The following is a 72,089-nucleotide window of genomic DNA, read 5'->3' as shown; positions in this document are numbered from 1 at the left end:
ATTATTGGGCTAGATATGACTTGGGCTATCAGGATTTCCTCCTTCCTCGTTCACTGGGCCCGGACCTCTTCTGAGGGCCCACGAACCGGTTTGGTTGTGCCACATGTCGTGGGTGGAAAACAGGGATAATAATACTACGACGAGGACTGACATTAATTTGACTTGTTGTGAAAATTATGTACTACGCAAGTATACGCAATCGTAAACAAGTAATAAAATGATAAATAGAGTATCGTTCCCACGATGATTGAATATTAATTACCAATGAATTAATTTTTATTTCTAATTGATTTGACGATTAATGAATATAGAATTTACTAAAACTAAAATAAATAAAACAAATAACAAGAACAATAAAAGACTTAACAATAGATATTGTAATTCAATGGATAAAAATATAGGGTTATTAATTTCATCAACTATCCACCTATGCTTCTCTAATTTGAATTTAAGAATTCTTATCTCTATCACGATAACAAATTACAACTGTAAATTATATTCTTGCTATGACTTATAACTCTCTACAATAAGCAAATCTCCTACATCTCTATGGTAAATTAACATATCACAGACATTAAATACGTAATCGTTAAGCTACACAAATCATACAGGTACTCTCGTCCAATATAAATTTATGACTATTTGACTATAACATATTTATCCTTCACTTCTTAGGACTTAGGTTAAAATCATATAGATCATGCAAATGATGATCAAGCATTCACACGCATTAAACACAAGTCAAACAATTCACAATATTGATAGAAAATTCATAAACTGCATTAGATAATAGGAAATTCATAAACTGCATTAGATAATCATAAGGTTTCAAGAATAATCCATTAACACCCTAAAAAAAATTAGTTCAAGAGAAGAAAGAGAAGAGAGAGGAGTAAGAGAGGATCTAAAATATTATTTTTTATAGTAATAAGGTTGTTAAAAGAATTTTCTAGATGTTTCAACTTGTTACTTGATAATGCTCCAAAATATCTTTATTTGAATTTCAAATCACGCAACTATAGTTTGTGTAATCTTGTAGCTCACATATCACTACGTAGACGTCTGGATTTGACTTTTCTTGTGAAACAAACTTTCGTAGGTCTTTGAATAAGCTTTCCAACGCCACCAAGAACAAGTAAATCAGATATGTGAGTAAGAAGATATGGTCATAATACCAAAATTGTCTCAGATTCAAAATATCTCATATTTTCTAACAATTTAAGTTTGAATTCTTTTTTATCTTCTCCAATCAATTCAAATAAATATTTTCTATTGTTTTTCTATTGATTGAAGATAATATTTCAAATAAAATTTAAAATATTTCTCAAATATCCATGTAACAAATGACAACCTGAAAAATACAACTACCACACATAAAAAGAACTAAAAATATAAAATAATTATAATAAAACAAAAAAAACTAAGACTAAAAAATATTAAAAATCTTTCCTATCACTCGATAATTTTTTTTTTCTTTGTAATTTTTTTGTGTAATGTGGGTGATTTACTGACCTATTGTAGTGAAGGTGATGGAGCTAGTACTGGATTTCATTCATGTGTTTGCTAGATTTTGTTCATGATTTATGTATGAAAATTGGTATATTGAAGAATGAAAATGAATCCATTTTTATTAGAGAATTTTACACAAAATGCAAAAATTGACACATTTATTACAAAAATATTATCAGGCGGATTTTTTAACATTTTTACTATTTGATGTTTACTTATATACTATTTGTTAAGTTTTATATTTACAATACTACTATTTTCTTTACAGACACTTATCAATCACTTTCCCACCTATCAATCACTTTTTATCTTTTTTTTCTTCCTCCATCTCCTTCTCTCTCTCTTATTCTTCCTCATCCAACACATTTTCTCTCTTTTTCTTCTTCCTCAATTTCATCTCTGCCCAAGCTCCAACTATTCTTCATCATCCCTTCGATCTCCCTATCGCAGCACTCCGGCAGCTTCCAACCCATTTTCTCCGTCGCCGGCAGCTTCCAGCCACTTTTCTCTGTCGCCGGCGTTACCCACTGTGTTTTTGTATTTTCGTTTTGTTGGTTTTTGATTGATTTTATTTATTTACTCCTTTAGTTGTGTAACACCCTCACTTATTTTAGTTAAAAACCATATTTGAGGTGTTACGTTTTAAAACTATATCATAATTTATTTCTGCGGAAGTCTGGACATATTTTTTTTTTTTTTTTTTTTTTTTTTTTTTTTAAAACTTGAAAACTTATTTCACCTTATTTACATTAAACATAAAGTGTGTCTCAAACATATTATACATAAGTATTAAATAACCCAATTTATTTTCAAAACATAACTTCACACTTTATTACAAACATCTCACTGATAACTGAAATAACCCACAAAAAGGTCGATGTGTTCATATGTACAAATCAGGGTCAGGACCATGCTTCAGTTCTCCTCATATCATTCACATATTTCTTTCTCTACCTGCAACACAAGACAACTGTGAGCCTAAAGCTCAGTAAGCAAAGTAATGCATGCAATGCTAATGATTACCCAATATCAATGGACATATACAACTTCTTTTTTTTTAAATTTTGGGCCCCTTAATATTGTGCACACTGTTTGAATTGGTCAATGCCTGCAGGGCTTGTTACACATATAATACAAAATCCCATGGGTTCTCCTCCGGCTAGCCTTCACCACAGTAGGGCACATTAAAAACCTTATTCCATCGTTGCCCCGTCAGGCTCAAGAGTTAAGGCGGCCACACACTGTGGTGTCAATACATATAACAATAACTCATATGGAGGAGAATAAAAACGGAAATATGGCAAACAATATAATTGGTTCAATAAACCTAGCCCAAATTATTGGGCAGCCACTATAAGCCTACTATAGGCATCCGTTTACACTTATTAACACTTTCATTTGCCTTTTCAAAACAGTGGCACTGAACTTAAACTTCTTATTACAACTTTCTTTTATGTTGCACAAAACTTGCAAAGGCATTATATAATTAATCATCATAATATCATGCATGGTCTTATATCATATAATAATTTACCATATCACTATTATGCCATGCATACAAATTTATGATGAAGTGTCACTGTATGTTAATACCACTTACTCACAAAATATTCATATAATGCATACTTTCACATAACACATAATTCTTGTGTTGCAGTTGAGTACTTTACTTACCTTTTGTCCACAATATATTTCACCGTGTAACAAGTGATGTCTTAGGTATTGATGTGCTTATCCTGACAATAGCATGGATTTCTCATCATAATGATGGCAGTAATACATTGAACTCTCATTTAAAAAAATACCCATAAGACTTCATATCAAATTTCATACCCAAAACATGCCTAAAATGCCTTAAACCACCTAGATCGAGCATTAGATTTATCTTAGACATTTGGGGAAATTTTGACAGAGTTTCCCCTTAATTTTAGCTATCCTCAAATATCAATATACACCAATAATCAACATCAATTAACCTGCCATAACCATATATCCCAAATACCAACATGATTCATCATAATGTTATCATATACCGATTTTGATAAAATTCTTATCTCCTAGATCATCACCCAAATTAAATGAGTCTCCACATATATTCAAACATTTATAAACATATATACTCTCTTATAAACTCAATCAAATAACCAAAAATCTTCTTGTACTCCAAGAACCCCAAAAACCTCATAAAACACAAAATTTCACTTACCGAGCAACTTTTCGGCGAAAACAATCTCTTCAAGCTTTTCTAAACCTCAAACCACTTGGAAACCCCAAGAAATATCTTAAAAAGGATAAAACACCATATATAAGTTCTCAGAAAAATTCAAAAACATAGTTTAACTTCCAAGTACAAGAACTTACCATAAAAAGGCTAGAACTAAGCTTAATCTACTTCTTTGGCTTTGCTTTCACTTGGATCTCCTTAGAATTTCTTCAAACCAGCCAAGAAATAGTTTTTGGTTTTCTTTTCTCTCTGTTTTTCAGAATAATGGTCGTGCAAAGTGATAAGGTTTGATGAAAATTCCTTATTTTCAATGATTTAGCCTTATTGTCAAAAGTTGACACCTTTCATCTCATCATTTCACCTTTTGACTTATGAAAACCTTATCACTTCAATAATTTCGACTTAATCATCTGCTAGGCCTATTATCCTTATGTGTAAAACACTCACACCAAACCTTAGGTCCATATGACTTCATACCCAATAGTTATGCTTACCCGATCGAGCGTAGCGCACTTATGCTAAGCTCGTTTTGACTTTGCATCCATACCACTGATTATGTATACCTCCCATCAAGAATTGATCTAATGGTTCTAAAACCATTTTTACATCATCAATGAGACCTTAATCCTACCTCGATTACATTTGGTAAATCCATAAATACTCAATTTTACACCGAAATACTAGTAATCGACATTGTACTATTTTCCACTACTTAACCTATTTTGCCTTCTATATCTCACTTTCAACACTTAATTCCATGCCTTGTCCATATTTTTCATACTTTCTTATATCTTGAGCACATCAAACACCCATAAAAGACAACTCAAATGCCACAAGGTTAATAATATTGAGCATACATATAGACATCACATACACAACTTTTATACTTATACATGAAAACACTTATAAGAATATGCATATGCTCAAATTATACATATTGTATGATATGTAATGCAATGCAATCATGTGATTATTGGCTATATATATCAAAATAATGTGGGTGCTACAAGTTGTTGTGTATTTTATTATCTTGTTGCTCTTTTTTTTTTGTTACCTTGTGTTTTGGTTTATTTCTTCGATTTTCACATTTGTTAGTGCCTCTTTTCCCAATGCATGCAATGTGTTTGATGTAATGCTTGAATGATTGAGGTTTGGTTGTTTAGTGCTAGTTTTATAATTCTTTTGGTGTGTTTATTTTTTTTATTAAGTGTTATTTTAGGTTTTATGTTGAGTTTTTTTTTTTGTGTGTGTGTGTTTAGGTTGTCTTTCTATTATTCTGTAATGATTGTGGTGTTTTTGTAGCATCATTTGCTGGGTACTTTGTCGATGAAGCAATTGGAAATATGGACAGTGATTGTGAAGCTCCAATCAAACCCAAAGGTAGATCGAGGGTTTTTGGAGTGGGAAAAGTAATCATACATATCAAAGTGATCAAGGTTGCAACAACAAGAAAGCAACACAAGAGCTACTATTTTTATGCTTTTGACATATGTTCATTCATTTCAAATTATAGCATCTATATTTTTATGTTTAGTTTAATTCTTTGTTATATCCCAATTCTGGATTATTGTAAAGTTTTTATTTTTAGTTTATATAAATGTTGGACATCACATTTCATCCAAAACTAAGAATTCCCTTGAGCTTTTGTTTTGGCAAAATACTGTTTGCAATTTATGATATCAACAGTTGTAATTTTAAAGCTTTCCTACCAGTTTTAGTTTTTCCAACATTACATCAATACCAAAACAACATAACATAAACTGGTAAAAGAAAAAAAATCATTAATAACAACTTTACAGCAACACAATAGCAATGTTTAAAAAAACGGTTTTGAGGCGCGCCTCAGTGCGAGGCGGAAAAAAAACGCAATAAGGCGTGCACCTTGCTTAGCATAGGTGAGGCGTGCACCTCACTACACTGCGGCGCTGAGTTGAGGCGGGTGAGGCGGAATTGGCTGAGGCATGCGCCTCAAGGGGTAATGGGCTATTTTATGCCAAAAATACCCAAATAAAAATATGCTATAAATAAGCCAAAAAAACACTTATTAAAACTTATCTCAAATAGACCCAAACCCAATAAGACTTATTTTAAATAGGCCCAAACTCAATAATAAAACTTATATTTTAATAAGCCCAATAACTTAAAACAAATAAAACTACAAAGACAAACCCTAACAGCTCACTCTCACTCAGCCTCTCTTCTCCCTCACGTTCTGCCTCCTTTATTCATCTCCTCTGCCCAAAAACTTGCTGAAGCTGCCGAAGCAGAGAAAGAAAGAAAAAAAAATGAAACCTCCTCCTGTCTTCCTCCCTATTTTTCTACATAGCTGCTGGTGCTGAAGCTTCTTTCCATAGTAAACTAGAAGGAGTGTTAAGGTAAATATTATTTATTTTTATATTAGAGTCCATTTTTAGTTGTTAGATAGATTCAATGTGTTTATTTTGGTTATCTCTTTGTTTTGTGTAGATAGTAGAATGGTAAGAAGCTCAAAAAAAAGTTGTGTTGAAGGAGCTAGTGGTAGTGGTAGTAATAATAGAGGTGGGACTCATTCAAATAGGAAAGATCCAGCTTGGAAGCATGACATTGAGGTTGATACTCCTGGAAGTTATAAATATCTTGAGTGTGTATATTGCAAAAAAGTTATTAAGGGTGGTGTTACGAGGTTGAAAGATCACCTTGCTCGAACTAGGAAAGATGTTGCACCATGTCCGAAGGTCCCCGAAGAAGTGAAGAATGAATTTGTGGAGTACTTGAAAAAAAAAACTTTGGAAAAACATGTGAGTTAAATTAAATTTGAAGAGTTGGTTGAGTCAGGTTCTTATTTTTCACAAAATGCTCCCATTCCTAGTAGAGGTATAAGAGGGCCAATAGATAGGTTTATGATGAATGTAGGTGGTGATAATGGTGATAAGACAGCCGCTGAACCAACTCAAATAACTCCAAAAAATGCAAAAGAAATGCGCAATAAAGTTTGTATGGACATTGGGAGGTGTTTCTTTGAGAATGCTTTGCCTTTCCATTTAGCTAAGAGTCCTTCGTTTATCAATATGTGTCGTTCAATTGAACATTATGGTAGGGGATTGAAACCTCCTAGTATGTATGAGCTTAGGACATGGATATTGAAGGAGGAGCTAAAGACTATTGATGCTATAGTTGAGGATGTTAAGAAGACGTGGCCACAAACGGGAGTTTCAATTATGTCTGATGGATGGTCAGACATCAGAAATCGAAGTATAATTAACATATTGGTCAATAATCCTAGTGGTACCGTGTTTTATAAAAGTGTTGATGCATCTTCATTTATCAAAGATGCAAAAAGGTTGTTTAAAATGTTGGATGATGTTATTGAAGAAATTGGAGAGCATCTTGTTATTCAAGTAGTAACTGATAATGCAAGTGCCTACAAAGCAGCGGGTACATTATTAATGGAGAAAAGAAAGCATCTATATTGGACTCCATGTGCTGCACATTGTCTTGATTTGATGCTTGAAAAAATTGGAGAGTAGCCACAACATAAGAATGCCTTACTGAAAGCAAAAAAATTGAGCAAGTTTATTCACAATCATCAATGGGTCCTAAGCTTGATGCGAAAATTTGCCAAAAGAGATATTTTAAGACCTGCTGCCACAAGATTTGCAACCGCATTTCTTACATTGCAAAGCATTTATCAAGTGAAGCAACCTTTAGAGGCTATGTTTACTTTTGAAGAGTGGACAAGTTGTGCTTGGGCATCTAAACCAGAAGGAAAACAAGAGGAAAATAGTTTTGAAGGACAAACATTTTTTGCCAAGTGTGGTTTATGCCATTAAGACCACAAAATCTTTGGTTGAAGTGCTGAGGTTAGTTGACGCTGATAAAGAACCAGCTATAAGTTATCTCTAAAATGCCATGGATTCAGCAAAAGAAAAAATAGCACAAAATTTGGGTGGGGAAGAAAAAGATTACAAGGAGATATGGGAAATAATAAATGAGAAATGAGAACTTCAGTTGCATCGACATTTGCATGCCGCTGTGTACTTTTTGAATCCTCGTTGTCATTATGCACCAGGATTTTCCAACCATCCAGAGATCAAGTTGGGTTTGTTCCATTGTATGGACAAAGTTATACTGAACCTCGAAGACAGAGAGAAAGCTAACCTTCAATGTAGCACTTTTCACAACAAGGAAGGGTTCTTTGGATTCACCCAAGCTAAACAGACATTTGAAAAACGATCACCAGGTAAAGGTCTAAATTTATTTCTAATACTGTTAGAAAATTTGTAGTATGTATACTAAAGTAAATGTTCTTTTAATGTTCAATTTTAGTAGAATGGTGACTCAATTTGGAGATGGCACTCCAGAGTTACAAAAATTTGCCATCAAAGTATTGGGTCTAACTTGCTCAGCATTGGGATGTGAGCGGAATTGGATTACTTTCAGTCAAGTTCATACAAAAAAAAGAAATCGACTAACTACCTTAAGAATGCATTCTTTGGTATATATAATGTTCAAAAAAAGGTTGAAAGATAGACATATGAAGTTGACATCTCTATCAAAAGAAGATGATGATTCATTGATTGATGAGTTGCCATATGATGATGAATGAGTCGTTGATGAAAATGAAAATGTTGAAGAATTGCAAAGGCCAAAGGATGAGGATCTTGGAGTTAATGTTGAAGGATTGGGATTGACTTTAAACCAAAACAATACAAGTGCTCCACAATCTAGTTCAAGAGCGGGTTCATAAACTCTAATTCTTGTTTTAATTTAGATTATGATACTGTGTTTTTTCTTAGGAAAACGAAAGACCGTAGTAGACTTGGATGAAGATGGATGGGAGAATATTGATGGCGACAATGAGCGTGATGATGATGATGATGAGGATGATGATGATAGGATTTTACAATATAATGATTTGTCAAGCAATGATGAATTGGAATATGATTTCTAAATCATCCTCCCATTAAAAGTTTGTTCTAGGATAGTAGAATCTAGGATTCTAGTTCTAGAAACAAAAGTTAACTTTATTTTAGAAATTTAGATAATTTATGAGATATTTATGTTTGAGTTTTATGATACATTTTATGGTATGTTTGAGTTTTATGACATTTCTTATTCTATGTTTGAGTTTTATAAGACACGTTGATCTTACTTTATATCTTTAGATGTTATAAAAATATTTTTTTAATTAAATATTTGAGGCATACGACTCAATGCGCCTTGAGGTGTACGCCTCGCCTCACTCTCATTATAAATTATTTTTAGGAGTGGGTAGCATTATTTTGACTTGATATTTGTAGTTGAAGTTTTGTTGTTTTCATGTTGCTTTGTAGTTGTTGATACAACTTTTGTGGGAGGTCTTTGTATTTTGTAGTGTTTTGGCATCAATTTTCCACTATCTTCAAAGTTGGTATCGATTTCATTATCTAAGATGAGCATAAATTACAGTTTTTTAAAATGTTAACATTGTCATTTTCACTTTTATATAAGTTTAAGTGACAACAATACCAGGACAACAAGCGAACAACTAAACAACAACATATGTTATATTAAAATTTTAAAATACCTTTCCTTGTTCTTAATATACTGCCTAGATTTTTTCAATTCAGTGTTTTCCCTTCTAGATTTGCAAAGTTAACGAGAAAGCAACTACACTATAGGGAGAAATACCATTAAAATATGAGAATCAAACAAAGAACAACCAAATTTGATGAATAAATTAAACTAACCACGCACTAAACAACTTCATATTTTTTTTAATGATTTTGTTTCAAAATGTTTGGGCAACTCTAGATCAGTAATTTTTCTGTTCACGTAAATAGCTCTTATGTAAATCTTCTCTCGTTGGCATTAATGGAGGTTTTCTGTTGATCTTCTCTTACTACCATTCATGGAGATCTCCTTTCGCTGGTTGCTGCCATGGCTAAATACCGAAGAAAACTACTCGCCGGCGTTCATGGAGTTCTCTCTTTGCTGGTTTGCGGTGGCTGTCTACGGAAGTTGAAGCTCGCCAGCGTCGTGGGTCGCCTGAGAAGGTGGAGATCTGGCCGCCTGCAAAGGAGAGAGCAAGTAATATTCCTGAAAAAAAAACTTTTGTGTCGTACAAATTAGGGGTGAGCATCGGTCGGTTTGGACGGTTTTTTCATAACATAAAATGCAAAATTCGGTTTTCGGTCCGAATTAGTGCAATCCAAAAACCGACCGACCAAACTAGTTAAAAGAAAAAACCGACCGTTTTGGACCACGGTTTGGTCAGTTAAACCGACCAAACCGATATTTTTTTTTTTTTAAATTTTAAAATTTTTTTTTTGAAAGTTTTAGTTAAAAATCTAAAATTTTTAGATTGTTGGAATCCATTTTTGTGCATTTTAAAAACATAAATATATAGAAAATAATTTCATATTTTTTTGTATTTTTATTTAATCATTTTAATAATTAATAATTATATAATATTATATTATTATATATTATATTGTTCGGTCGGTTTCCGTTCCGCCGGTCGGTCCGGACAAAATTTTCAAACCGACCGAACAGTGGCGGTTTGCGCACGTTAGCGGTTTTTTCGGTGTTCGGTTTAATCGATTTCGGTTTTTTCAGTGTTCGGAAGGTCGGTGTATACGGTTTTTTCGGTTTTTCGAATTTTATGCTCAGCCCTACGAACAACTAGTGTTTCACATTATTTTAAGAAAACAATTTTTTAAAGACAATTACAAAAAATAAAAATTTAATTTAATTTAAATTTTTTTGTTTATATTTTTCTCATATCATTTTTTGTATTTGATAAAATTTTTGTTTTTGAATTTTTTAAACACAAAAATTAAAATATTATTTTATTTTTGTTTCTTTATTTTAAAAAAATAAAAATATGTTTGGTAACTATTTTTGTTTTTTATTTTTAAAAATAATAAATGAGTTTGATAACTTTTATTTTTATTTTTTGTTTAAAAATATGAGGTGTTGATTTGAATAAGAGAAAAAGAAAAAAAAAATCGAAAACGGTTTTAAAAAGTTTTGAAAGTGAAAAAAATTTATTTTCAAAATTTAATAAATTTTAATTAAAATTTAAAAAATAATTAATAAAAATAGAGTTATCAAACACATTTTATGTTTAATTGTCAAATTTTTAATTAATTAAATAAAAAACTATTTTTTTAAGTGTTACCAAGCAGCACCATATATATCTCACCACTAATAGTATTTTCATTTTTTTTTCTTTCATTACTTTCTCTCTCTTACTTATTTGTCTTCACTTTGTTTCTCATGACTTTTTCGTATTAGTTTCTCTCTTTTCAATCCTCACTTTCTTTTTTCTCAAATTTTTTCTACTTACTTTCTCACTGCTTATTTTTCATTATTTTTTCTTTCACAATTATTTATTTCATTACTTATTACAAAAATTTAAAAGACTTATCTCTTTGAAAACATATTTATTAATTTTTTAAAAATAAATTTAAACTAAAAAAATTGTTTTTAGAAAACATTAACCAAAAACCACTTTGTTGTCCGTATTTTCACCTTTGACACATGGTAACCCCCAGTGACTAGCTCGGACGTTCATAGACATCATCGAGGCATGTTACTGCCTGAGGCCTCTAGACGGAGCAAGGGTTCTCTTTGGTGAAATCTTGTCATTGACAGTGGGTCGTGGGTGCCTTAGTAGATTACTCCCCGATGTTCGTTCTCGGAGATGGAGGTTCTCCAGCTCATGCATTTAAAGCGAGGGCTCTTGTCTCCTAGGTTCGAGGTTCTGGTTCTCGGACCTAAGATAAGGCGCAACGTGTCAACAAATGCAGGTTTTTAGAGCCAGAGGATCGTCTGACAATATTTATGGGCGATCTGTCAACAGTGTTGTCAAGTGTACGACTCGACAATTCGCACACCCACTACGTCGCCTGACATGGAAGTACTTACAGCACGCCCTGACACTACCTAGGGCATGTTCCCTACAAAGTAGGTGCTTTTTAGCAGTGGGCCCCGCAAATATCGTTTGGGTCACAGTCTCTATTTAATGCAGCTCAATGCATTGAATTAGTATTAATCCCCCGATAATGGGAATAATGTGTATTAATTACTTATGATTAGTATTAATGACCCCAACCTCTATAAATAGGGTTGTGAGTCTCATTGTAAAGGGTTCGGTTTTTTAGAGAAAAAACACATTCTACTCAGAGAAATCTAAACGCTGCCTGAGAATACTCCATTGGAACTTACCCTCACAAGCTTCCAATCCTCTTAATAACAAAGACTCATGGACTAGGGTTCTTTTATAACCCGAACCACGTAAAACCCATTGTGTTCTATTCATTTATATCTTTAATCTCTCATTTTAGAGTTGATTGCGAAAAAGACAGTCAACACACTTATTTTTTAAAAACTACAAATAATATTTTGTTTTCATTTCTTAAAACACAATTTTAAAAACAAAAATAAAAAGCAATGCCAAACATGCATAATTTTTTGTTTTTCATTTTTGTGAAATTATGAACTTTCTTTTTACAAAAATGAAAATACAAACTTTTTAATTAACAATTTTCTTAAATTATATATATAATGACAAGTCATAATACATAATTAAGGGGGCTTGCTAGTCTTTAAAAATAGCAATAAATTTCATTTAAACCATTTGGATTTGACAATGTAATTACTAAGAACTTATTTGGAAAGTCACCTTGTAATTGGAATTTGATGTAATTCAGAGTAATTACTCTATTTGATGTTTTTGTCTAACCATGTAATTACACACTAACTATGTAATTGGAAGTAATTGAGGGGTCTCAATTACACTCTCCAATTCTCATGACCCCCATAAGAATTGGGTGTAATTACATTATGTAATTACTACTTACTATCAATTTTAAATATTATTTAGTACATAATATTATTTTTCTCTATAATTACTAACTGTTTTACCAAACATGACAATAGGAATTCATAAGTAATTATCACTTGATATTCAAACACACTTTGTATTTTAAAATATAGTTTAATTACTTGGATATGTAATTACACGACCTAGTAATTACACAATTGTTTCTAAACATGCCATAAGTAAATACAAATGCAAGTTGTGTTTGGATGTTAAGTCATAATTATATATGATTTTTTTTGTTGTCATATTTGGTAAGGTTGTTAGTTCTTATACAATAAAATGATATTTTTTTTAGAAACACAAAAGAATAATATTGTGTTATTGTGTAATGTTAATATTTAAAATTGATGGTACAAGTAATTTTCACGTGCGAGAATTAGATAGTGTAATTAGCACATTTAAGTCTTTAATCACCTCGAATTAGATAATTATTGTATAGCGATTACCTAGTTAAATAAACATGTCTAATATATTAATTACTCTAAATTACATTCAAATCCAATTATAATGTGATTTTTCAAACTTTTATTTAGTCTATAAAAGTTTTCTGTTTAGACAAATAGTATGCACTACCAACTCATAATATAATCGTAAATTAAAAATACTCTCATAAATTAAACATCAAACTTAAACTATTCAACAAGAGATAGTCGAGAAATATGCGAAAACATCGAACTTATAATTGTTTACGATATTAATAGTCCCATCCAAATTAACCATGAGAGCCACAGTTCAAAAATTGAATTAACTTGGACCATCATTTATTTGAGTGAAAAATTAAAAATTAACTTACAAATAAATAAATAAAAGTAGATAAGCACATAATTTTAAAATAATAAGATGAGAATTTTTTTTACAAAAGTTTGATATGAAGATATTTACACATGAGAGTAATTGACATCTTGTACTGAAAAATAAATATTTTATACATTTTTGAATCTTGTGTTTTGTTCTATTACGTGTTAGGACTTTATGTTTTGACAAATTATTTTTTAAATTATGTATTTTGTAAAATAATTTAAATAGAACCCTCAATATGATTTTGGTCAAAATTTTATACACTAAAATCACAAATAATTAATCAAACTATCAATTTAGAATAAAAATAAAATCATTCTACTTAACATCTACATTGTTATATTCAATTTTTTCTTTATCAAAATTGAGTTTAGGAATCTATTTGAATCATTTTCCAAAAGACATGGTCTTGAAAAGAATTTGTCAAAATACAGGGTTTAAACATGTGATGGGAAAAAATACATGGTCCACAAAAATATAAAGCCATAAATAAAATATACATTTTTTAAAAATAAAGAACAAATAAAATATTATATTAATTTTAAATTAATTAAATAACAATTATTCACTAATATGAAGAGACATTTATTTATTTAAATTTCTATGCCATAAATATTTTCTTAAAAGAAAACTTAAAACTATAATCAGAATAATTTACTGAAAACATATTTAGTAGACAGCAATCACAATAATTAATAAAAATATTTCTAACACATGTTTAAAAGAAAATTCTTTATTGAACTGAAATTGTCAACTAAATAAATTAAATTAAAAAATTAAAATCTCAATATATATGTAACGCCCTAAACTCCAGGGACCGTTATGGTGTGCCTTGTAAACAGTGCTAAACTCACTAATCGAGTCATTTGGCCAAAATCGTGTAACTAAGTATGATTAGCGGTTTAGGGATTAAATTTTTTTGTTAAGATATAACGTTTCATTAGAACGTTTATTATATACATTGGGATCCAAAAAATATAATTTAAAGGTCTATTACAAGAAAATATTTACAACCAGCCGGTCTAAGCGGCAAAAAATGGTTTAACCCTAGCTCCTCTCCTTTAAACCTCGGCCGTGACGGTCGAGCAGCTGCATATGAACACATCGCCACCTAAGCTCTCCAACTCAAGGATGACCCAGCTTTGTTTTGCCTTTACCTGCACCACATAGCACCCGTGAGCCGAAGCCCAGCAAGAAAACTCAATATGCTTATAAACAGTTATAACATGTCATCAAATCATAAGGCACACGCCTAGCAGATATAGCCCTAATCAAGCAGGCACACAAATCCACGTAATGATGGGTATCTAGGATAAGGAATCCTGCCCTCTTGATTAGATGACTATCAAGTCAATCACCATCAGATAAGTGATTTATCACTGGTGGTTCTGGTAACCATACCGGGCTGATAGCCCTGAATAAAAGAGTGACAGTGGTACAAGTCACTAAGGTGGGTTCCATTCCCTTTATAAATAAGTGATCATTTCACTAGCTTAAACAAGATAGGTGCATGATAATTAGTCACCAACATAACCTTCCTCATGACCCTAGAGTCATAACTATGGAACACTGTTCCCTAGCCATGTGACAAGCAGTCACCTAGGCCTTAGGCCTTGGCTCTGAGTAACTAGTCCTAGACTAGCCAAGTGCTTATAATTTTCATCGACCTTCGGGTCGGTCCAGCATTAATACCCTATATGAGTCATTCAACGCTGATATCGATTAGATCTAATCTTCATTCGGCCCTGCGTCCTCGACGCTTATGCCGTTTCTGACTCTCAAGTCAGTGATACGCGGCCAGTGTCGATCCTGAACAGTTGGTGCCACACACAAGCAAGCAATGCTACCAAACATATATCATATGTCAAATATCCGAAAATAGGGTATTCAACATGCTTACTTAATAACTACCAGCATAATTAGGACCATGAATAAACATAGAGGCTCAAGCTCTGAACAATCTCATATTCAATACTCAAAGCATGCCCTATTCACATGTTTCTCATGCAACACATGCATCACATTTAATCACTTGACATGCCTCAACAATAACCATGCATGTCACATTTAAGCATCCAACATGCATCAAGAATAACCATGCATGTCACATATACACATGGTTCCGTTTTCTTACCTCTGATTCGAGCGAGAATTAATATAAGAACGACCCTTGAGAACGATAAACCTTTAAGCCTTTAGCGGTTACCTAGTCATAACCAAATATGGGACACCATCAATAAAATGAACACCAAAGGTTCCCAAACCAAGATCTAGCCTCCGGGACATCAATCCCCACTAATCCGGGTAGTAGGAACAATCCCGAGGCCTAAAACCAAGTTCCCGGGGCCAAAACACTTAAACGGGCTCAAACCTGACCAAGGGCTGCGGCCCTAACACCTTGGGTCGCGGCCCCCAGCCACTCCAGGAGCAAGGGCCGCGGCCCCCAGCAAGGAAAAAACCTCCCCAGCAGCTTCTTCAAGCTAGGGCCACGACACCCAAGAACAGGGCCGCGACCCCCAACCCAGAACCAGTCATAAACCCGTTTTCCATCATCCCAAACACCCCAAAAACATACCTAAACACTTCCAAATCATCAAATCAAACTTCCCAAGCTTCCTAATGATCCAAAACCTTCAAATCCCAAGGCTCAAACAAACCAAAAACCCAACGATTCACAAAGTCCAATTCTAAGCTTAAAAGCTTTAAAAACTTAAAACTTGAATTACCTCCAATTGAGTTGTTTCCAACTAAATCCTTCGGCTAATAAGCTTCCAATCTTTCCTATGATCGCTATGCCTCGATCCTCGCTTGAATCTGATTCCTAGAACTCGAGATTTCTTCGAAAATGCTTCAAACGGTAAAATGAACTATTGGGAAGAGAATAGAGGTTTTCTAACGTACGGTTCTATCTGACAAGCTACTTCAAGCTTAAGTAACCTCAAATAAAACTTAGTGCTCGGGTTCCCAAAAACATCCCCAGGGACATTATAGACAAAACTCCCAGAATTTCCTTCTGATCTCAACAACTCCCAAATTTATCATCAAATAACATCCTCATAACTCAATATCTCAATAAAAGACCCCCGTTATGACAAAATCGCTAATCAATAATATAAGACCGTCTCATGCCGAATAGCTCAAATATATCTCCATAATAATAGGATCTCATTCACAAATCACAATATGCACCCAAATATACAAATATGTCATCAATGGGCCAAATTACCAAAACACCCTAATAATCAAATGTGGACTCACATGCATGCATATAACATCATATTATATTATAATTCACATAAACATGCATATTATCAGTTAATGGCATAATTAAATAATTATGGCCCTCCCGGCCTACTAATCCAGCCATTAAATTGCATTAGGGATTTTGGGGTAATTACAATATCAATGGAAAAAAATATGGAATTGTAAAGATGTTTGAAAGTAGCCAAATTTTCACCGACTCACAATAACATAATTTTGAAACACCGTTCTACATCTCAGAAAGCCATAAATACTATATTTGTTATAATACCATTAAATGACCTAACATGTGAGTTGTTTATTCAAGAAGAGGAAAGAAAGGTGCATGATTCTGCGAATTATTTTTTAATATATTAAGAAATTGTATTTAAGAATTATACTATTTCATAATTTATTGGTAAATCAACTTTGATTCTTCGTCAACCAATAATGTGGAACCATTAACAATGTTAAAGTTAAACCGTTTGAAATCCAAATACAAGTATGATACTCTTTCTACTACCATGCTAATTAAGAATTGGTTTCAAAATGAAGAGTTAAAATTATTCAAACATATTGGTTCTGTTTGGTAAAATTTTTGTTTTTAAATTTTTTAAACACAAAAATGGAAATATTATTTTTATTTTTATTTCTTTATTTTAAAAAATAAAAATATGTTTGGTAACTATTTTTTTTTGTTTTAAAAAACAAAAAATAATAAACATGTTTGATAATTTTTATTTTTATTTTTGTTTAACAATATGAGGTGTTGATTTGAAGAAGAAAAGTAAAAAAATAATTTTAAAAAATTTTATTTTCAAAATTTAATAAATTTTAATTAAAATTAAAAAAAAATTAATAAATAAAAATAGAGTTACCAAACACATTTTATTTTATGTTTAATTGTCAAATTTTTAATTTTTTAAATAAAAAACTTTTTTTTAAGTGTTACCAAACGTAACCATTATTAACTTAACATTTCTTTAAAACTTTTGTTACTTCCAAGATAGTCTCTTTGTATTTTGTGTGTGCTTAAAACTAAATAACTTTATGCCAAACAAAAAAAACAGTACTGGGCCCTCGCTGAATAATTTGATACTATTATGATCATAAAGCGAAAGTATCAAAAATTTGCAGAAAGCATGTGTTGATTACAATGAATACTGTCAATAAAAATAGTTTTTCCCCTCAATTTTTACCAAGTTAATGATGAATTGAACCATTCTCAATTTTTTACATCTTGGTTTTTTCGAAATTCTGGGTGTAGAAGTTTGGCCATAGGAGTTGCTTGTTTTTTCATCATGGATCGTGATGAATGGGCGGCTTTGAACGATTCGTTTGACTACGATGATAGTGACGAGGATGTTATTGAGGGTGATCTCGAGGCGGCTTTTGTTGATGTCGGCAAAGATAATGTTGCGAGAACTCTAGTGGGGAAATTGATTTCCTCCAAGGTGGTTTCCGGGGAGCATATGACGCAAAGTATTGAATTTTTTTGGAAGATTAATGGTACCGTGACTGTCAAGGCAGTTGGTAACAATACGTTTTTATTTCGGTTTTCGGATCTTAATGATAAACGTAAAGTTTTTGGTGGTGGTCCATGGCTTTTAGAACATCAACTGTTGGCACTCGAAGTTCCTACGGGTGTTGGTGATTACAGTTCGTTGGCGTTTAATAGAGTGAAATTTTGGGTTCAGATTCATCTTGTTCCGATCTCGTGCATGATGGTCGATATGGGCAGAGAACTTGGTGGCCTTCTTGGACCGGTGACCGAAGTTGATGGGAATTCTTCCAAGGATTGCCTCAGAAGGTTTTTGCGGGTTCGTGTTGGCATCGATATTTCCAGAGGAGAAATCTAAATTTCCTCTCAAATATGAAAGATTGCCCGATATTTGTTTTTGTTGTGGAATTATTGGACACCCTTTGAGAGAGTGTGTTTCATTGCCGGAAACGGTGCCGAGAGGCCATAAGTGGAAGTATGGTGACTTTTTAAGGGCTGATCCGATTCAATGCTCATTTGGTTCATCTAAACGAACTCGCAAGGATGTGGGGAAGTTTGGTCGGGGCAAGGAAATGGTTTTTGGTGGATTGTCGGGCTCTAAGGCGGCTGTGGCTTCTTCGAAAACGACGACGGGAAGAAATCCGGCGGCTGCGCTTCCTGCTGGTCTTCGTGCTCCGTTTGGTTTGACCAAAGGTGATAAAGCTCCAGCTCATGCATTAATTACACCTCCTATTTCTGTGGATATGGTGAATAATAAAGGGAAAAAGGTTGAAAGAGGAAAGAAGAGTGATTCTTTGCCATCTATTCCTGATATTGTGGTGAGTCTTGATCACCAAATTAATGAGCAATTGCATATTTCCTGTAAAGGAAAAAAAGACAACTCTCCCATTAATTCCAACAATAGTGATACACGTGGATTTTTGCCTAATATTCCTGGAAAGGAATCTGAATCCTTTTTGCCTAATATTGACAAAAATAGCAACTCACGTGGTATTTTTGGTACCACTTGGATTCATGATATTGGGCCGGCTGTTAGTGGGCCTATTTCTCCAGCTGGGTTGGGTACAACAAGTGATCACGTGACTTCTTCTTTGGGTCACGAGAGTTTGCATGGAAGCTCCTCTTCATCTTTGTTAACGTCGTATGAGACTCTTTTGGCCAAGTTACCATCGACGTCGGGTGGTGGTGATTTCGTGGCCAAGCATAGCAACAGGCCGCCTGTGTTGGGAGTGAAACGAAGAGTCTTGCCAGCTTCTTTTGGAGATGCTCCATCGGGAAAGAAGGCAGATGCTGGGCAGAGGTTTGTGGGTCGTGAGGGTGGTGCCGTTTCGAAAAGAAAAGGTAGCAGGAAGTTGGCTGGACGAGTGGGTTTTGTTCCGTTAGTTTCGTCTCTGAAACTTGCTAAGCGGAGGGCGAGGGAGGTTGGTAGGGTGCGTGGTGTGGAAGAGACGGGGTTTTCTTCTTCCGTTGTTGACGAGGTTTTTTTGGTTGATGATGATTCGGTGGAGGGTGTTGATAAGTTTGGGTTTGGTTCTCTCGGGACACCCGCTGAGATGAACAGCGATGTCGGGGTGGTTTCTTTTGATTTGGCGGTGCCTGCTTTGCAGGGCCGCCTACCATTATGAATGTGTTGGCGTGGAACGTCCAAGGCGTGGGTAATGATAGGACGTTCCGAGCTCTCCACGCCAATGTTCAGGAAGTTAATCCCGATTTGGTTTTTTTATCTGAAACTCTTGGTACCGTTGCTCAAATGGAGTTACTTAGAGTTCGTTTGAATTTTGTGGGTAAGTTAGTTGTTGAGAAAGTGGGTCGTAGTGGTGGGTTGTGTTTGTTTTGGAAGGAAGGTTTTGATGTGACTTTGCTTGGATTTTCGCGTGGCCACATTGACGTTCTTGTCTATAAGATAGGGGTGGTTCCTTGGAGATTCACTGGTGTTTATGGGCAACCCGATTCCTCTCTCCGGGTTGATTTTTGGAATCTTCTTCGCCGTGTTGCCTATAATAATGCTTTTCCTTGGGTGTGTGGGGGAGATTGGAATGAAATTTTGACTAACTCAGAGAAAGATGGGGCTCTAGTAGGCCTAATTTTTTGATGAATAATTTTCGTAAGGCTCTTGAAGATTGTTTTCTGACGGATGTTGGTTTTGAAGGTCCTAAGTTTACTTGGTGTAATAAACGTCTTGATTCTACTTTTGTCCAAGAACGCCTTGATAGGTTTGTGTGTAATAACTCTTGGCTTGCTTTGTTCCCTAATACCCATGTCTCCCATCTGTCTCTTAAAGGGTCGGAGCATAGACCTATTGTGTTCTCTTCTATGGTTGCTCCGAGGGGTAAAGATGTACTCGTTTCGTATTCTCGTTTCCATTATGAGAATGCGTGGGTGGATGAAGATGATTGTCTGGATATCATTGGTCAAAATTGGAAGCTCAAAGATGATGATCCTATCCGAAATGTCCAACTTAATGTTCTTGATGTGGGCGGTAAATTGAATGTTTGGAATAAAAAAGTTCATAAGAGACACTGCAGTGCTATCACCAAAAAGCTTAAGGAATTTTCTATTGTGGATGCTAATCTTGATAATGTCAGCTGTGAGGAGCTTCGGAAAATTAAGAAAGAACTTGATGTTCTTCAGGAAAAAGAAGAGAAATATTGGGCATCTCGGGCAAAGAATGATTGGCTAAAATTGGGAGATAAGAATTCGGCTTTTTTCCATAAGTGTGCTTCCGGAAGACGTGCCAATAATAAGATTATGAAGATTCGGAATAGGGGTGGTGTTGAGGTGTCGGGGCAAGCTGAAATAGGAGTTGTTTTTGAAGATTATTTTGCTACCCTTTTTACATCAGATCAGCCTTCAGAGGTGGCCTTTGCTGAAGTCATCAATTCAGTCCCAAGGAAGATTTCCGAGGATTTGAACGATAGGCTTATTAAGAATTTTTGTGAGGAGAACATTCGCGAAGCTTTGTTTCAAATGGATCCTTCTAAGAGTCCGGGTGTGGATGGGCTCACAGCTGGGTTTTATCAGAAAAATTGGAATACAGTGGGACCTGACATTGTTTCGGCTGCTTTGTCTTTTCTCAATGGGGCATCTAGCTTGAAAGGTATTAACAAAACTCTTATCTGTTTAATCCCGAAAGTTGATAATCCCATTAGTGCTGTTGACTTTCGACCCATTAGTCTTTGTAATGTTTTCTACAAGATTATTACAAAGGCCATGACTAACCGCTTGCGTGAGGTCCTGGGTCATATCATCTCAGATGAGCAAAGTGCATTCCTTCCTGGTCGCCTTATTACTGATAATGCTCTTATCGGGTTTGAATGTGTCAATGCTTTAAAGAAAAAGAAGAGAGGAGATGGTTTCTGTGCTCTTAAATTGGATATGTCCAAAGCTTATGATCGGGTTGAGTGGTGTTTCTTGGAGCAAATTATGTTGAAACTCGGTTTTCATGGTGAGTGGATTAGGAAAATCCTTGACTGTATATCTTCTGTGGAGTACTCTATGCTGTTGAATGGTGAAGTTCTTGGGTCTATTACTCCTCAATGGGGTCTTAGACAAGGTGACCCCATGTCCCCTTATCTGTTTCTTCTTTGTGCCGAGGGCCTTTCTAGTTTGGTTAAGAGGGATTGTGATAATAAATTATTGTATGGCTTCCCTTGTGGTCGCGGTGGTCCTGTCATTTCTCATATGCTTTTTGCTGACGATAGTTTGTTCTTTTTCAAAGCTTCTGAAGGGAATTGCGTGAGATTCAAGTAGCTTTTGAACTGGTATGGGGCGGCATCAGGACAAATGGTTAACTTTGACAAATCTGCAGTTTGCTTTAGCCCTAATGTTCTGAACTCTGAGAAAGATTACTTGGTGGATTTGTTGGGGGTTAAGGGGGTTGAGTGCCATGAGAACTATCTGGGTCTTCCTTGTTTTGCGGGGCATAGCAAGTCTGGTTTGTTTAATGCCATCAGGGACAGAATTTGGAAAAAGCTTAATGGGTGGAAATCAAAACTGTTTTCTATGGCCGGTCGCGAGATCCTTATCAAAGCAGTTATCCAATCTATCCCTACTTATACGATGAACCTTTTTAAGCTTCCAAAAGCTTTCGTCAAAAATGTTCATCGTATGTGTGCTCGTTTTTGGTGGGGAGGAAATGATGTGACTAAAAAGATGCACTGGTGTACCTGGGAGAATCTTTGTTTGCATAAGGAAGAGGGGGGTATGGGTTTCCGAGATCTTCATTTGTTTAATCAAGCTCTCTTGGCAAAACAAGCATCTCGCATTTACAATGTCCCAAACTCTTTGGTTGGCCGTGTTCTAAAAGGTTTGTACTTCAGGAAGAGGTCGTTTGCTGAAATCACTAAGTCCAAGCGAGGTTCTTTTGTTTGGAAAAATATTCTCTGGGGAAAGGAACTCTTTGATTCTGGGGCGGTTTGGCGTGTTGGGAATGGTTTGGACATCGGGATCTACTCCGACAACTGGATTCCTTCAGTTCCGCCGGGTCTTGTGTCAACTCCTCACCGACTTGATGGGTTGGCTATGGTCTCTTTGCTTCGTCACATTTCGGGAGGTTGGAATAAAGAGCTTATTCGGGCTAGTTTTTTGGATAATGAAGCTGAGGCTATTCTCTCTATTCCTTGGTCCACCAACGATGTTTCCGACAAACTTATTTGGAATTTTGAGAACTCCGGATGGTTTACCGTCAAGAGTGGCTATTGGTTGGCTCGTCGTAACTTTGCTTTGACTCGTGCCTCCCCGTCTAATGGTTTTTCTGGATGGTGGAAGAAGATTTGGTCCCTCAACCTTCCTCCTAAGGTAAGACTTTTTGCGTGGCAAATATCCCATAATTGGATTCCTACTAAAGTTAATCTGGCTCGCCATGGTCTATTATTTGATGGTTTATGTCCTTTATGTGGGGTAGAAGAGGAAACTACTCATCATGCTCTTTGGGGCTGTCTTTCTTTGATACACTGTAGGAAGATTTGTAAGTTTGTGTTGGGTGACTCGAGGAGCCATTGCGTAGATTTTCTTGACTTTGTTCATCGATTTGTTGATCCCCTTCCCAAAGAGAGGATTGAATTGGTTATAGTAATTTTGTGGCGTATTTGGTTTCGGCGTAACAGGAAAGTCCATAACAATGTTGAGTTGACTCCTGAGCTTACTGTTATCTGGGCTAGAGACTACCTTGGGAATTTCCACAACAAACAGCAGGTGGTGGCTGACCCCCCGTCACGGCCGAGAGTGACTGGTTCTCAGGATGGTGCTTCAGTAGCAAGGTTGTCTTCCACTCTTCTGATATCCAAATGGGTTCCTCCCCCTCGTGGTTTTTTGAAAGTGAATACAGATGCTGCACTTAATTCGACAAATCATTGCAGTGGGTTGGGCATGGTGATTCGTGACGATTTGGGTGTGGCTAAAGCTTTGGCTATTTGGCACTTGGAAGGTTGTTTTGATCCAGAAGTTGCTGAAGCTTTGGCTATCCGAAATGCTCTCTCTCAATGTCTTTCCTTTGGGTATGACAACATCATTGTTGAGTCTGATTGTCTGAATGTTGTGCTTAAAATTAAAAACAATGTTTCTATCATTACTTCTTTGGGTCTTGTATTAGATGATATCGTTAAGCTTTGTAATAGGATCCATGTTGTTAGGATTGTTCATTGTCATAGACCTTGTAATGGTGTTGCTCACACTTTGGCCAAACTTGCTTTGTCGGCAAGTAGAAGTATTATTTGGTGGCCAGGGAATCCCAATTGTATTCATAACATGTTGATAGCGGATGCTATCCTTGAATAAACCCTTATCCCCACCTTTGTTGAGTGCTTGTTGCTCTTGGTGTTTGGTGGTTGAGTCTTTCTCCTCAAAAAAAAATATTTTTCGATAATATAATTTTATTATGTTATTTTTTTGGGATTGTAGTTCAATTGTTGCTATTGTTTAGGTGGGTCTCCCTAGTCAACATAATATCAAATATTCAACAATTATTTTAGCAACATTTCCCAATATTGCTATGTAATTTTTTTAATAATATATGTACTAATTTAATAAAATATAACATTTAGCATTTTTTCCAATGCCAGGATGAAGTTGGTAGTTTGAGCCCTCTAAGTCCCAATACATCCAAATCTAATATAAAAATTAGAGCAATTTCATCCTTCAACATTTTTTTGTGAAGGAGAGTACAAACAAAAGAATTTAATTCCCAATAAGAATCTTTTTTTTGTTTTTTGGATTTTTTATCCCAAAACTAACACATGTGGGCAAGTAGAGAAACCTAGCGCAAAACAACTCTCATTTTTTTTTCTTTTTTTTTTTCAAAAAAAAAAAGTCATAATCCTTTTATAAGATTATTTTAGTGCTAAAAATTTGTTTTGTAAAATTCCAATAAATTACTGCAAATGTATAATTATTTAAATGATCCTAACCACTTATAAAAAAATATTTGGGCTCAATTTTTCATGAGAAATAAAAAAAATTATGTATATAATTTTTAATATATATTTTAATTTGAATCATTTGATCAAATTGAATTAATAGTATTAAAAATGTAAAAGTTTACATAAAATATATGTTTATAAAACCCAATTATGTAATAAATTAATTAACAAAATATTGTAAAACAAATGGCAATATGTTTATAGGGAAAATATCAGTTTGACCCTTGTGTTTTGCTCGAATACTTGATTGGCTCCTGTGTTTTGTTAAAAGACAAATCGGACCTTATGTTTTGCAAAACGGACCAATTTAATACCTTGAACCCGATTTTGGTCAAACTATTTTCAAATATGACCAAAATGCCCTTAGGTTTTTTAACTAATGAATTAAATAAATAATTAAAAAAATATATAGTAAAATTGGAAAATAAATTAAAATAATTTTAAAATAACAAATATTTAAAAACTTTTAAAAAATTAAATATATCATTAAACTAAAACTTAATCTACCATAAATCTAATTTATCATCTAATTAATCACTGGAAAATAAAATTAATAGAAACCATCCTAAATCTCAACTGAACTCAACTATACAACTTAAATTAAAAAAAAAATAGATTTTGTTCTTGAGTTCATTCTTAACCTAGATTTGAAAAAAAATCATAAACATCACAGAATCAATATCAATATCAAAAACCCATAATAAAAAGAGATTTTTTCTAAAATAACCAAATATTATAAAAAAAATAACATGTTTACTGTTACAAGGCAAAAACAATATTTGTACTAAGGTTGAACATAAAATTCGAAAAACTGAAAAAACCGTGTACACCGACTTACCGAACACCGAAAAAACCAAAACCATTTAAACCGAAAACCGAAAAAACCGCCGACGGTGCAAACCGCCACTGTTCGGTCGGTTTTGAAATTTTGGGTGAACCGACCAATAAAACCGAAACCGACCGAACATAATAAAATAATAATATAATATTATATAATTATTAATTATTAAAATTTTTAATTATATTTCAAACTTTAAAATTTGTAAATGTAATTATGTTCTATATATTTATGTTTTAAAAACGCACAAAAATTGATTCCAACAATGTAAAATTTTTAATTTTTTAACTAAAACTTGAAAAAAAAAAAAAAATCAATTCGGTTTGGTCGGTTAACCGTGATCCAAAACGGTCGGTTTTTTTAAACTGGTTTGGTTCGGTCAGTTTTTGGATTGGACCAATCCGGACCGAAAACCAAATTCTGGATTTTTTTTGTGAAAAAATCGCTCAAACCGACCGATGCTCACCCCTACCCCCAACCTCTTATTTATAGAGAGACGTAGTATGAATTTAATTTTAAAATAAATTTTAATTTTTTTTGATAAATTTAAATTTTAAATTTATACTAAAAAATCTGTATTTTGTTTTTAAAAGGTAAAAACTATTTTTTTTTAGAAATAACCGTTCGGTAACTATCAAGTAAACAACTTTTTGTTTATTTTAATAAAAATCTGAAAATAAAATAAAAATATATCCGAACAAGTTCGGGGGTAAAGAGTAAAGGCCAAGATTTGTGTTGGGTTTTTGATTTGATTTGTTTTCAAATCACTACGGAGACCCACCGCTAACTGCCGAGCCACCATCGGCGCCGTTTGTCGGCCGATTTGCTTGCAGGTAACTTTAAAGATGACAATAAAATTTAGTTGCTACCTCCCGTTGTTTGCTTTAGAACAACAAAATTTAGGTGCCTTCTGGAATGAATTTTACGAAACTCGAATTGGGAACTTTGTTGGGTATCATCGTCGTTCTTTTGGATTTTGATTTTTTTTTTCTGGGTTTTGGTCAGATGAATAACGCATTCATTCTCTTTAGTATTTGGTAGAGAAAATCTGCTATATAGTTCTTTCTTTTTGGGGTAATTACTGAATTTATTGATTCTTTGAAATATCAATGCAGTTTTTATTGAATGTAAAAGTTAAAGAAGGTTCATTGATGAAATTTAGTTGTTACTGCCTACTAGTAGTAGTTTGATTAGAACAATGACTTTTTTTTGTTCTGATACAATTTGTTATGCTTCTTCAGGAGTGAAAAGGAACCCATTTTGTTGCTGTACAATTTAGTTGAAATTTTGAATCTAAGAGAGTGTGAAAGATGCTTCAGATTAGACTTAGCAAAACCCCATCCACAGATGGTGCTGGATGTGCCAAGCCCATGCCAGTGGACACGGTGACTGTGGCATGCCCGGATCACCTAGTCCTTGCCGATCTTCCTGTAGCAAAGGGGATTGGTGCGGCAATTGCTGCTTCACTTGTCAAGAGTGTAGGTCGGAGGTCCCGTCGCCAGCTTGGGGAAAGGGTCCATTTCTGCGTTCGCTGTGACTTCCCAATTGCAATCTATGGACGTCTGGTATGCGTTGATCTGGTTGCTGTTGTCTGCCCGTTTCTATTGAAGCTTTTTTTCTTTTGATTTTTTTCTTTCCCCATATTATATTAATCTGGTACTGCACTGTGTTTTTATCCTTCAAGGGTACCTTTTCTTTGTTCTCTTTTGAGTGTGTATAAAACTTCTCCTGTTCCAATTGAAGAAAATGACTGAGGACTAATTAGACTCTAAGACTAATTTAGAGATTCACAACAATGCTTCAGTTTTCTTTGGGTATAATAAACTTTTAGGTGTCATCTGAAATGTGTGCAGACATTTCTTCTGCCTGTTGTTTACCTTCTTTTGCAATCTTAGCTTGTTTCATTGTTTTCCAAAAGTTTTTTTATTTACTGTAAAGTGCCTTATTGGTGAAGTTGTTCTGTGGAAAGAATGCTGCCCCCGTTTTTATTGTTCTATTATGGAAATAGCATTAAATAAGAAAAATGGTCCTGCTTTTATGTCTCTTTTAGCAGCCAAAGAATATATATGTATTAAGTATGTGTTATAGAAGTTATTCGTTGATGTGAAAGCTGCATGCCTGCATCTATGGACCTTAATCAATGATTTTAACTTCTTGCAGAGCCCCTGTGAGCATGCCTACTGTCTGGATTGTGCTAGGAGCGATTCAATCTGCTATCTGTAAGTTGTCTAAACATTTTATATAGCATAAACACACAACATGGCCTTTTTTTTTTCTAGCATGCAAGATTCTCTTTTCTAGGTGGAGAAATTTTTTCTTGGCTTTTTGTACATTTGGATTTTTTTATCTGTTCATGCTGCTTGAGTCTTGAATAATAGTGCATGTTATTTTGATGATTCATGTTTGCTGATGAGGTACAATACAATCAATCACAATTTTCATCTTTTTATATTTCTGTTATGATATATTCTACTTGTGGATGGATAATTGTTTAAGCACTAAGTGAGAACTTATGCTTCACTATGCTGCTTCTATCAAAGTGAAGCAAAATGTTGAGAAACGAGTCGAAAAGGACTGAATTGAATTAGGGTAGACTAAACTTTATTGTGTTTTACTTCATCTATTCATTGTACCAAAAAAACTGCATTAACACTGTAGATTTTTGAATAATGGCTGGAATAATTTTATTCATCAAAGAATTACATATTAATAGGCAGATTACAAAGCTATACAATTAACCTAGGTCAACTAATTTCCTAAAAATCAGGGATATACAATATATTAGGATATAAGATTATTCTGTTTCCCTAAATAATTGATACAAAATAAATATAAAATATTTACATAATTCTACACTCCCCCTCAAGTTGGGTAATGTATATCAAACATTCCCAGCTTGCACACTAATTCATCAAAGACAGTTCTGGGAAGGGCTTTGGTAAGAACATCGGCTATTTGAAGTCTTGATGGAGTATAGATAGTTTGAATTGTGGCACTCTCAATCTTCTCAGTGATGAAGTGTCGATCTATCTCAATATGTTTTGTCCTGTCATGATGAACAGGATTTTTAGCGATACTAATAGCAACCTGATTATCACAAAGCATTTTAATGGACTCTCCTGCAAATAGTCGTAGTTCACTCAGTAATCGTTTTAGCCAAATCCCTTCACAAACACCTAGAGCAAAAGCTCTAAATTCTGCTTCAGCTGAACTTCTGGAAACCACTGATTGTTTCTTACTTCTCCAAGTCACTAGATTACCCCAAACATAAGAACAATATCCTGAAGTACTCCTCCTATCTGTTACGTCTCCTGCCCAGTCTGCATCAGTGTAGACTTTGATCTCTCTGCTATCACTTTTCTTGAATAGAAGACCTTTCCCAAGATTCATCTTGAGGTATCTTAAGATTCTAGTAACAGCTTCCATGTGTTCTTCAGTAGGATTGTTCATGTATTGACTGACAACACTAACTGAAAAACCAATGTCAGGTCTCGTATGAGATAGGTAGATCAGGCGTCCAACTAACCTTTGATATCTCCCCCTGTCTACTGGTGTCATGTCCTTTCCTGAACCCATTTTCTTGTTGGAATCCATTGGAGTTGGGGCAGGTTTGCATCCAAGCATTCCTGTTTCCTTCAATAAGTCTAGAACGTACTTACGTTGAGAAACAAATATGCCATGTCTTGATCGAGCAATTTCCATGCCAAGAAAATATCTAAGATAACCAAGATCTTTAATCTCGAATTCCTTAGATAAGAACTCTTTCAATCTCTCCATTTCCTCCTTGTAGTCACCTGTAAGTATTATGTCATCCACATAGACAATTAGGATAGCTATCCTTTTATCTGACGAGAATCTAACAAACAAAGTGTGATCTGCTTGACACTGAGTATACCCATTCTGTATGATTGCTTTAGTGAATCTACCAAACCATGCCCGTGGAGATTGTTTAAGACCGTACAAAGATTTCTTGAGTTTGCACACTTTGTTCTGATTTGAGGAGTTCTCGAAGCCTGGCGGAATGTCCATATAAACTTCTTCTTCAAGGTCGACGTTTAGGAATGCATTTTTCACATCAAGTTGATGGAGGGGCCAATCTTTATTTGCATCAAGGGATAATAGAACACGTACAGTGTTAAGCTTGGCAACAGGCGCAAACGTTTCTTGATAATCGATTCCGTAAGACTGAGTGAAGCCTTTAGCAACAAGGCGAGCTTTAAACCTCTCAACGCTCCCATCTGCATTATGTTTAACGGTAAAGACCCACTTGCAACCCACGGATCTCTTCCCAGGTGGTAGACTTGTGATTGTCCAAGTATTGTTTTTCACCAAAGCACTAATCTCATTTGCTACAGCCTCTTTCCATCGAGAATCAGTCAGAGCCTCTTGAATTGTTTGAGGAATCTGTATGTTATCAATAACAGAGACAAATGCCTGATAGGATGGTGATAATGCTTTGTAAGATACAAAATTACCAATTGGATGCTCTGTACATGCGCGAACTCCCTTCCTCAATGCAATCGGCAAATCTAAATCATCATTTATTTGCACAACCTTATCATGGTTAGAGTTACTTAAACCTGAATGAGTTTCTGGAGAATGAGGATCCGGTTCCGATGCATGGTGGTCCTCCAGATGTGTTGTGTGCTCTATATCTTTACCAGAGTTTTTCCTTCTCGTATAGACACGAATTTCTGGTTCTTGACAAGGTGCAAGAGCCATGGGTGGACTTGGACAATTTTCAATGATTTGGGAACCCATGAGTTTAGAGGAAGATGAAACTTGATTTTCTATGACTTGAGAGTCGGAAGAATCCTCATGGTGAACACTAGGAGATGAAGTATTATTAATACTCGGAATAGTGTCCCAAAGATGAGATTCACCTGCATTGCATTCTCCCCCTGAATCTCAGATTTGTAGTAAGCATGATTTTCAAAAAATGTGACATCCATAGTGTTATACATTTTCCGAGTTATAGGTGAATAACATTTATAACCCTTTTGATGAGAGGAATAACCAAGAAAAATGCATTTGATAGATTTAGGGTCTAGCTTACTACGATTTTGAGAATGAAGATGAACGAAGGCGGTGCAGCCAAAGATCTTAGGATCAAGAAGACTAATGAATTTTGTATGAGGGAATTCTCTCAAAACCGTGTGACATGGAGGTTGAAAGTTGAGTACTCGAGACGGCATTCGGTTGATTAGATAGGTGGCTGTAAGAACAGCTTCACCCCAGAAATGTTTGGGGACCTGAGTAGAAAACATGAGAGAACGAGCAACTTCTAAAATATGTCTATTTTTCCGTTCAGCAACCCCATTTTGTTGAGGAGTATCAACACAAGAGCTTAAGTGTAGAATGCCTTGTTGTGTGAGATAAGGATCGAGGATAGAATTGAAGAAATCTTTGGCATTGTCGGTCTTGAGGATTTGAATTTTAGTAAGAAACTGAGTTTGAATCATAGAATGAAAAGTTTTAAAAATTTCACTTACTTCTGATTTTGATTTCATGAGAAACACCCAAGTTAATCTAGTATGATCATCGATAAAAGATACAAACCATTTATGTCCAGTTATATTGTTTACGCGTGAGGGACCCCACACATCACTATGGATCAATGAAAAAGGTTTGGAAGATTTATATGGTATTCTAGAATAGGTATTTCGAGTGTGTTTTGCAAATTGACAGATTTCACAACAAAAAAGTTTCGGATTTTTATTAGTAAATAAAGATGGAAACATTTTTGACAAATATAGAAAATTTGGATGACCAAGACGATAGTGCCACAACATAATATCACTATCTTTATTTGAAATAGACTGATTATTTAAAGAAAACAAACTGAATTTCGGAGCTATCCTAACGGATGGAGTGTAATCTTGTAGGATATAGAGCCCAGAACACATCTTAGCACTGCCAATCATCTTCCCCGAATCCAATTCCTGAAACACACACAAATTCGAGTAAAACTTAGTCACACAGTTTAGGTCACGAGTAAATTTACTAATAGACAGTAAATTACAATCCAGTTTAGGCACATAGAGAACAGAAGTGAGAGTTAGGTTCTGATTTATGTTGACTGAACCCAAACCCTCAACCTTAGAGAACGTGCCATCTGCAATTTTCACTGTATGATGCTCTGGACTTGTGTGAAATTCAGAAAAAATATTTGCATCTCCTGTCATATGATCTAATGCCCCCGAATCAAGAATCCAAGGGTTAGTAGTTCTTTTATTGACAATAAAAGCTACTGAAAGGTTACCTTTCATGGCCAAATGTCCTGTACCAGGTGTAGTATCAGGCTTTGCAGTGATGTGTGACTGACTTAGGAGTTTCTGAAGTGCCTCTAGCTGCGCTTTAGTGAATGGTGATGAATCAGATGTGTCCCCATTTCCTATAACAGCAGCAGTATTTAGAGTGGCAGCGACGTTCCCGTGACTCTCTTTGTCTTTCCATGATTTCGGCTTCCAATCGGCAGGCTTTCCATGAAGTTTCCAGCAAGTTTCTCTGAAATGCCCAGGTTTGCGACAGTGATCACACCATGGTCGACCCTTCTGCTGTCCTCTTGCAGCAAGAGCAGAGGACTCTTGAGTAGAAGGAAGAGGAGAAGCGCCCATCATGACCTTCTTTCTGCTTTCTTCATGTCGAACCTCTGAGAATGCTTCTTTGACGGTTGGAAGTGGCTTGATACTCATGATCCTACTCCTGACAGCATCAAGTTCCTTGTTGAGACCATGAAGAAATTTGAAAGTTCTCATTTTCTCTACAATACTCCTGTATAGAGCAGTATCATCTGCACACTTCCAAGAATAAGTTTCAAATAAATCTAATTGATGCCAAAAACGAGTAAGAGTGTTAAAATATTGTGTGACTGTAGTATCTTCTTGGCGGAGATCATAAAGAGCAGCTTCAATCTCAAATAATTCTGATGTATTATCAGAACTAGAATAAGAGTCTTTGACAACATCCCAAAGTTCCTTGGCTGTCGAATATAAAAGAAAATTTTCTCCTATATCATTATTCATTGAACTAACCAGCCAAGATTTGATCATGTGGTTATCTGTTTTCCAATTTTTATACTTTGGATCGTCTGGTTTTGGAGTCTCAATCTCCCCTGTGAGATATTCTTCCTTCCCCTTTCCACCGATATACATCATTACTGACTCTGACCACTGAAGATAATTATGGCCATTGAACTTGTGGCTGGTGACCAGAGAAACAGCATCATTACTGTGAGATGAAGAACCTATTGATGCATGTGGATTAGAGAGGGTTGATGGATAGGAGGATGCGTCTGAGTTTAGGCTTTCTTTTCCAGTAGCCATGAAGAATGTGATGCGTTGAAAAGATGAGAAGGGCTGGTACGATTTTAGGGGCTGGTGCGTTTAGGGCAGAGAAGAAAAGAAGAAAAAAAAAATACAATTAGGGCATAGAATTTTCAACGTGCTCTGATACCATGTAGATTTTTGAATAATGGCTGGAATAATTTTATTCATCAAAGAATTACATATTAATAAGCAGATTACAAAGCTATATAATTAACCTAGGTCAACTAATCTCCTAAAAATCAGGGATATACAATATATTAGGATATAAGATTATTTTGTTTCCCTAAATAATTGATACAAAATAAATATAAAATATTTACATAATTCTACAAACACTCCCAAGTAAGATATTGTACTCTAATATTTGGTGTCTTCAAAAGTTATCAAGGTGAGTTGGATTGTTACTGGATAACTCTAACTTATCTTAAAACAAGCAAAACGCACATTCCAAGAAAAACAAAACTTCAAATCATGTTGCAATTAAAACACCTGCTGTTCTATGCTCAAACATAGATGATACTACCTAACAATATACTATGGTCTCTGTTGTTGGATTCCTCACCATGACCTGCACCTACCTAACAATGTGTTAATGCTATTTCTTGGCTGTTAGCTAGAGGACTTAGAAAAGTTTACACTGCTTACTAGTGTTCCTACTTGTTTGAGGATGATATAAAGAAATAATGTTTTACTATTTTTAAAAATTAGTCATCTAAGCTTCTTGCTCTCAATTTTATGTCTTGCAGTTGTGATGAACGAATTCAGAAGATTCAAACTATCAAAATTATGGAGGGGATTTTCATCTGTGCAGCCCCTCATTGCCTTAAGTCTTTCTTGAAGAGGACAGACTTTGAATCTCATATTCATGAGAACCATGTTGAACTTCTTCAGTTAAATCTAGAGAAAGAAGATATTATTGAATCTGAAGCTCAGAGTGTCAAACAATCTTCAGTATCTGATTCCAATATTCGAGCACCACTCAGGCCAGGCTTCTCTCCTGGTTCAAACTCACAGCTTCATGATCGAGATGACAAAGCTCGTCGTCAGCAAACAAGAGAACAATCAGTTACAAGGTCAGTAATACAGCCCAAACAACCTCAAGGCTTCAGTCAAGCACAGAATAATCAATCAGATTTGCTACCGGACTACCGACACCAAGGTTTTGATAGGCCTGGTCCTCACAACCCCTTCCAACAACAAAACTTTGACTCACCAGGTGCTATAAAGCAGGAATCTGGTCCGTATTCAGACAAGCAACAAGGAAGCTTGTCCGAGACTCCCTTCCCTGAGTATCCACCCATGCATGCCATGCAGCCACCTAACTACATGATGCCAATCAACTCAAATCAGACGATGAATTCCTCCTTACCATTTGGTTATCCTCCTTTCCCTGGCGATGGATCTCAAGCATTTTATGGTGCTCCTTATGATATGACACGTCAAGATTCGACACCAGAAACAGGATCAGAACAAGGGTCACTGTTGGGTTTTCCACCAGGTTCTGCAGGGAACATGCACTTCCAAGCAAACTATCACCAGCCTTGGAATGCAGGACAGGCCAATATGCCTTTTGAACCTCAAGGAGTTCAAGATAGTTTCACTAACATGTCAGATTCTCAAGGAAAAGTTCCATATTATCAAGGAGAATTTGGACGCAATCTAACACCTATGGTGAACAAAGGGCTGGAACCAATGCAGGCTGGGGATCCCAGGGATGGCAAGGGTATATTAGCCCCGCAGCCCATGTCACTTCCTCCACCTCCCCCACCTCCTCACATGTCACACCAGAAACGCAAATATTATTCTGGTGATATGGGCCGAGATGGACAAAGCTATGGATGGCAACACGAGAACCGAGACAGCTTTGGGAGTGGCCAGGACTAGAGATCATTGGTCTCTTTATTCTTTTACCCTTCTGTGATTAATATTACTCTTATTTTTTCTCACATGAACTTAAATTTCTCCCTATGCTCTGTAAACAGATTTTGTTTTACAGGCTGAGTTTTTCATGGCCTTTATCTGAGAGCATTTGCTTGTTTTATTGATAAAAGGAATTAGTAGATCATTGCCATGCACTAACATTTAGCATATTCTATGTAGTCTTCTCATATTAAATTTGTTTAAGTTGCTTTTATAGCTTTTGCACAGGTTAAAGATAATAGATATATTCTTTGGTTTATTCATTTATGTATGTTTGTTGAACAACTTAACCATGCTATAATTGCATATATATCCAAAAAAAGTTGTTATTCTAGTGGTAATGTAAATATGCACTCCATAATGAGTACTGACACAATTAAAATTTTAAAAATTTATTCAAGCTCTAAAAAATGGCTTTTATTTAAAAAAAAAAAACTTTACAAAATATGCCAAGTCCATAATGTGTTTATTACATAATCAAACATTAAAGGTGCACCAATGAGAAATGTCAGTTTGGTTTCTTTGGTCTCTTATTGTGCAAAAATAGTCCAAAGTGGCCGAAAAAAGAAAAAATAGGGTGATGTACAGTTAATATATTCTGTGAAGCTGAGCCAATACTGAGTTCAACAAATGATTTACTATGATGAAATTACATTTAATTTGAGAATTTGTTTACCTCAATCAATGAGTCCTCACAACTTCTCTATTACAAAACTTCAGCCTTAAAAGATAAAACCCCAAAAAAGGAGTTTCTCTTTACCAAAAAAGATAAAACAAAACAAAAGAGCCAATCTCACACTTGGCTGCATTCCCATGATCTTCCCAAAAAGGCCAAAAGAAGACAATCCCAATCCCCCCCCAAAAAAAGTGTACAAAAATATATTTTAAGATGGTGATATTAACTGAGTTTTCTTTTCTCCAAAACCCACTTTTGCAATTTGCTGAAACATTTTTCATCCATGAAGGCATATAGTTGCTGTAATCTTCTGTACTCCATCATGATAAACTTGTCTATATGAACTTCATACCTCTCATAAAGGGCTGGAATTGTTAAAACAATGACAAGACCTGCCACAAAAGAAATCATTTCAGATGTTTTTCTTTTCATATTCAGCACCAGAGAATCTAAGGACTTAATACTAAAGACCTTGCTTGTTGTTATAGGAAGCTTTCATCTTTTGCTTTTATAAGTTAAAACAATGGTAGAAATCTTTGCAAGCAACATATTTTCACCACTCACATTTCAATTGTAAAATCTTTAATCAATGAACATGTGAGCAGAAACCAATCAAGAGTTAACATAAAACAGTCAATATAATCAAACTTCTGAAAGTTGAAACTCACTGGTGTATGCCAAAGTAAGAAAATCAGTCATGCCACCAACAAAGGATATCAGACAGAGGTATCCGGCTACTTTAAAGAACAATCTTGAGTCTTTACCAAGGGCAATATCTTGAGAAACTCTGAGTAAATTATTGACACGAATGCGGATGAAGGAAGCCATTTCATTTACCATTTCTTCTGATAAATGCAACTCTGGTAGAGGTGGAGAAGGTCTGTACAGAGAAAGCTGCAATTAAGTACAAGAGTTTTGGCATAATGAAAAGAAAAGAAATCCAATTCTATATCAAGCCAAAAAAAAAGAAGTTTGTTCTAAATTCATATCATAATAATAATCACATTCATATCAAACCCAAAAGGGAGTTTCTGAGTTATTTATATCCAGAAGAGAACACAATACACAAGGAGATATGATCATTTCAAGATCACACACACGCACGCACCTAAGCAAGGACTAGATTAATATTCTTAATCATAGAAATCTAAAGCAATCAAAATGAAGCCTTTAAATTTTCAGAAACAACAGACCTATGCCAATAACTTGACATTCACATGCTAATGGTGAAATATGCTACAAAGTAAGCCTTAACATTTTCAGAAAGAACTCAAGCCATTTAGATCATAGCCTTTTTTATACTATGAACACTTTGATACTATATCTTTAATATCAAAGAACTAAGAGTCCTTTATTTTCAAGATTTTTTTTTCCTTTTAGTTGTGTATGAATATGCTCATAATCATCTTTATTATATCCTTAAGATTTAAACTTCCACAAACCAGACCAACTACAATTAATAAACACAAAAATACTTCTTTATGTAGATTTTTTTTCTTCTTTAAATTCCTTTTGTATTGAGGGGCAAACTTACCTGTTGAGAATTGCTGCAGATTTGGCCCAGAGGAAGAGAATGGCAACGAGGAGGAGAAAAACACTAGAGACCAGTGATAACAAAGTATAGCCAGATTTCTCAAAAACCACCCAAGCAGCTAGTGCTACTAATAGTATCCCCACAGTTAGATTCTTTTGTCTCCATAAAATCACATCCGCAACTACTTCAAATAAAAGAAACAAGTAAATAAGCAACAAAACGAATAAAGGCATATTCATTTGATCAAATCCAGAGTTCATTCAATGATACAAGGAATCATTTTTAAAGTAACATATCCTAAGATTTATTAAGTACATTAAATGCTGAACAAGTATAAACTTTCGTACATAATGAGTATATGATATGATGAACCACATTCACTTTAAATAAATATGAAATGAATGAAGAGCTCTAATTCAAAGACTAACAAAAGCCCATTAATGAAAAAAATAAGAAAAATATGATCAAATAGACTCACCAAGACCTCCTCCAAGGATCTCATGAACACTTCTTTGCCTGTTAAACAACCGATCCAACGAGCCCATGTAGAGAAAACTTGTTAAAAAAACCAGAGCTTTGAATCTGATTCAGATCTTCAAGACCCAGAAAAGGAAAACAATTGCAGCCTCGAGATTGAAATGATCTTCAAACCAAGAAAAGGCAGTGGTTCTTACTCTTTTTATCCAACTCTTTTTCTATTCTGAATCCTAAGAATATAATATACAGGGAATGGGGTGTTGAAAGGTATGTTTGGTGGTCACAGTTTCCAGCCTAAAAGCGGCAAGCCACTCATGGTTTTTCTTGCTTTTTATATTCATCTTTTTTATTCTCCCACATATAACTAAAATCAATATTATATTAATAAGATTACACAGTAGATATCTATGCATAGATCACATACAAGAGTTTGAACAAGAAAGATGACATTTTTTCTCCATTAGTAACCGACTTTAATATAATTGAGCTGCTTGAGCAGGTTGGCTGCTTTTCTCTTACCGTCCTTTTCAAACTGTGGAGGGTAATATGGTCACTATGCAATTGCTGATAGTGTAAGAACAAGATGTTTCACCCTTCTACGAGGGTATTTTCGTCTTTGAGTACGTGTGGGGTTGGCTGCTCGGACAAAAGCATCATGTGGGGCAGTGACCAAGGCTGAGGAAACCATATTCTGCTGTAAAAAACTGACTGACATGACAAGAATTGGTAACTAAAGTCTTTAAGAAATACAAAAGCTAAATGCCACTTGCTTTTGTTGCAACAGTCAAAACTATAGTATGAGTGGTGGTATTATTTGTCATTAAACTCATAAAACAGTTACAGTGAATCAGTTATAATAAAAAAGAAGCTTCATAATAATAAATGTGTAGAATTAAATTTTATTAGCTTTTTAAGTTTTTAGCACAATTGATCTTTGAATTTATCAGATTAGCAAAATAATCTCAACTTGTTATTAATGTGTACCTTTTAAAAAAATTATAATTATCAAAAATTTTAAAATCAGTTAATTATTATTTAAATTTAATTAAATTCAAATACCTATAACTACTAAAAATAAGAGTGCATAGTTTGAAGACAATGTAACCCAATGATTATATTGATTCCACTAGAACATTCTTTCATTATTGAAATTCCTTAATTCACCATTCTTATTGCACCACTAAACTTTTATAATCAGACATTAGGAGAGACAAAATCAAATAATGAAACTCAGCCATAACCATTAACAACAATGGTTGATTGGCAAAACCCATAAAATATGATCATCCATTGCAAAGTTGGGGAGTTTATTAGTTTTCGTTTTACAGTGGAAATAAACTTCAATGTAGACTCAACAAAAAGTATGATGCAGATTGCAGAATGCAGACGTATACCCTCCAAAATACAATTGACTTCGCGCCAAGGATGCGAATTCGACTGACTTAACCACCAACATGGATCATTGTCTTCTCCAATCATTATATGACAAATTAAAAAATCTTATGAGGAATCTTTCTTATTCAACTTTATCTTTGCTGCTTTGGTTTTCATCTTGAGAAGAAGCTACAACTTCAGATTTGCTCGAGGCTGGGGCGGAATCCATTAGGCTTGCAGCTATTGCAGCTTTCAAGTCGTCATCTTCCATCTGAGAAAGCATTTCTGCTTCACCATATGATAGATCAGATGGTTGTTGATTCAAACTTGGCTTCTCAGATGGAACCTGGGTAGAGGAGCTCACGGATTTCGTTATTCTCTCTGCATCTTCTGGTGAAAGCCACTGGCCATAACCATTAGAAGCTTCGGAAGCTGAAATGGGGCATTCCTTTGGAAAGTTTCCTCTCACCAGAAAAATGCTCCAACCAGAGCCTTTCAAAGTGTCCAAATAAGCTGAGAGGTAAAACTTGGAGAGGTGCATTGGGGCCGCATACAAACTGTCAAAATTGTACCACTCTCTGTTGACTTTTCTGATACAGAACCAATGGTCATGCAAATGACAAATGAAGGCATTTTCTAGCTCAGGGTCAATCTGAGCAGGCTCAGCAACCGGAGAATGAAGGGGGATGACTTGGAGATCCCAAACCTCCAAAGCCTTTTCTAGAACCTGCAAGCAATAATTCAATTGGAGAAAATATATTAAGTTCATTTACCAAGAAAAGACTCATTCGTAGAAGAAAATGATAGTGCTTGCATAATTATCTTCAAAACCAAGACAAATACAAAACATAAAAGATAATGGAAAACCCAGAAAGCCAACTGATTCACATAGGAGAATTCAAATGCCCAAGTATAAAACTTTAATTGTGACTTATAAGCAAGACACATGCAAGAAGGCACAAGAAAGCGGCGAAACTCTATTCTTATTTTAAATTTTACAAGAGCACAAATTACTATTAATCAATTAATACAAGACATGTAATGGGAACGCAAGATGATGCAAAAATAAGGCGTATTTCAATCAATTAATCAATTCTACATTGAATAATATGAGGACCTACTGTAGAATTACCCAGAATTCTACATAGCATAGCTGGAAACTTTCCAAAATTGTTTAGCATCACTGTGTATCCCTAAAGACTTTACGAAGCTAAGCATCCAAGACACGGTAAAAGATTTCTAGAAACTGAAGAAGCTTCTTGTAATTCCATAACTAATTCAGCATTTGTCTGTTAGTCATTCACACCGAAATCAAATACCGCAAAAAAGCATCAAAACAACCACTATCTGGCTTATGTTCAATTATAAAACTTCACCAGTGTGAAATGACTTCCAATCTATCTTGGATATCAACAGCAATTCAATCATCCAATTCTAAACAGTACACTAATGATAAATATCAGAAAATATGTACTGAGGGATTTAATAGCACTCGCATTGTAATTATGAAACCCAATATGGTAAAAATAAGAAATACCCATGAGTCTATGACTAAAGTAAACAAAAACCTAAAATATGCCAACTTATTCTGGCTTTTCTCCAAATGACCAAAGAAAACTTCCCCATCGTAGTTAACTTTCATTATGCTCCAGTTAAAGGCCTAGTAAAGAGAATGACACCTAAAGAAAGCTATATGACTCAAATAGAGTTTGCGAACAAAGATCACAAATTTCTTCAAGGTTTTAGAAAAAGGTAACAAAATTTGATGAAAAAGTAACTAAGCAGTAGGGAACCGCATTATTTTACAAAAAAAAATTTGTCATAGGCCTCTAGGACTAGGGGTGACCAGCACAAGGAAAATTCCCATTTTATAATGTTTTTCCTATTACTAAATATTGTTCCCAAGTTCTGCTTTCCAGCACCGTCTAATTCATTCAATCAAGGGTGGAACTTGTCAGGCTCAAGAACTTTTGCACCTCCATCCATAGTGAAGAGTCAAGAAAATAAACATGAAAAATGAATCCCTACCTACCGGCCCTTATATTCCTTTCCCCCTATATATAGATATAAATAAAAGGTTCATTGTTTTAAGCACAGCCAGCAGCCATATGAATCAAAGACCCAAATTTCCCACAAACGTAATTCCAATAAAGATAACTTATTTATCTGGTAAATTGAAGTCCAATTCACAAAGCTTTTCAAATGAGCGTAAAATAATATCCTTTCACTCCATTCTTCATGTATGTCAATAGTCAATGGTCAATAAATAAATGAACAACTAAATAATTATATATACACGTATATGCTAAAATATGCGGACAGATTCCTTCGCTATAATAACCCAAAAAACGTTTCTTTTCTTTTCTTAGTTCTATTTCGTTTTGCTTCCTTTCCCACTAAGAAAACAAATATAGAAAACTAATTATTGGGTTTTGAAAACAAGTTATACAAAAATGGTAACCCAACCCTATTATAGAAAGAAAGTAAAAGAAAGAAATGAATGGTCATAGAAATTGAACCTGAATACTGAAATCACCGTCCAAAGAGACGTTATGGGACTCCTCAGAGAGGAAATCTCCAGAGCTGGCAGCACCACCTTGGATCATCACCTGGCGTTCTTGGAGATCGAGATCAGAAGCGAGTGCGGCCAAATCGAATTCGGAGAAGAAAGGGCCCTGTAAAACCGTGTTCACGCAATGTACAGCGCAAAGCTTGGATTCTTGCACCTCATGGTACAAGATCCCTCCATTGCTGGCTCCTTCCAAGGCGGTCGTCGTCGTCGCCATCATCAATTTCAGCAATCAATCAGTCAATCTCTGATGTAGTGTGTGGGGGAACAGTACAAGTAAACCCTAGAAAAGATTTGGCTCTGGTTTTGATAATCTATAATGATAGTGTTGGTTTAGCTTTTAGGGGATTGAAGATGAGAGAGATATATAACGGAAAAATATCCATTTTTATTTTATAAATAATAATAAAATGTGTGTCTTGGCTGGGACGTTACGAGTCAGAACGTGCGTGGAACTGTCTCACACGTGTGCCACTGTCAGGCCAAAAATATCATTTCCCATTTTCTTTAAATTTTGTTGGACATGTAATTTTTTTTAAAAGAAAAACTATTATTATTTGTTTAATTCCGTTTGCTAGGGAATAATATAAATGTAAGAATTAAACTAGCTTAAAAATAAAATGAAAAATTAATAGGAAATGGAGTAGATATTTTAAGATGAATGAATATTCCATCAAAATGTATTAGAATGATTTTTCTTCAAAAATAAATAAATAAGATCTTTAAAAAATGGAATAAAAATGAGTTTTCTTTATTTTATTTTTTCCAGCTAAACATAACGCTAAGTTCTAATAAAAAAAATGTTGTTGATATTAAAGTTCAACATGTAGACAGTACGTTACACATATCAGAAGTTTACTAAAATGTAATCGTAATCGAAATAAATTAATGAAAAAAATAAATGAAAATAAAAGATTGAAAAATTAGAATTATTATCTTATTATGTTGTTTACTAAATTAACTAAAAAGGTAATTAGATACATTTTTTTTTTTACATAATTAGAAAAGATAATTAGAATGCTTTAATTTAACTAAATTGCATTTTGAAGAAAATATATTTTTTTAAATGATAACATTTTTTAAGCTAAATTTGTCTTTTAATTTTTAATAATAAAAAATAAATAAAAAGTAATTACTAGTAATGACATTACCTAATAAAATAGAAAGGTAAGTATTGTCGTTATTTTCTCCCAAATTTAGTGATTACAACATATGGTGATAGTGATCAATTATACGTGCCATTCTAGATTTCTATTTAACTAATAAATGTAAGACAATTCTCCTAAAATAATAATAAATAAATGTAACACAACGAGCTTGTTTTATTTTTGTTTTTGTGTCGTTCATCAACCTTTTAATTTATTTTTTTTAATTTTTTTTCATGTAAGCAAAGATAATCAACTCCTTTGATCTCATTTAACACCCTTTCTTGTACCAATAATTCATTATAAATATTTTTTTGAATTACTTATCACTGGAAAAGATCTCAGTGAATACCGATTCACCAAAACATCTTTAGTCGCGTGTGAAAAAGAAAAACATTAATTTGTGTATTAAACATTGATGGTAAAGTGTTATATGAAAACAACCCTTTAAGGGCTACTTTATGTTTTAATGATAATACCCAAGTTTTTGTCTAAAAAAACATTATGATAAAAGAAAATGTTTTGTCAACTATGGAATCCAAAATTTAGTAAACAAATACAAATACAGAAAATTTAATAATTAAATACAAGAAATGTTCCTATTTCAAAAAAAAAAAAAAATACAAGAAATGTTCATTATCTTTGAATAAGAATGGCACCATTTCTATCCTGCTCTTTCGTTCAGCTAATGAGTTAATCTCAGATGAGTAGATCATAGTGGTTTCTACCCGTGTATAAAAGTCTTACCACTTTTTTGGGCTTTCTTTTAATTGAACCTTTGCTAAACTCAGCTCCATATTCTGCTATGGGTATAAAACCAGTGCCCCGTCCTCCCCTCGCATGCTGCAAATCAATTAGTTTTCACCTTCGTTCATAATAACTCCAAAGAAAAGGAACACAGATAATTGGTTATACAGTATCACAGATATTAAAGATTGGCAATTTAAGAAACAACATTCAACATTAATATTCTACTGAGTTCGAAGAGAACATAAAAGGCTAAACGAAATTTGAGCTGCCTTTGTTTAGTCTAGTTTGCTACATTAGAAAAAGAAACCATAACCAGCCAGTCCAAGCCACGCCTAAAACAAAAACTATGAGCAGTCTGTCAGATGAAAGCCTTTGTTTGTTCTTAATAGGCCTTCATATCATTTCTTACTCGCAGAGAACTCACTCCCAATGTACATTCCATAAATGGAAAATGTTACCCATTCAAAAGTTTCAGCTGAAATTAAGCTAATATCCCACAACCACAAGTAAGAAACAAAGATTTGCATACCCAACTAAGATATTATAATGGGTAATGAGTACTGTCATGATAAATGCAATCGGGCCGTCATAGTTAGTTCTTTTCCTATCTCGCTTCTAATAACTTAAAGCATATATATTCCAATTGACTAAAACTAAAAGTCTGTCAGATGAAAACCTTTGTTTGTTCTTAATAGGCCTTCATATCATTTCTTACTCGCAGAGAACTCACTCCCAATGTACATTCCATTAATGGAAAATGTTACCCATTCAAAAGTTTCAGCTGAAATTAAGCTAATATCTCCCACAACCACAAGTAAGAAACAAAGATTTGCATACCCAACTAAGATATTATAATGGGTAATGAGTACTGACATGATAAATGCAATCGGGCCGTTATAGTTAGTTCTTTTCCTATCTCGCTTCTAATAACTTAAAGCATATATATTCCAGTTGACTAAAACTAATTGACATACTGCATTATTTAATTCACGTCCATGCGCAATTTACTGCCTACGAAGTGAAACAGATGAAGCACCAACACATGAACCTACCTCATGCTCTGGCAAGTACACGGTGATTGGCTGCCTACACAACTTTGACAGCACCTGGGAAATCATAAAGGTTGAGCAGTCAACGCATATACAGATAACTTAACAACTAGAGTGGGAATAGTCAAAATGAGATTCCCTACGTAACTAAAAAACGAAACAAATAGGTCCTGCAAGCATATTTATTTTGCAAGTTCCGAGGTGCTTAGAAAAGTAAGAACCAAATTTCACCACAACATGAACATACAGATAACATCAAAATATTTCTACCTAGAAGTGATGGTTCAAGTTTAAAAGTACAAACAATTAGCCTAGAAATCCACCTGCATGTATTTGTGTCAGCTAGATTAATCATACGAGCAAAAAATGGTGCAATTGGCCAATAAATAAGTAATAATACTTTTTCTGAAAAGGAAAACGTGATGAATTTAAGACAGGTTATCAAGGAGTACTCACCAGTAATTCTGACTCTCCACCCCAGAAATCAGGTCTTCCAATGCGTTGACAGTAACTATGGAGGAACAATTAAAGCATATAAGCTGAACTTACATATCAATTGACGTGTACATTGGAACACCAAAGTCAGAATTAACTTTTCTCTTCCAGCCAAAAAAGAAAAAGAGTATCTCTTCTTACCGTTTTAAAGACTCGTCAACAGTAATGGCTATTATTGCTCCTTCGTATTGATGGCGTTCTTTGTCATTGTCACATATAACCTCTTTTACAGCCATTCTTAAATCATCTACATTGAAATAAGCTTTTAATAAAAATTACGTTGTAATAGTTTGTTTAGTTAACTTATACCTTACAATTTCTAAATTATTAACAAAGATCATTTCATTAGCAGCTCAATGTTGTCGTACACAAAACTGCAAATAAGAAGTGGTTTCCACAAACTGATGACAACTACTTCCAAACAGAGAAAAAAAATCTAGCTACAAATAAGAAGTGGTTCGAATGGACATTTTTATATACCACTGATGTTTCTAACAGCAGCCTCAACTCCGAACAATAAAATGAGGAGATATGTGACTTACGTAATCCTCATAATTACTGTATCATTACCTATGATTTGAATCTACAAACTCACTACAGATGCTGAGGGATTCAATAGATAAGTAAACACCATACATGATTATAGCATAACAGCGGAAAAGCTAGAGTAGTTTAAACTAAATGAATTAATAGATATATTTTAGAAAAAAAACAAAAAAAAAATAACTACTATGATTTAGTAAACACCAGTAAACCAACCATTTTTACAACTAAACCACTCAGGAAGTTCAATGTCAAATAAGTAATACAAAAAAGAAATAAGATAATTTAGCAAAGGTCAATACATCAACCATTTTATAACTAATCCACTTCGAAAGTTCATTGTCAAATGAGAAACCAAATATTACAAGGAAAAACACCTTTAACTCACTTTTGGCACTTGCTTAAATGGAGGCAAAACATGGCCCAATAGATAAAATAGTCAGACTAGTGCAAGTATCATTAGAACCTTAAATATATCCAGCATACCTGCATCCTCTCTCTCATCCCGTGGGCTAAGAGGAATTCCCTTGTTCATAGCCATTCCCTTGGCCTGATTTCACTGATAACAAATTAGTTAAGGAGGCAAAGGAAGTACTCAGTCTGATGTTACTCATCACTTGAGCAAGTTCATTGAGCTTTCTCAATTAGTAAAAGATAAAATGTTGAGTAGTCCCTAATGGGGAAGCAGGCTTTCACCATATACCACAATGTCGTTGTACATATCAACAGAGCTACTGATAAGTACAACCTCCATCAAATTGGAAAATGGAAAAAATCAAATCAATTCTAGGGAGGAGTAGTCAAATATTATAGTACACACTTGTTTGGTTTTCTCCATGTATTGTTGAAATTTATTAAATTTTTTCCCAGTGCCAAGATATACATTTGGTAGTAGCAGCATATCTTATTCAAATATAGCAAGTACAACAAAACAATAATCAATGAAATAAACGATTACTCCCAGTTAAGCTTGCTTAGTAAGTTCACATATATCATTTAATGCAAAGTTCATGTACTTTCAATATTATCTAGTATCCACAAGAAGAATAAAAATAAACGATACCAGAGCACGAAATAGGCAACGACCATCTCCAGTAACTCTCAGAACCGAGTAACGTTCCACTTTCTTCATGGCCGGTGATCCTCCGTTTCCACTGAATCAAAACCAAGAATAACACAAAATGCTTTACAGTTGAACTATCGGCAACACAATTTAGCAAACATTTGAATTTTAAGTAATAATAATTGATGAAATATATGTGAAAGAAACTACATTGGTGGACTGATTCTGGCAAAGAACCGGTGACTGTAGTTTCCAGAAAAGGCCGGCGGAAATGTTTGATAATCCGCAGTTGAAATTGAACGAGCAGGGACTGAGATGAGCTCAAACTTCGCAGTTCCATTTTTAAGCTGTTCAAGGATTGTCTCTGTTCAAAGAAAAGAGGAATGAAATTCAAAATTTCTGTTTGGAAACACAGAAAATTAGTTTTAAATAGATAGAGTGAGATTTTATGTAAAGAAATTGTTTAGGGTGTTACCATTTGAAGGTTTGTCCGCCATGGATGGATAGAGTGAGGAGAATAATTGCCGGAAAAACTACTACGTGGATGAGGGAAGGGTCGTTGCCGTCCAAATCTAGTTCTTAGCCCATTACAGGCCCAATTACAAATGGTAAATTTCATAATACATGCCTAATAACTTTGTGAAATTTTTTAATATGGCACAATTTCAATTTTTTAGACAAAAAATACTCTTAACATTTAAATATCTACTTTTTATCTCAATCCAAACTTTATCTCTCTAACATCTCTTATTCCCTCACTCTCTCTAACATTCTAATTTTGTAGATCTCGAAAAAATACAAAAAAAAAAAAATCATCTGAAATCGACATTTGAGTGAAAAAATATGAATCTCTAAAGTTTTCGTCAAATTTCAGTGCAGAGCATCGAAATTGCATCGAAAAAGTATCGTTTTGAATAAAAATCAAATTTTCATGATTGCATCGAAATATCATCGATGTTTCATCGAAATACCATCGATTTGGCATCGATTTAGCATCGAAAAGTCATCGTTTTGGCCAAAAAATAAATTTTCATGATTGCATCGCAACAACATCGAAATACCATCGATTTTGTATCGAAATACCATCGATTTTGTATCGAAACACCATCGATTTTGCATCGAAACACCATCGATTTTGCATCGAAAGTTTATCAATGTACCATCGATTTTGCATCGAAAAACATCATTTTGGCCAAAAAACAAGTTTTTATGATTGTATCAAAAGAACATCGATTTTGTATCAAAAAATCGATGGTACATCGATGATGTTTCGATGCAATCATGAAAACTTGATTTTATCCAAAACGATGCTTTTTCGATGCAAAATCGATGGTGTTTCGATGCAAAATTGATGGTACATCGATGATGTTTCGATGCAAAATCGATGGTATTTCGACGCAAAATCGATGATACATCGATGATGTTTCGATGCAAAATCGATGATATTTCGATGTTGTTGCGATGCAATCATGAAAACTTTTTTTGGCCAAAACGATGACTTTTCGATGCCAAATCGATCGTGTTTCGATGCCAAATCGATGGTATTTCGATGCAACATCGATGGTACATCGATGATGTTTCGATGCAATCATGAAAACTTGATTTTTATCCAAAACGATGCAATTTCGATGCTCTGCACTGAAATTTGACGAAAATTTTGGAGTTTCATATTTTTTCACTCAAATGTCGATTTTAGATGATTTTTTTTTTAATTTTGGTATTTTTTCCAAATCTACAAGATTAGAATATTAGAGAGAGTGAGAGAATAAGAGATGTTAGAGAGAGAAAGTTTGGATTGAGAGAAAAAATGGGTATTTGAATGTTAGGGGTATTTTTGTCTAAAAAATTGAAATTGTCATATATTTGGGATAGTGACTTATGGTGGCATATTAAAATATTTAACTAAATTATTATGCATATAACATGGAATTTCCCTTACAAATCATGTATGGGCCTGGGCTTGCAGCATTCCCTTCCTTGTGAATGTTTGCAAAATATAAAAATTTAGGACATTTTTATTTTGGCTTTTTCCTAATATACCTATATACTGCCAAAAAATAACAAAAATACTGTGTAGCACAGTAAAAATAACTTTATAACTTAAAAGCAAAAAACAACCAAACAATAACAGTAAAATATCTAATAAAACGACACAAAGATAATCAAATAACAACATTAAAATAACAAATGAAAAACACAACATAAACTTAAAACCCACAAAACGATACTTTATTTGCAATAAAGAAGGAAAACCGGAGCTTCATTGAGCAGTAAGCATTCTAAAGAATATGAGATAAAAAAATATATATTGATCTATGGAAAAAAAAAAAAAAGATGAAAAATGGAGAAGATGAACAACAGCTAAAATGGGTATTGGGTATTAGGGTAATGTTCAAGAATAGAAACGATTAAGTAGTGACCATTGTAATGCCCTAAATTTCCTAATAAGGTTTAGGACCTTGATTAGGAGGCCGGGAGAGCCATAATTGATTTATTATAATATTTAATGATTATATGCATATTTACGTGAATTATATTATTATATGATGGTGAATGCATGCATATGGGAGAATTTATTATTGTGAGGGTATTTTGGTAATTTGGCCACTGTGGGCATAATTGTATATTTTGGGTGCATGATTGTGATTAATTAATATAGCCACATTATAAGGTGGATTGGTTCGAGCGATTCGACATGAGACGATCATGAGATGTAAGTGTTCGGTCTAGTCATAACGGGTTTAAGTTCGGGGCTCGGGGTGAGTCTCGGGGTGAATTTAATTATTAGAGCATTACCGGGAATTAAAGGGTAATGGGATATGATTTATTGGTATTTGGGAATATTGAGATTAGCGGGAATTGGGAAGTGTTAATTATGATTAACGGGATTAGTGGAATGTGCCAAAATTACCCTTGAAGAGGCTTTAGAAGCTTTAGAAGACCTAGGGGTATTTTAGTCTTTTGGCTTGGATATATGTTAAGCTTGGAAGGCTGTAGATTAAACAGAGTAAAACAGAGGCAATTCCCTTCTTCTTCCCGTACCTTCTCTTTCCCTCATCTTCCTTGTGTGATTTTGTGAACTTGTTGAGGATTTGAGCTTGGGAGCTAAGCCTTGATACTTTGGTAGAGTGTTCCACTGTTGAAGAGCACCATAACCTGAACTTAAGGTAAGCTTTTAGCCACTGGTTTTTATATGTATGCTCTGTTTTGGTTGTTAGTTTCAGCCTTAGAATTTTGATGTGGAAAGTGTGAATCAAAGGGAGTTTAGGTGTTGATTTGCTTGGGATTTGATGAGGGTGAGCTAAGGGTGTTATTTGGGGGTTTAATTGTATGTTAGAAAGAGGTTTTATGAAGGTTTGAAGGACTGGTTTGAGAGGAAATCGCACAGGGGAAAAACTAGTTCGTTAAGGGCGTTCTAGCTGGTCTGGGCTAGGCGTCGCGGCGCAGCAGGGGTGCACCGCGGCCCTTGGTGTCTGTCAGGAGGGAGCCCTTCTGTTTGAAGGGCGCGCCGTGGCGCAGCAGGGGAGGGCCGCAGCCCTTAAGGCCATTTTGACCAAAAAACAAGTTTTTAGCTTGGGGATTCGAGCCATAAGCCTCGGGGTTGAACCTAGTACCCGGTTAAGTGGGGATTGGTGTTCCGGAGGCTAGATATTGATTGGGGAACTTAAGTTGATCATTTTTATTGATGATACCTTATATTTGGTTATGACTAGGTGACCGCTAAAGGACTAAAAGTTGATCGTTCTCAAGGGTCGTTCTTTTAATCGTTCTAGCTTGACTTTGAGGTAAGAAAACTGCACCCTGTGTATATGAGACATGCATGGCTATTCTTGATGCATGTTGGTTGATTATTATGTATGACATGCATGGCTATTATTGATACATGTTGGTTGGTTATTGAGTATGACATGCGTGGTGATTATTGGTGCATGTCAGTTGATTATTATGTATGACATGCATGGCTATTCTTGATGCATGTTGGTTAACTATAGAATGTGACATGCATGGTTGTTATTGGTGCATGTTGGATTGCTGGATATATTGCATATGATGCATGAGAAACATGTGATTGGGACATGCTTTATATACTGAGTATGATATTGTTCAGAGCTTGAGTCTTTGTGTTTATGCATGGCCCTAATAGCACTAATACCTGTTTAGTAAGCATGCTAAATGCCTCGTTTAAGGATATGGAACATGTGATACATGATTGGTGGCATGTCTTACTTGTGAATGACACTGACTAGTCAGGGACCGACTCTAAAGTCGAGAATCATGCATTGAATGGCTCTATGGCATTAATGCCAGACCGACCCTAAGGTCGAAGAACTTATAAGCGCTTGCCTGGTCTATGACCAGATGTTTATGGCCAAGGTATATGACCCCGGTGACTGTTTGTCACAAGGCCAAGGGACGCTGCCCATGGTACGACTCTAGAGTCGGGAGGAAGGTTATGTTGGTGACCATTCACCATGCACATGTCCTAATCAAACTTATGAAAGGATCACTTATCAGTTAAGCCCTGGTGACCCTATCGTCACATGGCTAGAAGGAGCGATGCTCATTATTGTGACTTTTGGCTATTGTCACCTATTCGCTTGGACCGATAGCCCTGAATGGTTATTATAATCGTTGTTGATATTATATCATGCTTTATTGTGTTTTCTTGCTGGGCTTTGGCTCACGGGTACTACGTGGTGCAGGTAAAGGCAAGAGGAAGCTGGACCATCCTTGAGTTGGAGAGCTTAGGTGATGATGTGTACATATCCAGCTGCTCGTCTGCCATGGCCGAGGTTTAAAGTGGAACTAGGGTTGAACCCTGTTTTGCCGCTTAGAACGACCTGTTGTAAATATTTTCTGTAATAAACTCTGAAACTTTATTTTCGGGATCCCAATGTATATATTAAACGTTCTAGTGAAACGTTACATCTTAACCAAAATGTTTAAACCCTAAACTGCTAATCATACTTAGTTACACGTTTTGGCCAAATGACTCGATTAGCGAGTTTAGCACTGTTTACAAGGCACACTGTAACGGTCCCTGGAGTTTGGGGCGTTACAACCATCATGAAGTGAGATAAAAAAAAGGTTTATACATTTTTGGACCCTGTGTTTTGACAAATTACTTTTTGGACCCTATGTTTTATAAAATGGTTAAAATAGAACCCTAAACTCAATTTTGATGAAGACAAAATTGAATATAACAACACAGTTTTTAAGCAGAATGATTTTATTTTTGTTCTGGATTGTTAATTTGGTAAATTATTTGTGATTTTAGTTAAGAAAACATTGACCAAAATCGAGTTTAGGATTCTTTTTTAACCATTTTACAAAACATAGGGTCCAAAAAGTAATTTATCAAAACATAGTGTCCAAATAGGTAATGAAACAAAACATAAGGTCCAAAAAGGTATAAACCCTGAAAAAAATGTTGATCTCTGAAAAAGAAGAAGAAGAAAAAAGATGAAAATTGAGAATATGAATAACAACTAAAATGAGTATTGGGTACAGGGTACATGGTAAAGTACAAAAAAAAAAAGGAAAAAAATGATTAAACATATAGACAAAAAAGATGGTAGAATGTCATAATTAAAGATGGTGGAGTATTGGGTATAAGTATAGTTGTCTTCCTTTTCACTCTAAGATATTTTAATTAAATTACATTCTACACTTCTACCAATTAATAATAATAATAATAATAATAAGATGATGTGATCGTGTAGTAGAAAAAACAGAAATGTTGGAGAATAACAATTAAAGTAGAAGAGTGTAGGAGAGAGAGTGTGTGAAAATAATAAAAAAAATGGAAAAGAAAGATATAAATGCATGATGGTATACACGGTAATACATAAAACTGTTTGTGAAAAATTAAAACTAATGATACAGTATAAAAGAAAACATAAAACAGTAAAAAAGTTTAAATCTCCGCCCAACAGTAAAAATGTAATTGTTACACCCAAATTTCGATAATATAATTTATAACCTCGAAATGTAGGCTTGTAAAGTGTAAGCTCGAAATAGGCAAGTATGCCACGACATTAGCATATACGCGGATTGAGTTTGCAGTTTCGCTCGGCATTAAGGTGACGGTGATGGAATTGGTGAGCTCGAAGCTACATGCGGTCTCGAAGATGTTTCGAGGTTACAAGTTAAGCTCAAAGCTACAACTGAATAATTGCAAGGGTTCAACACTTGTATAAATAAATTTCCTGATTTGTTCTTATTGGCGACCAAGCACCAGTTAAGAAAGTTCGAGCTTAGGCATCAAGCTCGAAATGATGAATCTTTTCCAAAGTCTAAGTGCAATTTGAACCTTCATTGCAAGCTCGGGGAGGTTGATCTCTGATGGTTGAGCTCGGTAAAGTCACTGGCTAAGGGTGAGGTTAACCAGAATGACGAGCTCATGATGTGTGTCGATCTCGAAAGTGAGTTAATTGTATGTTCGAGGTTAGTAATCCAGTCTGAACACGGTTGCTATTTTAAAATCCCTATTCCTCTAAGATTTGTTGTAATTTGATAATAAATCCATATTATCATGAGATATTATGTAATTAATGCATTTATTTGTATTTATTTCAAATTTGAATTGTAACTTCCTGAAATAACAGGGAATATATTTTGTAACCCAGCCTATAAATAGACTGGAGAAATTCATTTAGAGACAATGGAGTACTGGGAATACTCGGCGAAAATTGCTTTCTAAAAACTTTGAGAGAATTCCACCACTCAATAATATTGACTCGTGGGCTAGGCAGATTTTAACTGTTGAACCACGTAAAAACTCGTGTGTGTTTTATTATCATTCTTAATTATGTGCTTAGTGCTCTTATAATTTAAGTTGACGAAAAACGGCGTCAACAGTTTGGTGCTTTCATTGAGAGCATTAAGCAAGATGTTAGACTGTTTAATCAGAAACCTCATGAATTATCAATGGCCGCCACGAACAACCCCAGCACTGGTCGGCGACCATTTCCCCAAATACCAGAGGAACAAATTCCTCGCACTAAAGACCACCCTCGTCGACCTGGGAAGCAACTTGTTTACCCAAAAAAGATTCACTTGCTGACGTGGCAAGATTAGTTCACATGTGGGACGTGTGTGACCATTTAAGTGGTTACGCTTTGGTCGACCATCGACCAGAGGAGAATTCGTACGGCAGAGGGCATGCTTCATAGGCGACAAGGGCTGATCGTAGATATTTTCTAAAGATATTTGATATTGCATTTATGTAAAAATTGTAATTTCCATTATTATTCAGATATGTTTGTATTAAATATAAACAAGGCCCATCAGCCCATAGATAGATTCTTGAGCCTATAAATAAGACTCAAGAGGCTCAGGAGAGGGATCTTATAAACTGAGAGAGAAAATTAGTGTTTTTGCACAATTCTTTGTATTCATTTTTGGAGCTTTGGAGACTTGGTAAGCCCTCGTTTACTGATCGCAAGTTCGCATCATACATTAATAAGAACACTAAGTGGACGTAGGTCATTACCATCACTTGGGGCTGAACCACTATAAATTCTTGTGTCATTTATCTTCTTGAGTTGAATTCATCTTATTTATATCATTTTTAATGACTAAGTGTCGTTGACCAAATCAAAGGTCAAAATTTTGGTGCTTTCATTGAGAGCTGAACTCAAGACCTTCAGGAAGATAAAGTGGCGAAAAAAACTAGGAAAACTGGGCAAACCTCTGGGAATGTGCCAAATCAACCTCCTCCACAAGGTGTAGCAGAGGATGAGCCACAGGTGGAATTGGAAGAGGAGGAGATGGATTCTGAAACTTTGATTGTGTTGTAAGAAGAATTAGCTAATTTGAGAGCTAATCAAGAAAATGTGGTTGAAACAATAGTGTTGCAGCAGAGGGAGATTGACCGGCAGCGCCAAGAACTGAATGAGTGGCAAGCTGACATGGATTGCCGACAAAGGGATGCCATTACAGCCTTGGAGGTAGCCATTCAATTGGCACAGGGACAGCCTGCACCTGCCTCCCAACCGGATCAGCCACCTGGTACTCACCCACAACAAAATCCACATTCAGAGCATCCCAAGCATCACCATAATCCACCACAACCAATAAATCCTCAGAGACCAGAGCAACCCCCTGTTGCTCAGTAAGAGAGGCCATTCCAGGATCCTAAGCAGCAACCACCCACTCGCGCTGGTCGAGATAACACCCAACAGCAAAGGCAGAATAGGGTCGGTCAACATCCCAGAAGCCCTAGACGCCAGACGGCTGAGGAGAAAAACCCTCTGAGTAGAGGAAAACGTCCCTCATGGAGCAGAAGGCAGGTGGAGTCAGGCTCTGCGGTTAGAAATTCCCACGACATAATAATGCCAGGGGACCTACCGACCAACGCAGGCCTCCATCTATCTATCGGGACATGCCAGCAGGGAGAGAGGGAAATAGTGCAAACAGTAGGTCCCACTGTCATAGGTCACAATTTAGAGATGGCCATGATTATAATGAGGTGGATTCTGGTAGGAGGAATGCTGGTCGACCGTAAGAGGAGAGGGGTGAAGGACAAAACCCTCCGCCAATGGAGAACCGACCAATAAGCCAGAATGCTGGGGGGCAACCTAAACAGCCCAATGTCTTTGACCGACTAGGTGCAAGCGAGCAAAGGTGTAGGGAAGAAGATATGAGGAATGCACTCAATGATCGAAGGGAAAGGCACGACGAGTACTTCCCCCCAGCACCGGTCGCTCCAGCAATACCAGATGTTGTTCAGGCCCAGATAGATGTTATATTATTTTATAATATAATGTAATATTATATTATATTATAATATAATGTTTTAGATTAAATAAATGTGACAAAGAGTGTCACATATTGTAACATATAATAAAGAGTTACAATATTTAGATATATGAGATATATCCAAATAATGTAACATATTTGGTGTTACAAATTTTTAACTTCCAAATATTACCATTTATTGTGTAAATTTGGTGTTACACAATATTGATATGATTTTAACCCTAATAATGTGTTTTGGGGGTTACAAAATCATTTGGGAGGGTTTGGAACCATTTGGAAAAACAGCACATTTTTAAGTGCTGAAAATGGTCAGTGGTCGCGGCCATTGAATGTTGGTGGCCAAGGCCTGTGGGACAAACAGTAGTGGCTGCGGCCACATGCCAAAACTAACAAATTTTTCAGTTTTTTCAATCTTTGTTGGACGGCTCAAAAAACCCATATAGCTCCCAAATCTCATTTTTAATTCCATATTAATCCAATTAAACATTGGTAACAGCCATGGGGGTTGGTGGAATTTGAAATTCAAAGGGTGTCTATAAATAGGAGCCTATAGCTCACTTGAAAGACACAACATTTCTATCCATTAGAGCATTTGGCTAGAAACACCTTGAGGCTTGATAATTCCAGAAAGCATTTCCAATATCTGAGATAGATCCCTTAGTGCTTGAGTTAAGGGGAAATAAGCTTTTGGACAAAGGTTTTAAACCTTGTTCAAGTTGGTGATCTCCAACCCTCTTCACTTAGGTTGTGTAAGTGAGAGTTTACTTGTGCTTCTGTTCTTCATTTGTTTCTATTGTTTTTCTTCTTATTCTCTTGTTCTATTTACTTGTATATTTTGTTTAAGAGTTGTAATCTTTTCTTTTGTTTCAAACACCTTTACTTTACTTGTAATCTTTTGCTTAGAGTTGTATTCTCACTATTCTCTTCTTATTCATCATCTTCTTCCTTTTCTTTGTTTATTTGTAATTTTTAGTTATAGAGTTGTAACTTTATTTAATCAATCAATAATTATTTGTAATATATTGCATAGAGTTGTAATATTCTTACCTATTTCCATTGAGGCAATCTATTTTTTCCTAACATTCAAAAGCTTAACCCTTGTTTGTTTCAATGGAAGGTGAGACCATCAAAATCATGAATCAAGACCTAGTGAGGTTGGATAGGTTTGATGGGTCCAATTTCACTAGGTGGCAAGACAAGGTGAGATTCCTTTTGACCACTCTCAAAATCGCCCACATTCTAGAATCAACTCTAGAACCTCACCCAACGCCATCCGACAAGAAAAGAAGAAAGACGGAGGAGGACAATCTCCTTTGTAGGGGTCATATCCTCAATGCCTTTTCTGATAGGCTCTATGACCTTTACACCGAGACCAAATCGGCAAAAGAGATATGGGATGCACTTGAGAAAAAGTTCAAGGCGGAAAAGAAGGTACCAAAAATTTTTTGATATCTCAATACTTTGATTTCAAATTTTTTGGTGATAAACCTATTCTTCCTCAAATTCATGAATTGCAAATAATTGTTAACAAACTGAAAGTTTTAAAGATTGAGCGTCCCGAGGCCTTTCAAGTTGATGCTATAGTGGCTAAATTACCACCAACTTGGAAGAGCTATATGAAAAGAATCCTTCATAAAAATGAGGATTATTCATTGGAGGAAATCCAAAAGCATATTCGAATCGAAGATGAATCGATATGTAGAGATAAACTTGTGGAGGGGTCTAATGGAGAGACTTCCAAAGAAAATGCGGTGTCACAACCAAAACATCCCAAAAGCAAAAGGAAAAAGGGTAATGAGAAACCTTTGGGTCCAAAAACCAACTCAAACAAGTTTAAGGGCGAGAAATGTCCTTACTTTGTGTGTGGGAAAAAAGGTCACTATGCTAGAGAGTGTAGGCATAGAAAAGACCAACTAGGACCTAAGGTGAACGCAACTCAAGAGGAAAACATAGTTGCTACCCTTAGTGAGGTGAATGCGGTCCAAGGCAAGGTGAAATGGTGATGGTATGATACATGTGCCACCGTCCATGTCACCTATGGCAAATCATTGTTCAAGACCTTTGAAGAGTCAAAGGGTAACCATGAGATTCAAATGGGCAATGAGGGCAAATCCAAGGTACTTGGCAAAGGTACCATTGAAGTATTTTTCACCTCCGACAAGAAAGTTACATTAGTGAATGTACTTTATGTTCCCGAAATGAGTAGAAACTTGGTAAGTGGTGATTTGCTTGGCAAGCCCGGCATTAAAGCCGTTTTTGAGTCCGGTAAATGTTTCACATTTACCAAATCAAATGTATTTTTGGGAAAAGGGTACTCTTGTGAGGGTATGGTTAAATTGTGCACCAATGATGTAACTTTTAATGTTATCAATAAAAATGCTAATTTCGCATATATTGTTGAGTATGATTCTTTATTTTTGTGGCATCTTAGACTATCGCATATAGGTTTTTCAACCATGAAAAGAGTAGTAAAATGTGGTATGATTGCATGCAATATTAAAAACTATGGTAAATGTGAAACATGTGTTAAGGCAAAAATGATTAAGAAACCATTTACTAGTGTAGAAAGATCATCCAATTTACTAGATTTAATCCATAGTGATCTTTGTGAATTAAATGGTGTTTTAACTAGAGGTGGTAAAATGTATTTTCTTACTTTTATAGATGATTTTAGTAGATATACCTATGTGTTTCTTTTAAAGCATAAAGATGAAACTTTTGATGCTTTTAAATTGTATAAATTAGAAGTTGAAAATCAACTAAATAAAAAGATTAAGGTGCTAAGAAGTGATAGAGGAGGAGAGTACTTCTCTAATGAATTCAATACATTTTATGAAGAAAATGGTATAATTCATGAGTGCATTGCACCTTATACACCACAATACAATGGTGTTGCCGAAAGGAAAGATAGGACTTATCTAGAGATGATAAATTCTATGTTGGTGTTTTCTAAATTGAACTTCAACTTATGGGGTGAAGCGCTTTTAACCGCTTGTCACATTCTTAATCGAATACCGATGAAGAAAAATGAGATATCTCCATATGAGTTATGGAAAGGAAGAAAACCCAACATAGGGTACTTCAAAGTGTGGGGGTGTCTTGCATATTGCAAGAAAAACGAACCTAATAGAACAAAGTTAGGTTCAAGAGCCATAAAGTGTGCTTTTGTTGGTTATGCCAACAATAGTAAAGCTTATAGGCTATTAGATTTAGAGTCTAATATTGTGATTGAATATAGAGAAGTTGAATTTTTTGAGAATATGTTATGTGACAACAATTCTCAAGCTTCAACATCTCTAAAGGAGAATTTGTTATATGAGAATAATTCTCAAGCTTCTACATCCAAAGTTAATTCTCAAAAGGATGTAAAGCAACTCTTTGAACCTAGAAGAAGTCAAAGGCTTAAAAATCATAAAAGTCTAGTAGTGGATGAGATATATTCTCAACGAATTTCATTCTACATGGTAGAAGGAAATAGAGAGGAAGTTATTAGGAAAATTCCTATTATACTTCTCGTTGAGGATGATCCTAAGACTTATAGAGAAGCTATGCAATCAAGAGATAGTGCATTTTGGAAAGAAGCCATCAATGATGAGATGGATTCCATTCTTTCCAATAACACTTGGGAATTGGTAGACCTCCCACCGGGGTCTAAGCCAATTGGGTGTAAGTGGGTATTTAGGAGAAAATACCACACTAACGGCACTATCCAAATCTTTAAAGCTAGATTAGTAGCTAAAGGGTTTAGGCAAAAAGAGGGTATCGATTATTTCGATACCTATGCGCTTGTTGCAAGAACAACTTCTATAAGAATTTTGTTCGCTTTAGCTTCTATACACAACTTGTATGTTCATCAAATGGATGTCAAAACGACATTCTTTAATGGTGACCTCAATGAGGAGGTCTATATGGAACAACCTAAAGGGTTTGTCCTACCAAAATATGAACATAAAGTATGTAGACTTGTAAAATCCTTATATGGATTGAAACAAGCTCCTAAGCAATGACATGAGAAATTTGATCAAGCCATCATGTCTAATGGGTTTAGACATAACAATGGAGACAAGTGTTTGTATTCCAAAACTTGTAAGGGATATGTAATCATTGTTTGCTTATAAGTGGATGACATGCTTATTCTAAGTAATAGCATGAAAGGGATAGAAGAAACTAAGAGGTTTCTATCATCAACCTTCAAGATGAAAGATCTTGGAGAAGTAGACACCATACTTGGTATCAAAGTAAAAAAAAAACATAGTGAGGGTTTTGCGTTAAAGCAAGCCCACTATGTTGAGAAAGTATTGAACAAATTTAACCATCTCAAGATTAAAGATGCCAATACTCAATTTGATCATAGTGTAAAACTAGAGAAGAATGAAGGAATAGCGGTGGCTCAATTGGAGTAGGCTAGTGCTATAGGGAGTCTAATGTACGATGCCCAATGTACTAGACCTGACATAGCATTTGCGGTAAGTAAGCTTAGTAGGTTTACAAGTAATCCAAGTGTGGATCACAGGAAGGCAATTGGAAGAGTCCTAGGTTATCTCAAGAAAACCAAAGGACTAAGCCTTCACTACTCCAAATTTCCTTCAATTTTAGAAGGATATACAGATGCAAGTTGGATATCCAATCTCGGGGACAACTTGTCCACAACTGGTTGGGTATTTACACTTGGTGGAGGTGCAATTTCTTGGGGTTCCAAGAAACTAACCTGTATATCTCATTCCACTATGGAAACAGAGTTCATAGCTCTAGCTGCTACCGGAAAAAAGGCTGAATGGTTAAGGGATCTGTTGATAGAGATTTCCCTAATCAAAGAGAATGTATCTACTATATCGATACATTGTGATAGCCAACTGACATTGGCTAGATCATACAACGGAGTGTATAATGGGAAGTCTAGACATATTAGTCTAAGACATGGATATGTAAGAGAATTGATTCAAAGAGGAGTCATCTCAATATCCTATGTGAGAACAAGTATCTACTATATCGATACATTGTGAGAACAAGTCATCTCAATTTTCCTAATCAAAGAGAATGTATCTACTATATCGATACATTGTGATATCCAACTAACATTGGCTAGAGCATACAACGGAGTGCATAATAGGAAGTCTAGACATACTAGTCTAAGACATGGATATGTAAGAGAATTGATTCAAAGAGGAGTCATCTCAATATCCTATGTGAGAACAAGTGAAAATCTGGCGGATCCTTTCACTAAGCCACTAACGAGGGATTTAGTAGCTACATCATCTCGAGGGATGGGACTTAAACTCCCTAAAGAGATTCACGATTAATGGTAACCTATCTTAACACTAGTTATTCAACTAGTGTTAGGTTCAATAAGTAACAACAAGTCAATCAAGTGAATATTAGTTGTACTCAAAATAAGTCCCATCTGAGATATTGAGTACTTGTGTGTTACCAAGTTGAGGGTTAAAACCGAAAGGTTTTTTAATAGAATTCAGTCTTGTGAAGACAAGTATTTTTGGTAACAAAATACTGTAAGAATTCTACCTATATGGCCTAGGGGTGGTGCTGCCTCTCATGAGAATTGGGAGTATTCTCAAGAACGTCCATGAATGGAAAAGTGCACATGGCCATTAACGGTGCAAAGCGAGACATAGAGGTCTCAAGTTAACATCGCAAAGGTGTGTGTGTTATCACCGATTTGTTATCATGAAAAGATGGTTCAATGCCTAGTGCAACCAAATTTTCGACAAATTTTTGTGATAATTACACTATAGTAAAGTTCAAGTTGAAAAACACTTTGCTTTATGCACTAATGCAATGACTCCTATAAGAGAGAGTTCTTATTTAATCAAGTGGGGGATATGTTATATTTGAAAATATAATGATTGATTAAATAAGTGTTACAATAGATAACTATTTAATCTAGTGGGGGAATGTTATATTATTTTATAATATAATATTTTAGATTAAATAAATGTGACAAAGAGTGTCACATATTGTAACATATAATAGAGAGTTACAATATTTAGATATATGAGATATATCCAAATAATGTAACATATTTGGTGTTACAAATTTGTAACTTCCAAATATTACCCTTTATTGTGTAAATTTGGTGTTACACAATATTGAGATGAATTTCATAAAACCATATGTGAAATGGCTGTTAGAGATATGATTTTAACCCCAATAATGTGTTTTGGGGGTTACAAAATCATTTGGAAGGGTTTGGAACCGTTTGAAAAAACAACACATTTTTAAGTGTTGAAAATGGTTAGTGGTCGTGGCTTGTGGGATAGAGAGTAGTGGCGGCGGCCACTAATGTCTCTGGCCGCGGCCACAGGCCAAAACTGACCAATTTTTCAGGTTTTTCAATCTTTGTTGAACGGCTCAAAAAACCCATATAACTCCCAAATCTCATTTTTAATTCCATATTAATCCAATTAAATATTGGTAACAGCCATGGGGGTTGGTGGAATTTGAAATTCAAAGGGTGCCTCTAAACTCTATAAATAGAAGCCTATAGCTCACTTGAAAGACATAATATTTCTATCAATTATAGCACTTGGCTAGAAACACTTTGAGGCTTGATAACTCTAAAAAGCATTTCCAATATCTGAGAGAGATCCCTTAGTGCTTGAGTTAGGGGGAAATAAGCTTTTGGACAAAGGTATCAAACCTTGTTCAAGTTGGTAATCTCCAACCCTCTTCACTTAGGTTGTGTAAGTGAGAGTTTACTTGTGTTTCTGTTCTTCATTTGATTCTATTGTTTTTCTTCTTATTCTCTTGTTCTATTTACTTGTATATTTTGTTTAAGAGTTGTAATCTTTTCTTTTGTTTCAAACACCTTTACTTTACTTGTAATCTTTTGCTTAGAGTTGTATTCTCACTCTTCTTCTTCTTCCTTTTCTTTGTTTATTTGTAATTTTCAGTTATAGAGTTGTAACTTTATTTAATCAATCAATAATTACTTGTAATATATTGCCTAGAGTTGTAATATTCTTACCTATTTCCATTGAGGCAATCTATTTTTTCCTAACAATAGATGCCTTAAATCAGGTCATCCAGCAACTAGTTGGGAATAGGGCATCCCATATAGAATTTGATCAGAGAAAGGGCATGCCATTCATGCATAAAATTGTTGTGGCAGAAACTCCAAGCAAATTTAAAATGCCAACTTTGCCCAACTTCACAAGATTAGAAGATCCTATATCTCACGTTAACAAATTCGAGATACAGATGGACATCCAAAAGGTGTCAGACGATGCTCGATGCATAATTTTTCCTGCAACTTTATCTAAAACTGCTCAGGAGTGGTATTTCAAATTCCCTCTGGCTAGTATAGTTTCTTGGGAGATGTTCGTAAAGGAGTTATATGGAAAATTCTATGTTGGTCAAATACACCCGACCGAGGCCAATCAACTGGTGGAAATTCGTTAGAAGGAATGAGAGACCCTGAATGAGTATATCCAACGATTCATGCGAGCAGCTGTTGGGGCCAAAACAGTTGGGGATGAGGGGGAGATGATGGGTCTCACTGCTGGGGTACGACACCATTCATCCCTTCTGGAATAGTTTGCAAAAGAATGGAGTCAAGAGCACTTAGGAATTTCTGGATCGAACAGACAGATATATCAAGCTTGAGGAGGCTATCTCCAATGAAGGAAAGTCTCCTACAGATGACCAGGGCCAGAAAGAAGACCCCACCAAAGCCACCAATGGATCTGGGAAAACCAATGGCAACGACAAAAATAATGGAAAAATGGGGGGAAAATGGCGAGCAACGAGCCGACGACATCTGATAGCAAGCGCCCAAAACAGAATAGGTACGAACCAAGGTTCACCAATTACACAGCTCTGGTCGATAGTCGAGCGGAAGTATACCAGGCCAGTCACACTACTGTTCCCTTTAGGCGACCAACCCCAATTAGGAAAGATATATCCAAAAGGGATACTACCAAGTTTTGTCGTTTTCGTAACGACTATGGCCATGACACCAACGAGTGTAACCAGCTCAAGGACGAGATTGAGTTTCTTATCCAATAAGGACATCTGAGGAGGTATGTGCGAGCAGCTGGAGGTTCTCAGCAAGAGGCTCACGGAGGCAACGAGCAGGCACCTATACGCCAACGCTCGCCTCCTTTACAACCAACTCCGGTTGCTGGTACATTGTTGACCATCTACGGAGGACCACACATAGCAGGTAACAGTGGGAAGGCAAGAGATAGATATGCCATGTAATGACCCAACTACTCTAGACTTATGGACCATTAACGAAAACTATACATAAACACTAATCCTTAATAAAACTTACAAGAGAAAATACCATAACTTTATTAAGAAACTTGTAAAAATAAAGATGTACCTTACATAAAATATCAAGTAGGATATGGGATCCCATTGTTTTAAAACCAAAACATGACATAATTAAAAAGAGATTTACATAATAAAATGCGGAAAATACATGTAAAAACCATAAGAAACAAAACTACATCCTCGAATCGAATGCTCGGCTCTTGAATCCATTCCGCCTCAATACACATTCTCCAAGCTTCCAAGAACCTTTCCCGCCACTAAGACTATTTTCCTGCACATATAAACAAAAAGGAGTGAGCCTAATGCCCAGCAAGGAAAATTCTAACACATAGTCCATATACATAAATTTCATAAAAAAACATAACATAACATAACACTTATATCACATACATACTATAATGGCCATTATTACTTGGGGTCCCATAGACTAAACAAGTCATATGCCCATTAGATTAGTGGGGTCTTGCTAGCTAAGCAAGTCATATGCCCATAATCTATTTGGGGCTTGTTAGTCATATGGGTCATATGCCCAAGTCTACAATCATACATATCATAACATATTGCATAACATAAAATCATAAGATAACATATAAATTCTATCCTATTTTCCTTACCAAAAATACTGGGATATGAGGACAGAGTTGGGACTTTAGAACACTCCTAAAAACCATTTATGAAAGGGTGAGTCTATTTGAAGAAAAAGAGATGAAAGAGATGAAGGAACTATACTATTAAAATATACTTGCCAAAACCTTGTGCTCAAGAACTTAGATTTCCTAACCAAAATAAGAATAAGGTTAGAAGGCTGAGTAGAAGACTATGAGAACTTAAATAAAATAATACCAATGAACTAGAGTGTGGAAATACCTTGAAGACTTGTGAGACCAATCTAAACCTTGAACCGAAATGCTATAAAACCTTACTTCCCAAGTGTTTGATAAGCTTATGATTCCCAACCCAAGTGTTTACACTCTCACACTCACCTAGCAACTTGCAGCCTCTGAACTTAGAGTAATAGATGAATAAATGGCTGGGTACTAGGTCTTATTTATAGATTTTAGGAATGAAGAGATCTTCATTTAACTTGAATAAAAATAATGGATTTTTAGGTGAAAATCATTTGAATTATCGTTCAGCAGAGGCTGAAGACTTGTTCAAAAAGGTGATGGACTTATCAATAGGTTGAAGGTTTGAATGGGAAACAATTTTGAAAACTTCCAAAATGTGCTGAGAGGGGCGATATATCGCCCCCTGTAGGCGATATATCGCCTGGGCCAGTATGCCCGAGGCAATCATGCATCGTTTCGGGTTTTTCGTATCTTCGTGCTGCGATATATCGCCCCTATAGCTGCGATATATCGGCATACGCTGATTATTTAAACATGAAATTACACATTTTTAGCTTAATTTGAATTGAGTAAACAGCCTTGACTAAGCCCTCAAATGTTTTCAAAGCTGCTGACTGACCTTAGAGCATTCAAACTTTACCCTTAATAAATTTATTTCTCAAAATACTTAATCATTAATAACCCATACATAACATGTGTTATAATCCTATTGGTTCTTATTTAAACCTTATAGTATACTAAATATTATCCTCATTATCAGTCATATTAATCAAACCTTAGGTTAAAATTAATATTCTTAAACTATAGGTTAAACTTAGAAAATCTACAAGTACTACTATGAGTGTCCAAATAAATCCCGGTCTGAACCAAAAATCCACAGTCATAAAGATAATACTATTATTACTATTATACTACTATCTAACTTAGCTAAGTAAAGTTCTTTGACTCTACATGCCAGAACCCTACGTCACGATCAGGATATTGAAGTGATGAGCGTCGAGGAGTGAACTCCCAAAAAAGCTCGAACTGAGGAAGAATCAATAACTTTCGCCAAGATAGACGCTTAGCATGTTCGATTTCCCCATTCAGATCCTCTACTTGTGGATGTTCAGATCGCCAACATGATGGTAAAACGAGTGTTGGTAGATACGGGAAGTTCGATCTACATTTTGTATAAATATTCTCTAGAAATAATGAAATTGTCAGTACAAGATTTAGAGCCATGCAACCAAACCATCTATGGTTTTTCTGGCGATGGGCTTGCACCAGTGGGATCAATCAGACTCTCAGTCACAGCAGGGGCTGCACCTGCGAACAGGACATTACTCGCTACTTTTATAGTAGTTGATTGTCCATCCACGTATAATGCTATGATTGGAAGGCCCATTCTCATCGATCTGCGGGCCGTGACCTCTGTATGGAATTTGGCCATGAAGTTTCCAACCGACGCAGGAATTGGGTGTGTGTTGGGAAATCAGCGAGAAGCACGAGAATGTTACAACTCCTCGATTACAAAGGCAAAAAAAGGCGGATCGGGGGAAAGAGCCAAAAAAAGGTTGCTGGCGATAAATGGAACACATGCCCCATCTGGTGAACAAGTCACCAAATAGGGTGTTGCCCATTGAATAAACGAGCAAAACCTAATTGACAAACAAAAGTTGGAATTCTAGATAAACCAACTAAAAACCATAAGTCGAAACTAGGGCTGAAATTTTTTGCAAATAAGTTTCGACCTCGAGGCCATACTCAAGGATGAGGAAAAGTAATCGGAAAAACAAAATATAACTAGACTAACGAGGTTACATACCATTTGAGTATTTTTTTAAATACATGGTAAAATTAAAGTTCGACCTTGATAATAACGAAGTCGAACATGGGCATTTCGAATAAACTATGCATGAATGTATTGAAATTCGAACTTAAACCCAACGTATATTTGTACGAATAAACAAGTATAAAAACATGTCCTTAATCATAACATGCTCGAAATATTTTGACCCAGAAATATGATGCATAGTATTGAGGCAAAAAGCTAAAGGTAGACAAAGTGCAAAAAGGCAAAAAGATTACATACCATTACGCACGTGGAGTGTAGGCCACCATGGCTAGGCCACCTTTGGGGTGCACCAAGCACCTGACTGGCTTGGATGCCAAACAAATTGAAGGGGAGTGCAACATGCACTTGTGCAACCCTATGATTACTGATTTGTATAATGTTTATGTTAGATTTAGTTATTACTGTTAGTCTGATATATTACTTCGTGAATTTATTGAATATGTTTTATTGTTGAGTCTTTTGGCTCACGAGTGCTTTGTGGTGCATGTAAAGGTAAAGAGAAGATTGGCTAGCCATGAGTTGGAGAGCAATAACAGTGACATGTACATGTGTAATCTGCTCGACCGCCACGCCTGAGATACTCGAGGAAGCTAGGGTTGACCCAACTTTTGTCGCCTAGGTTGGCTTATTATGTAACATTGGTGTTGTAACCAACTTTTAAACTTGATTTTTTTTGGGATCCCGTGTAATGAACAAGGTTTTCGGTTAATGAAAATGTTTATGACTTGACCAAATTTTTTAGTACCTAAACCTTTAGTGGCTTAATCACATGTTTAGCCCAAATGACCTGTTAGCAAGTCCGACACTGATTTTAAACACACTTGGTAATAGACCCTAATTAGCAGGGCGTTACAGGCTCGCCCCGAGCCGGGTATTGGACCCTGTTGTGACTATTCCGCTAATCTGCTCACTAGGATCGTCTCGGACCACACATCTCAAATATATCCCCATAACACTGGGGTCTCACTCACAATACATATATAATTCAAATATACCCTCAACGAGTCAAAAGTTACAAATATACCCGCTTTGACAAGAACGGACCCACATGCATATTTAATACTCATAAACATGCGTTTATATATATATTCATATTATTATTCAAATCATGTATGCCATGTAGTCACACATTTAATTAATTCATTTCACACATATATCCAATTATTCCCTCCAGGCACACTAAGCCTTATTAGCATTTTTGGGACGTTACAACTTTAATCACAGAATTGAGTACTCAATCATTTAACTTGTTGAACCAAACTATAAGGTGATCATCATTTCACTTCTTTATAGAAGCTATAGATGCTCATATCTATGATTAACACTCCCACTCAATAATACTACCAAGTCTCCAAGATGTAAGTATGAGCTAGTCCGTAGAGTAAGCTGGTAACGAATAAATTAAATGACTTGAATAATACAATTAGTTAAAATACTAACCACTTAGAATTGAGATTGAATTAACTTATGGTCAAATTTATGATATGACTATATTAGATAATAATGGTACACTTACTTATCTATCTAAAGTCAATATCTGTTCAGTCCGATGTAATAAATACATTCGATTTTATCTACTTTGCTAATGTTCTGGAAAGAACATAACACTACAATGTGTAAGTAGACCATATTGTAGATTGGCAAGTCAGTGTAAATCCTGTGCACTAACTAATCTTAGGACTAAGTTATTTGTGAACATATAATCATATTTATATTCCACTGTGATTACGTCACTATAAATATGATTAGCTATATGATCAAGTTATAGAAGTTTGTATTAAACAAATAATCATGAAAATAAAACATGTGAGCAAAGTGACTGACCAAGTCAAAAAATGATTTATTATATTATTTTATTGATAATAAAATGAGATTACAAAGAAATTGAGTTTTAATTAGGGCATAAAATCCCAACACATAAAACAAAGTGTCTTTCGGTTTGAACTTTACCTTAGTGAAAATACCACAAAGTCCTATTAAAATCATTAGTTGCTTAAAATCTTGAACCAAGTATTCCATATGATAAAACTGGTGATACCTCACACATCTCCACCGCATCTTTCGTTTTCCCATTTTCTCGCTTAGCACTATCATGGCCATGTGCTCATCTCTTGATGAATTTTTCGGGAAGAAACTTCAACTGCCACGAGAGGCGACACCACCTCTAAGTTCACATAGGTGAAGTTCTTACATCATCTTTACTACATTTATAGATGCTTGTTACACTCAACTAAATTTTATTAAAAGCCTTAGGCTTAACCCTAACTCGGTAGCAACCAACACTAACCATCTTGGATGGAACTCACCGTAAGTTTTAGTGTTGAAATTATTTACTTATCAATGATTTGTTCTTACCCATTGAACTATTTCCATTGATTTGTACAAGTTGAGAGTTGGGGTTGCCATCATTGGTGAATCTATTATTCTAGGAGTTTCAATCTTATCCCATGTAAATGGATCCGCTAAGTACTCACTTGTCTTAACATATGAGATCGATATGATTCCACCTTGAATCATTGTCTCACATATTCATGTCTTAGGCTAATATGTCTAGACTTTTCATTATACGCACTATTATATGCTCTAGCAAGTGCGGATTGGCTATCACAATGTATTGAAATTGTTGATACCATATCCATGGTTAAAGGAATATCCATCATGAGATTCATAAGCCACTCGACCTCTTTGCCGATTGCCACTAAAGTTATAAACTCCGCTTCCATGGTCGAGTGCGATATACAAGTTTGCTTCTTGGAGCCCCATAGATTGCACCTCCTCCAAGAGTAAACACTCAACCGGTAGTGGAGAGATTATCTCCAACTCTCGATATCCAATTAACATCGAAATATCCTTCAAGTATCTTTGGAAAGTTTGTATAGTGAAGACTATACTCTTTGGTCTTAAGATAACCAAGAACTCTCTCAATAGCTTTCCAATGCTTGATACTTGTATTGCTAGTAAACATACTTAGTTTACTAACCGCATATGCAATATCCACTATTGTGCAATGAGTGGCATACATTAGGCTTCCTATTGCACTTGCATATTCCAATTAAGTCACCACTCTTCCTTCATTCTTTTCAAACTTCGTGTTTGAATCAAATTGTGTATGTGCCTCTTTGATTTTTAGATGACTAAATTTGTCAAGCACTTTCTCAACATAGTGGGTTTGACTTAAAACAAAACCCACACTATTCATATAACAAATATAGATTAGGGATATTTCAAAAAAATTAGACAACAAATATAATATTCATATCCTAATTCATTAAAATTAGAGAAAATAGAAACAATTGCTAAACCCAAAAAAAATATCAAAGTGCAAAATCAATATACTTCTAAACCTAATTAGTAAAATGCCAATGTTATCCCCAAAAATTGGAGTTCGATGACGTGGCGATAGAAATGACAAATGGCAAGGAATGATTGGGTAATCTGGCTTAGGAGTGACCCGGTAAACCAGTGAAGAATTTTGACTGACCAGTCAAGTGTCATGACCGACCAGTCATGACCTTGGCCGACCAGTCACATGTTTGTCTGCCCAGGCATGACCTTGGCTGACCATGTCCGACCAGTCATGACCTTGGCCGACCAGTCACATGTTTGTCTGCCCAGGCATGACCTTGGCCGAACAGTCATGACCATGTTCGACTAGTCATGACCATGTCCGACCAGGCATGACCTTGACCGACCAGTCAGGTGCATGTCTGCCCAGTCAGGTGCATGTCTACCCAGTCAGGTGCGTGTCCGCCCAGTAAAGTGTTTGGCCGACCAGTGAAGGTTTGGCCGACCAGCCTGGATGTGATGTGGATCGACTAGACAGAGCAGGACTACGCAAAAGATCTCAGAAATGACTTCAACAAGAATCGGTCTTACCTGCACGGGAATCTCTCAGATTATCCCATAAAAATAGTGTTCTGTTGTATTTTGAATATTATTGTTAATTAAATATAGTGAGCATAATAAAATATCTCGATTATGGGGGACATCATATGTACGATCCTGAGCCTATAAATACAAGGCTCATGGCATCATAAAAAGGATTCGAATTCTGATTTTCTAGAGAGAGAGTGATTGTATTAAGAGAACTCTTGTATTCTTGTAATCTGCATTGAAGAAAATCAGTTGATTCAGGTTCATCTGATCTTGAGTGTAGATTTATAATCATAACTCTAAGTGGATTAGGCAATTACCAACACATTGGGGCTGAACCACTATAAAAATTGTCTGTGTCGTTTATTTCTCTTGAAGGTTTTTGTCGTTTTGACGTCTATGCGTCGTTGGCCAAAAACACGGTCAATAGCCAAAAATAAATAAATTTTAGGGTTGCTATTTATGAATAGTCTCCTACTAAGAATTTAAAATTTAATACAAAATTTAATGTGAGATTTACACCGTTAACGATTTTTAAGTTAATTATAACTTTTATACAGTGAAACAGAGATTTTTTCAAATATACAATGGTATGAGATTTCTTTCAATTATACGATTTTAATAAGGAAAAGAAAAAACTTAAATTAGCTAGGCATTTTAGTCTTTCTTGTCGACGTCAGTAGCAAATTTACCAATCCCAGGATTCACTAATGCAATAAAGAAGAAAAGAATCATGAACAACATCAATTTCATTTATAGGTTTTCCAATCTCGACACTATTTCTCATTTCCCAATTATAATTTCTTCGATTAGAGAGTGCAAATCCCAAATGAGCCGATCTTCCAGCAAAAGCTTGTTTGCCTTTGAAAATCCAAATAAAAGACATTGAATGGCAACAATATTATTTATCTTTTTGTTTTCAAATAGATATAGAGAAAATTACATATAACAGAGTATATTGTTTAACAATATTTTTATATTCATGTATATAGTTTTAAATATAATCTTTTGTATTTTTTTAGTAATTATTCTAGGTTGCTTTGTAGTTAGTTTATTTTTTTTATATATGCGTAGTTATTTTATGGTATTTTTCGGTTGCTATCTAGTTGATTTATTTAGTACCTGTGTTATGTTAGCTAATTGTCATGTTTAGTTCTTTTTGAAAAATACAGTGTTAATTTTTTTGATTTTATTTTTAAGTTGTTTTTGGATAGTTGTGGGTTGCACTATGCTATTGTGAGGTTGCTGTCGTGTTGCATTTGAGTTGCTTTTTTGATATTGTATTGTAATGTGTTGCTTTTTTAAAATGTAAGTATAAGTTTTTCGATGTTGTTTTTGTGTTATTTTTTGGTTTTTTTTTTAGCTGCAATGAGTTGTACTGTGTTGTTTTGTAGGTTGTTGTTGTGTTGCTTTCTTGTTGTTTTTTTAACATTATATTTTGTGGGTTAATATTTAGTGTAAATTGTATTTTTGTAATTTTTAAATATTAAAATCGTATTTTTGAAAACATGAGTTGGTAAAAATGTAAAAGAAAAAATGAAGGACCATAAAAATGTAAAAAAATCATAAAAAATTGGTATTTATGAAATAACCCTATATTTAATGTAATGAAATATAAACTAGTCTGACACAATGTGGAGGGTCGACCCAAACTTTTTGGGGGCCTAAGATGAAATATAAAAGGAAATATTACATAAAGTGACAAATAATTCTTTTTAACATATTTACTTACAGCGAGATTTTAAACTTTTCTACTGTTCATCGTTTGTTTATTACACTTTTACGTACTCATCCATGCCACCTTAGGTTCCAGACTCATACTGGGCTTCGGACGAGAAAATATGTTTTGGCGCCGTGGTTGGATAAAGGAAGACTATTGTATTTGTTTTCAATAGACAAGATTATGTCATCTGTTGTTCACAGCACGTTGGCCAATAAAAATAAAGCAACTCAGCCAAAACTCAAAACTCTGCCAACTCTATCACTCAGTAAATTTCGAAAAAGGAAAAAAAATATTAACATTTAAAGGTCAACAAATGCTGTACCTAAATTTTGGAGCCAATATTTGTTGAATAATAAGGAGAAGAATACTAAAAGGATCATGACAAAATAAAAATAAAGTAATATTTGCTGTATAAATGTAACTCCCACTTCTTTCTACAAATACATTATAACAATT

General features: G+C 35.1%; 4 protein-coding genes and 1 long non-coding RNA gene across 6 annotated transcripts; 1 reads left to right on the top strand and 4 right to left on the bottom strand.

Moving 5' to 3' along the window:
• Positions 1 to 2,272: 2,272 nt before the first annotated feature.
• On the bottom strand, positions 2,273 to 4,063 carry LOC133802499 (uncharacterized). The gene is made up of 2 exons (XR_009877365.1): positions 3,871 to 4,063; positions 2,273 to 3,790 (listed from the first exon to the last, which is right to left on the bottom strand). It is a non-coding gene; the product is annotated as an uncharacterized LOC133802499 (long non-coding RNA).
• A 21,997-nt stretch (positions 4,064 to 26,060) lies between these two features.
• Positions 26,061 to 34,767, top strand: LOC133801190 (E3 ubiquitin-protein ligase HAKAI homolog). The gene is made up of 4 exons (XM_062239359.1): positions 26,061 to 26,207; positions 26,616 to 26,939; positions 27,535 to 27,593; positions 33,449 to 34,767. Exons 2-4 carry the CDS (start codon positions 26,685 to 26,687, stop codon positions 34,584 to 34,586), a joined length of 1,452 nt encoding a protein of 483 aa, XP_062095343.1. The 5' UTR covers positions 26,061 to 26,207; positions 26,616 to 26,684; the 3' UTR covers positions 34,587 to 34,767.
• A 473-nt stretch (positions 34,768 to 35,240) lies between these two features.
• LOC133801189 (reticulon-like protein B12) lies at positions 35,241 to 37,774 on the bottom strand. Of its 2 annotated transcripts, none has more exons than XM_062239357.1 (4): positions 37,311 to 37,774; positions 36,833 to 37,016; positions 35,967 to 36,178; positions 35,241 to 35,690 (listed from the first exon to the last, which is right to left on the bottom strand). In XM_062239357.1, exons 1-4 carry the CDS (start codon positions 37,375 to 37,377, stop codon positions 35,521 to 35,523), a joined length of 633 nt encoding a protein of 210 aa, XP_062095341.1. In that variant the 5' UTR covers positions 37,378 to 37,774; the 3' UTR covers positions 35,241 to 35,520. The 2 variants fall into 2 exon arrangements, with proteins under 2 accessions (XP_062095341.1, XP_062095342.1); XM_062239358.1 differs by having other exon boundaries at positions 36,833 to 37,013; positions 37,311 to 37,770.
• A 756-nt stretch (positions 37,775 to 38,530) lies between these two features.
• On the bottom strand, positions 38,531 to 41,610 carry LOC133801188 (ataxin-3 homolog). The gene is made up of 2 exons (XM_062239356.1): positions 41,203 to 41,610; positions 38,531 to 39,410 (listed from the first exon to the last, which is right to left on the bottom strand). Exons 1-2 carry the CDS (start codon positions 41,470 to 41,472, stop codon positions 38,826 to 38,828), a joined length of 855 nt encoding a protein of 284 aa, XP_062095340.1. The 5' UTR covers positions 41,473 to 41,610; the 3' UTR covers positions 38,531 to 38,825.
• A 1,295-nt stretch (positions 41,611 to 42,905) lies between these two features.
• On the bottom strand, positions 42,906 to 46,923 carry LOC133801187 (OVARIAN TUMOR DOMAIN-containing deubiquitinating enzyme 3). The gene is made up of 8 exons (XM_062239355.1): positions 46,773 to 46,923; positions 46,508 to 46,661; positions 46,298 to 46,388; positions 45,721 to 45,784; positions 44,833 to 44,938; positions 44,653 to 44,707; positions 44,200 to 44,253; positions 42,906 to 43,240 (listed from the first exon to the last, which is right to left on the bottom strand). Exons 1-8 carry the CDS (start codon positions 46,792 to 46,794, stop codon positions 43,097 to 43,099), a joined length of 690 nt encoding a protein of 229 aa, XP_062095339.1. The 5' UTR covers positions 46,795 to 46,923; the 3' UTR covers positions 42,906 to 43,096.
• Positions 46,924 to 72,089: the final 25,166 nt, after the last annotated feature.

This window comes from Humulus lupulus, chromosome 9, assembly GCF_963169125.1.
Source record: "Humulus lupulus chromosome 9, drHumLupu1.1, whole genome shotgun sequence".
Taxonomy (NCBI): Eukaryota; Viridiplantae; Streptophyta; class Magnoliopsida; order Rosales; family Cannabaceae; genus Humulus; species Humulus lupulus.
The sequence above is the reverse complement of the archived record's forward strand: the minus strand, read 5'-3'. Positions and strand labels throughout refer to the sequence as shown.

Coding starts and splice junctions, on each gene's coding strand:
- LOC133801190 (XM_062239359.1), top strand. CDS start 26,685: ATGCTTCAGATTAGACTTAGCAAAACCCCATCCACAGATGGTGCTGGA. Junction 26,940..27,534: donor TTGCAATCTATGGACGTCTG/GTATGCGTTGAT, acceptor AACTTCTTGCAG/AGCCCCTGTGAGCATGCCTA. Junction 27,594..33,448: donor AGCGATTCAATCTGCTATCT/GTAAGTTGTCTA, acceptor TATGTCTTGCAG/TTGTGATGAACGAATTCAGA.
- LOC133801189 (XM_062239357.1), bottom strand. CDS start 37,377: ATGGGCTCGTTGGATCGGTTGTTTAACAGGCAAAGAAGTGTTCATGAG. Junction 37,017..37,310: donor GATCCTTGGAGGAGGTCTTG/GTGAGTCTATTT, acceptor TTTTATTTGAAG/TAGTTGCGGATGTGATTTTA. Junction 36,179..36,832: donor TCTGCAGCAATTCTCAACAG/GTAAGTTTGCCC, acceptor TTCTCTGTACAG/ACCTTCTCCACCTCTACCAG.
- LOC133801188 (XM_062239356.1), bottom strand. CDS start 41,472: ATGATGGCGACGACGACGACCGCCTTGGAAGGAGCCAGCAATGGAGGG. Junction 39,411..41,202: donor ACGGTGATTTCAGTATTCAG/GTTCAATTTCTA, acceptor TATTGCTTGCAG/GTTCTAGAAAAGGCTTTGGA.
- LOC133801187 (XM_062239355.1), bottom strand. CDS start 46,794: ATGGCGGACAAACCTTCAAATG. Junction 46,662..46,772: donor GGCGGACAAACCTTCAAATG/GTAACACCCTAA, acceptor TTCTTTGAACAG/AGACAATCCTTGAACAGCTT. Junction 44,254..44,652: donor GTGGAGAGTCAGAATTACTG/GTGAGTACTCCT, acceptor ATGATTTCCCAG/GTGCTGTCAAAGTTGTGTAG.